Source organism: Populus alba, chromosome 1, assembly GCF_005239225.2.
Source record: "Populus alba chromosome 1, ASM523922v2, whole genome shotgun sequence".
NCBI classification, from domain to species: Eukaryota; Viridiplantae; Streptophyta; class Magnoliopsida; order Malpighiales; family Salicaceae; genus Populus; species Populus alba.
Window position 1 is genome coordinate 52,220,956 of NC_133284.1, and position 69,847 is coordinate 52,290,802.

General features: G+C 33.7%; 10 protein-coding genes, 1 long non-coding RNA gene, 1 other non-coding gene and 1 pseudogene across 21 annotated transcripts in view; 8 read left to right on the plus strand and 5 right to left on the minus strand.

Moving 5' to 3' along the window:
- Positions 1–8,339: 8,339 nt before the first annotated feature.
- On the plus strand, positions 8,340–9,031 carry LOC118049018 (uncharacterized). The gene has a single exon (XM_073407720.1). The coding sequence runs from the start codon at positions 8,340–8,342 to the stop codon at positions 9,018–9,020; it is 681 nt and encodes a 226-aa protein (XP_073263821.1). The 3' UTR covers positions 9,021–9,031.
- LOC140954204 (uncharacterized) lies at positions 9,024–11,530 on the plus strand (annotated as a pseudogene).
- Positions 11,125–11,212, minus strand: LOC118049023 (small nucleolar RNA U31b). The gene has a single exon (XR_004687594.1). It is a non-coding gene; the product is annotated as a small nucleolar RNA U31b (small nucleolar RNA).
- Positions 11,531–13,794: 2,264 nt separating the features above from the next.
- Positions 13,795–15,138, plus strand: LOC118049006 (uncharacterized). Its single transcript, XR_004687593.2, has 2 exons — positions 13,795–13,984; positions 14,806–15,138. It is a non-coding gene; the product is annotated as an uncharacterized lncRNA (long non-coding RNA).
- A 656-nt stretch (positions 15,139–15,794) lies between these two features.
- Positions 15,795–18,328, minus strand: LOC118049005 (uncharacterized). The gene has a single exon (XM_035058860.2). The coding sequence runs from the start codon at positions 17,942–17,944 to the stop codon at positions 16,241–16,243; it is 1,704 nt and encodes a 567-aa protein (XP_034914751.1). The 5' UTR covers positions 17,945–18,328; the 3' UTR covers positions 15,795–16,240.
- Positions 18,329–19,389: 1,061 nt separating this feature from the next.
- On the plus strand, positions 19,390–25,862 carry LOC118049003 (BTB/POZ domain-containing protein At1g04390). 8 transcript variants are annotated; one of them, XR_004687584.2, is made up of 8 exons: positions 19,392–19,801; positions 19,880–20,006; positions 20,607–21,332; positions 21,418–21,860; positions 22,010–23,155; positions 24,260–24,412; positions 24,980–25,533; positions 25,779–25,862. XR_004687584.2 is itself a non-coding variant. In XM_035058858.2 (8 exons), the coding sequence occupies exons 1-8, from the start codon at positions 19,680–19,682 to the stop codon at positions 25,407–25,409; spliced, it is 3,063 nt and encodes a 1,020-aa protein (XP_034914749.1). In that variant the 5' UTR covers positions 19,392–19,679; the 3' UTR covers positions 25,410–25,645. The 8 variants fall into 8 exon arrangements, 4 of the variants coding, with proteins under 4 accessions (XP_034914750.1, XP_073268526.1, XP_034914749.1 ...); XR_004687585.2 differs by lacking the exon at positions 25,779–25,862 and adding an exon at positions 25,622–25,772; XM_035058858.2 differs by lacking the exon at positions 25,779–25,862 and having other exon boundaries at positions 20,607–21,114; positions 21,199–21,332; positions 24,980–25,645.
- A 1,322-nt stretch (positions 25,863–27,184) lies between these two features.
- Positions 27,185–29,258, plus strand: LOC118049002 (pumilio homolog 18). Its single transcript, XM_073412427.1, has one exon. It carries the CDS (start codon positions 27,418–27,420, stop codon positions 28,981–28,983), a length of 1,566 nt encoding a protein of 521 aa, XP_073268528.1. The 5' UTR covers positions 27,185–27,417; the 3' UTR covers positions 28,984–29,258.
- A 1,382-nt stretch (positions 29,259–30,640) lies between these two features.
- Positions 30,641–37,402, minus strand: LOC118049001 (protein PAT1 homolog). Of its 3 annotated transcripts, none has more exons than XM_035058853.2 (5): positions 37,023–37,402; positions 36,313–36,452; positions 35,238–35,294; positions 34,250–34,313; positions 30,641–33,401 (listed from the first exon to the last, which is right to left on the minus strand). In XM_035058853.2, the coding sequence occupies exons 1-5, from the start codon at positions 37,078–37,080 to the stop codon at positions 31,327–31,329; spliced, it is 2,394 nt and encodes a 797-aa protein (XP_034914744.1). In that variant the 5' UTR covers positions 37,081–37,402; the 3' UTR covers positions 30,641–31,326. The 3 variants fall into 3 exon arrangements, with proteins under 3 accessions (XP_034914744.1, XP_034914743.1, XP_034914747.1); XM_035058852.2 differs by having other exon boundaries at positions 36,313–36,455; XM_035058856.2 differs by lacking the exons at positions 36,313–36,452; positions 37,023–37,402 and adding an exon at positions 35,491–36,301.
- A 4,584-nt stretch (positions 37,403–41,986) lies between these two features.
- Positions 41,987–46,370, plus strand: LOC118049000 (uncharacterized). Its single transcript, XM_035058851.2, has 11 exons — positions 41,987–42,311; positions 42,510–42,698; positions 42,858–42,911; positions 43,461–43,571; positions 44,197–44,259; positions 44,366–44,620; positions 44,764–44,910; positions 44,990–45,017; positions 45,249–45,319; positions 45,796–45,855; positions 46,144–46,370. Exons 1-11 carry the CDS (start codon positions 42,072–42,074, stop codon positions 46,210–46,212), a joined length of 1,287 nt encoding a protein of 428 aa, XP_034914742.1. The 5' UTR covers positions 41,987–42,071; the 3' UTR covers positions 46,213–46,370.
- Positions 46,371–48,919: 2,549 nt separating this feature from the next.
- Positions 48,920–49,303, plus strand: LOC118048999 (auxin-responsive protein SAUR78). The gene has a single exon (XM_035058850.2). It carries the CDS (start codon positions 48,920–48,922, stop codon positions 49,301–49,303), a length of 384 nt encoding a protein of 127 aa, XP_034914741.1.
- A 3,989-nt stretch (positions 49,304–53,292) lies between these two features.
- Positions 53,293–59,093, minus strand: LOC118048997 (uncharacterized). The gene is made up of 8 exons (XM_035058849.2): positions 58,569–59,093; positions 57,902–57,997; positions 56,538–56,648; positions 56,155–56,464; positions 55,721–55,811; positions 55,028–55,361; positions 54,450–54,598; positions 53,293–54,002 (listed from the first exon to the last, which is right to left on the minus strand). Exons 1-8 carry the CDS (start codon positions 58,905–58,907, stop codon positions 53,486–53,488), a joined length of 1,947 nt encoding a protein of 648 aa, XP_034914740.1. The 5' UTR covers positions 58,908–59,093; the 3' UTR covers positions 53,293–53,485.
- Positions 59,094–64,362: 5,269 nt separating this feature from the next.
- On the plus strand, positions 64,363–66,128 carry LOC118048996 (putative F-box protein At1g32420). Its single transcript, XM_035058848.2, has one exon. It carries the CDS (start codon positions 64,481–64,483, stop codon positions 65,720–65,722), a length of 1,242 nt encoding a protein of 413 aa, XP_034914739.1. The 5' UTR covers positions 64,363–64,480; the 3' UTR covers positions 65,723–66,128.
- Positions 66,129–66,447: 319 nt separating this feature from the next.
- LOC118048995 (protein Iojap, chloroplastic) overlaps positions 66,448–69,847 on the minus strand; it is a 3,877-nt gene continuing 477 nt past the window's right edge. The window contains exons 2-5 of the mRNA XM_035058847.2: positions 68,344–68,467; positions 67,521–67,659; positions 67,324–67,412; positions 66,448–66,967 (exon numbers count right to left, since the gene is read on the minus strand). Of these exons, the coding sequence (XP_034914738.1) occupies positions 66,846–66,967; positions 67,324–67,412; positions 67,521–67,659; positions 68,344–68,467 (474 nt within the window). The 3' untranslated portion in view covers positions 66,448–66,845. The remainder of the gene's footprint in view (positions 66,968–67,323; positions 67,413–67,520; positions 67,660–68,343; positions 68,468–69,847) is intronic.

A 69,847-nucleotide genomic window follows, 5' to 3' on the forward strand; every position in this document is an offset into this window, starting at 1 on the left:
CTTAATATACATCGGTTTTTTCCCGAGGGCTAAGATATTGTTCACTTCTTATTTGTAATGTCTGTTATTGTACATTACATATGAATTCACTGAGGTTAATGTACGTCGGTATCTTCCTGAAAGCTATGGTAATGTTCACTTTTCATTTACAATATTTATTATTGTACTTTGTAGATGGAATATTCGACGGACTAGAAGTATTCGATGATAGTTGGCAAGTCTATTAATAATATTATTACTTAAATTATTATTGGTAATTATGGTTGGCCGAGGTCGAACCAATATGTCGTCATCTCAATATTTTTTTAAAAAAAAACAATATGCAGTCCAATATATAATATTTCAGTATTTTTAAAGTTTTTCTTTTTATTTGGCATGCATCAAAAATTTTGCTTCCTAATATTTTTAAATTTTTTTAAAGCTGAAAAAATTAATTCGAACCTAGCATAGCGTGGGTAAAAAAACCACTAATAGACTAAAAACAGAACCCAAATTTTTTTCACACAAAATTACAACTTAATCATTGTGAGTTTTATATCCTTTTCATGCTATTGTTTTCGTGCTATCCTGCCATGAAACGCTGCTCGTACTGTGATGGGAGGCATTTTGGACCAGTTGACTGCGATCCCTTTTCTTAACATTCATTATTTCATAACCTAATCTGTTCATCTTCTTCAACCCATAGGTGCCTCGCTCCATATACAACTCCTCATTCTCAAAAAAAAAAAAAAAAAAAAAGAAAAAAAAGAGACGTGTAGTCTCTTTGGAATATACATTTATTGTGGAATAAAAATATGGAAGGGGTTTACCAAGACGTGTGGTCATTAATTACTTCGGACCACAGCAAAACTAGGCCGGCTCCACGAAGGACAATCAAATTAATTTTAATTAAAAGTCAAATTCTAAATATTATTAATAAATCTCCAAGAACTCCGTGTTTAATTTACTGTTTTGTTTTTTAATTATTTTTTTCCGATTCTTGGTGCTTTCCTTCTGAAATTCTATGTTAAATTGTGTTTTCAAACTCTAATTTTAAGGTCATGACAAATAGTTCAATCCCATCTTTAAAGTTTTTGACTTTGTGGTTCCATAATTCATTTCAAAATAATTTTTTATTCAAAAATATATTAAAATATATTTTTTTAGATTTTTTTTTAATTTTTAACACTAATCTATCAAAACCTTCAAAAAAAATATTAATTTAATATTTTTTAAGTTATAAACACTTTTAAAAACACCAAAAACAGTTTCCAGCAATGAGTTCCATGCATGCAACAATTTTCAATCTTTTTTTAAACTTTTCTTATTGCTCTTTGGTCAGAAAATTATAGATTAAGGAATGATTTTTTCTAATTAATAAGCAACTTGTGCTTCTTTTCCCCCTTTTTATGTGGACAAGCAAACTGTCTTGAGCTTTCCAAGGAAGTAATGTCATACTTAGTAAATCCAATTTGATTTTAAAAAAAAAATCAATTGAGACTCAACCAATCAATTTTTTAATCCAAATTTAGTGTTTTAAAAAAGGCAACTTGTAATTAATTTAGTCAAAATCTAGATTAATTAATAAATATTCAACCAATCAATCTTTCAATCACTTTAGTGTTTTTAAAAAGTTAACTCGTAGTTAATTTAGTTAAAACCCAAATTAATTTTTTAAAAATTTTAAGACATCAATATTCTAGCAGCATGAAAATTTAAAATAGACGGATCTAGATGGATCATGAGACGGACTGAATTTAATTACTACGGGTGGAGTTTTTATTTTCTTGGTTCTTTCTTGTTTTAGCTTAGGTCACCATGATGTTAGCCAAATTTAATTTTGCTTTTGCTTAGGTCACCATGATGTCACTATGATATTAGCCAAATTTAATTAAAATAATTTTGCTTTAGTTTTTTTTACAAATTCTTCCTTTTTTCGAATCTATCATCCAAATTTTCAAATGTTTAGCGATATATATATATATATATATATATATATATATATATATATAAAGCCTACGCTAGATAGTGTTAATGATTTCAAAAATCATTGATATATATTAATACTAATTTTTATAATTAAACACAAGTCCTAAATCACAAGCTTGTTGTTACGTGTTTAACAAAAATATAAAAAGGAGGCATACAATTTTGATGCATAATTCCTGTTAATTAGGTGTCGAAGTTTAGCAGAAAAATCTTTTTGAGATTTGATAGTAACTTAGAAATATAACAAATATAATTAATTATGCATGCAGGGGCACATGTCTAATAAAACATTATACTACATGAGTTTTTATTATAGTCATAGACAAAATCTACCATGGGTTGTTATAATAAAAATACTTATTTGTCCTTGAGTAAAAAAAAAATAGCTTTAAAGATAGGTGTGCTTTGGTCTTTTTCACATGCTTATTGGTCATTAAGAGATTGTTTAGAAATATCTAGATTTTTTTCATTTTTTTACATGGTGAAAAAACTTTTTTAGCCTTGAAGTCAACAAAACTTAAAGTTATTCATCAAGGTTTTTTTTTTTTTTTTAACTTTTCATAAACTTTTAAACAATAAGAATACTTTTTTCTTTCCAAGATAAAAAAATAAAATTGGGTTGTTGGGCAAGAATTTTTTGGTTTTTACTTTATTCATGTACAATTAAAATACACTTGTGGTCTTAGATAAGATAAAACATTAGGTTTATATGTAAACGTGTTTTTCAATTTTAATCCTCATTATTTTAATTTATTATTTTGTTTTTATTTTTTATATAGAAGTTTTGTTTTATTTTTTAATTTATTCATTTAATTACAATTTTTGATATGTTTTGTCTTTCATTTTGGTCTTTATTTTTTTTCTTAACACTTTTGTTAAAGTTTTTTACTTTCAATTTCATCCTTCAATCAAAGTTTTTTGTTGTTTTTTTTTTTAATTTCACTCTCATTCTTTTGTTTTATTTTTCCTTTCATCAATTTAATTTAACCCTTCAAATGAAAATTTGTGTTTGCCCTCTAGTTTTGTTTTATTTTCTTTTAGATCCTTTCCGTGATTGGTTTTTTTTCCTTGGTTTCATCTTTGACATTTGATGTGTTAAGGATTTGGTTTCATTCAATCTTATCATTCTGTATGAGTTTTTTGTTTTTTTAAATATTAGTATTGTGATTTTTTTCAATTTCTTTTCAATGAATTTATCCTGATTTATGACCTAAATCACATGTTTAGCGTGCCTTTTTAGAATATAATTTTTTTTTAAAAAAAATATTTTGTTTGTGTTTGATTTTTCAAGATATTATTCTAATTTATCTATTTTTTTTGTTTTATACAAATGATCTTCATTTTTCAAAATAAATAATATTTTTAATGTATTTAGCCTTACATAATATTATTTTTAGGGTATGGAGTTATGAAAGCAGTTTGATTTGTATTTATCTTTTAGGTCATGAGATTTTTAATGTAAACCCCGGTAATATATATATAATTGAGATAAAAAAAAAATGGTCTTGAGAATTGAGTAAAGTAATTGATATGATTTTTATAAGTATGAAATATGAAAATTTGAATTTTTGATGAAAAATCACAAACCGACTAATTTTACATTGTAGCATATAACTTTCAATATGGTCATCAAATTAAGTTAAAATTTTACGTGAAGTCTTATAAAATATTATTTTAACTTAGTTTAAAGTTTTAGAATTTTTGGAGTAAGATAAGATTTTTTTTTCAGATAAAAAAACAAATAGCACAAATGAGTGTCTTAGAAATTTCTTTAGTGACCAAATTGAAAATTTGCCCAAAACAACCATTTTTATAAGCTGTCAGCAACGGAAAAAAAAAAAAAAGGAGTGTGCAGCCGGTCAAGAGAAGAAAATGTGAAAAGAGGGCTTTTGTTATTTTTCATGGAAATTGCTTGAAAAAAAAAATGTAGTTAGAAAGTGTTAAGTAATTAAAGAGAAGGTTTGGTACATTAAGGAGCCTACAAGGAATTTAAAGATTTTAAGTGTGCTTTTAGAGAAGGAAAAATTGAGTTTAGAGCAAAGCGTAAAGGAAAATTTGATTTAACTAGTTTTGGCTTTTGATTCTTCATTATTTAAGGGTAAGAAAACTCTCCATGATTATCCATTGTGTTGTTTTTCATGTTTGTTCTTGGATTGAGTAGAATTGGTATTAAGTGAAGGTGAGTTCTTGATGTTAGGGTGGTTTGAATGCATGGATTTATGTTGATTATATATTTGTTGAGGGAATACATGCTTGGGATTGTCATTAATTAGGTTAATTTGTCAAAAAAAAAATTGAAGAAGAAGAAGAGAAAAGAAGATGGAGTGGGGTAAATAGTGATTTCTACCTTTGATTTGCTATTGATCTCTTATTATGTTATGAGTAAATATGATCTTATTATGTTGATTAGTGAAATTTTATACATTGATGCTTAGTTATTATTATATATGATTATGGAACTCTTAGATAAATAGAAATGGTGGATGTAATTTGTGAAGTTGTGCTAGAGTATTGTCTGTTGGCATGAAAAAATAAAATAAAATAAATAAATGGGTTAAAGTTGATTAAGTGAAAAGTTGAAGAATTATTATGTTATCATTTTTACTTGAATTTTCAGCAAGGGTAAAGAATTTTGGGGGGTGGGTTGAATTGATGTAATTTGAGATTTTTCATGACTTAAATGGATGAATTGAATTTGGATGACGGATTAAAATTTAGAGTAGAATGAAATTTATCCTCCTCTTATAAAGGTGATTTTGGCCATGAAAAATATAAGAAATAAAACTTTAATCTTAAAGAAATTAATGAATTGCATTTAAATAGTGAAAAAAATAATAATGAAATGATGTGTTGAATTAGGTGTCAAGGAATTAAACTTCCTATATTTATTGGGAATTTTTTATACTAATATAAGATTCTCTTATAATTGTGATACATTAAAAGTTTAGGTAGATGTAACATTGTAAGAATTATTTGTGGAATTATTAAAGAATAAGAAAAAAATAATGATAATAATTTTGGGTATTAAAATTGAATTGATAAAAAATTTTACTATGCAAAAAAGTTTTAAGTAAATTGTTGGATGATGAAGTATTGAAATCATGTGATTTTTTTAAATGCAACAGGAGAGATTGAAGGCTCTAAACAGCAACAGGGAGATACTAGTCAAGCATTAGCAGTAGGTACGTATCCGACATCTTGAATTTTTGTAGAGAGATTAATTGAAAAACATGTATTAATTTTTATTAGAATTTTTGTAATTTATGCTTTGATGTCAACAAATGAACTAGCGCCTGGTAATTAGATGTGTGAACTAGCGCCTAATAATTAACTGGGTGAACATATTTGGGCGGATGAACTAATGTCCAGTAAATGGACGGATGAACTCGTGCACGATATTTGAGCGAATGGATTAGTGTCCCTAATAACGGAGTAGTGAAATGATACATTGCATTTATTGATAATTATGTTAATAAAATGTTAATCTTATTTTCAAGATCCTCGCAGCTGTAGAATAGATCTTGCTTGAATATATAATATTTTTTGTGTATTTATATTGATCAACATATATTTTGAGATTAATGAATGATGTAAAAGAGGTTGAAGAACCTTTTTATTTGTAGAACAAAATTATTATATGTAATTAATGTGAATGTCATACTTAAAAATATCTTTGTGTTATATTAAGTATTTGCATTTTATCATAGTTGCTTATAGGATTAAAAATGTTAGAATGATTAAAAAAAGAAGAAGAAGAATAATCTACCCTAAATTTTTATATTTAACTAAGAAATTATCCTGGATAAAATAGTAGGAGCGTTACATTTATAATCTAAGTTTTTTTTTTTTTTCTTATAATCAATTAATTTTTGCAAGTTATCTAAACCTTAGGATTATTTATGTATTTTGTTTTTATTGATTGCATCTTTATTATCGGACAATACATGTGTATTATTTTTGTGATGTATTGATTCGGAATGAGATTTAAGATGATTAGACCATAATTATAATATGAATTGTGTCAGGAATGAAGATGTCGATAACTTGATATGATCCCGTTATAGAAGAAATTACTTATTTATAAGAGAAATTTAAAAAATTTAACTCTGCTGAATTTTTAGTAAAGAAATAAAATTTCACCGAATAAAAATTAACTCTTATAAATAAATATGTTTTTTTTTGTTGTTGTGACATTTACGATGTGGATTTATCATTTATTGATTTAAATAAGCATGTTCACTGAACACATTCAGGTCAATATCTTATTTTATGTGATTGAATATCTTGGGAAAAATACAATAGAACATTCATATTCACTTCTTTTTTTTTCAAATGCATGCCAAAATTTAAGAGAGGACCAATAATGAAAATTAACTCTTATAAATAAATATGTTTTTTTTTTGTTGTGACATTTACGATGTGAATTTATCATTTATTGATTTAAATAAGCAAGTTCACTGAACACATTCAGGTCAATATTTTATTTTATGTGATTGAATATCTTGGGAAAAATATAGTAGGATATTCATATTCACTTTTTTTTATTCAAACGCATGCCAAAATTTAAGAGAGGACCAATAATGAAAAAAAAATATGATAATTTAATTATAGCTCATATGACCATATTGATTTTAAAAAATCTGGAATTAGAAATTCAACACTATGAAAATCTTCAAAGGATTCATAATCATCAATATGGTTAGCATGTATATTAACCCTTCAGTTATTTTGGCTTAAAAAGTTTTACTCATCAACAAAATTATACATAAAAAAATTATAAACTGATAGAATAAATAACAGGTGGTATTTATAAATAAAAGGATTCTGTTGTTTATTTGTTTGTGTATGTAATTAATTTTTCCGCAAATACATCTAGGAATATAAACAAGGAATGAGCACTATCCTACCATACGAGGGTACATTTGAACGATGAACCCACTTCTAGATAGGAGTGAATAAAAACATAAAAAACCAATTAAATTGAGAAAAATAAAATAAAAATAAAAAAATCAAACTGTGAAAAAAACGATTAAAATTTTGAAAAAATTGATTGGTTCAGTTTTGGTTTTATAAGTCTAAAATCTAAAAAATTGAACCGAACCTAAACCAAAAAAATCTAAAAAAACTAAGCCAAACCAGTTTTTGTAAAAAAAAAAAACTAAACCAAAACTAATCGATTTGAACTGATTTCGGTTTTTTTTTAAAAAAAATCAGTTTTTTTTTTGTTTTTTTTTATATAAAAACTAAATCAAAATAAAAAAAATCACCTCAACTTCGAGACACTCTCACGAGACTAATATCTCTTAAGTATTTATTCTAGTAGTAGTTTACAAAATTAATATAATTTTTATAGTTTTTTTTTTTTTTGAAGTGATAGTTTTGAAGGAAGGAGATTAAAAATCAGATTTCTGATAAATTTATTTAGAGATTTGATAATAAAAGAGATGTGATTTGATGGATTCTTTAGGGATTGAGGTTTTTTAGTTGACTTCTAAAATTTTGTAGACTTAAGTTATTTCAGTTTTCTTTCCCTTTCCTTAATTCTTGATCACTCTCACAAAATCATAATAAATAACAATTGGAAAGAGACTATCCCTTCTTTATGTCTATCCTGTGCGACATTTCCTTCCTGCTAAAGATTGACTTGCTATTTTAGTTAGAAAACTAAGTTATTTAACCTCTGCTTGGCCGTAAACTATTAAATATGCAGCATTTGCAACATGTTTTTTTTTTTTTTTGTATAAATAATATTAAGTGTGGATGAAAAGTGTAACCATATATCTAATTAAATAAATCAAGGAATATTTATATCAATAAATAAATAAATAAAAATATCATTATCGATAACTAAATACGTATCTGGAAAGGTCAAGAGGTGAATATAAATCAAGATATTTAATCTTACAATATGATTCATTCATTCAAATATGTTCAATAAATATATTGATTAAATTTATTTTTTATTTAATCAAATTATAGTAGAAACAAATAAATACATAAAATTGAGATGATAGTTTATTAATTCTGAGATGATAGGTTTTAAAATCTTATAATGTTTGGGAGTAAAATAATTTAAAAATATATTAATTTAAAGTAAAATAAAAAATTTAAAATTTTTTTTTAAAAAAACTTTCTCACAGCAAGAAGAGGAAAGATGGGAAATGACTTCACGAGTTGAACACAATATTTGATCTCAAAACAGTTAGTTATAAGTTACTCGACGATTCTGTTTGTTTCTGTATTTTAAAAATATTTTTATAAAAATTTAATTTTTTTATTTTTTTATTAATTTTAAATTAATATATTTTTAGTATATTTAAATAATTTTTAATATTATTAATATTTATTTTAACATAAAAATTATTTGAAAAATGAAGAGATCTTCTTTGGAACCTTCATTCACAATATCAGAAACTGCTGATGAAAATGACAGTAATGCCGAATCTGTCGTACCTTCTATTTATGTGGGTCAGTTTGCTCAATTACTAGTCTTCAAAATGTTTGCTTTGCACTATCTACTTTTACTAACTCGTTGTGTTGTTCATCCAATCTGCAGAGAGTACACTCGTTATGCTTTTACTGAAGGGAAAAGATTTCAAGATTCCTTTGAAATTATTGCTTTTCTTAAAAAAGCTTATGAATCACTCTCTAATCTAAAAGCCCGGAGGATGGCCTGCTTCTGTGGGTCCCACATGGCAAGGGAATACTTTGTTGTGGGTGATTTAAGAAATGCAAAGCAATTACTTGATGGTGTTGCTCTTCTACACAGACAAGAGGGTCGGGTCACTTTATTGTGGGAGTTCTTGGGTTATCTGCGAGAGTGCTCGAGGAAATGTGGTACAGTGAAAGAGTTTGTTGAGTGCTCTCTTGAATCGGCAGCATTGCCAGTGCCATCTGATTCTGGGATCCAGTATTTACAGAGAGAAATTATACACAAGGAGGTTTTTGAGCTTGGTGGTGGAGAAACCAGGTTAGCATCAGTTGAAGGCAATACTGATCTCAAAGTGAATGAAGAAAATCCTCTGCGTCTTGAGATTGATCTTGCGGTATGATTAGTGAGCTCTTATGCTAATAATGTCAATATTTGGTTTAATGCAGAACAAAGTGGGAAGCTGGAGTGCATTTATGTTAGTGGGGCTGAAAGTCCTGCTTCAATGGAGGATTTACCTCTTTGGAATTTTGAGAACCGTGTCGAAACTTTTCCAACCTAGGATCCTGCTCTTGCATTTTCTGGTCAGAAGGCTTCCCAGGTGAATGCTTCGCATTTCCTGTTACTGTGGCCTCCAAGGATCATGCCATATTCTACGGACAGCCATCATGTTGAACTTCTTGGAGTTACTGGGCCAGAAGGAGAAGATGAAACTCTAGTGGGTCCTGACAAAATCAAGAAAATTCAGCAGTCTTTTGGTTTGGTTTCTGTTCCTTTTCTTAAAAGATGGCGAATCATGGTCCTGCAAATTAGAAATTAAGTGGCATCGACCCTAACCAGTTATGCTCTTTGTATCATTAGGCTATTTTCCAGATAGCAATGAATCAACTTCACAAAGAATCCATGTCCAAAAGAGCTTGCAAATTAAAGGAAAGACTGCTGTTGTGTTTAGCCATCAGTTTATGCTGCCATTCCGCCATGATCCACTTTTGCTCTCAAGAATCAAGCCTGTTCCTGGCTCTGACCAGTTGGCATCACTTCCTCTGAATGAAACTAGTATTCTAGTTATTAGTGCCAAGAACTGCAGTGAGGAGCCATTGCTGTTGCAGTCAAAGTCTATTGAAGTGGATGATGGCGTTGAAAGGCCATGTACCCTGGAACATGGTGGCATGGATATTTTACATCCTGCCCATCTTGTTCCAGGAGAAGAGTTCAAAAAGGTTTTCACTGTCATTCCTAAAGTGGAATCTTCATGTCTTCATTTGGAGTCAGTGTCTTTGAGATGGAGGAGAAATTCTGAAATGGAAGATCTATCTACTTCTGCTGCCACACAAGAGTGGGTTTTGACCAAACATCAACTTCCAGATGTAAAAGCAGAGTTGCCACCATTGGTATTGAATCTGGAGTTTCCTCCTTATGCTGTTCTTGGAGATCCCTTAATGTACTCAGTTAAAATTCGGAATCAAACACGGTTGCTTCAAGAGGTCAAGTTCTCACTAGGAGATGCACAGGGTTTTGTGTTATCTGGGTCTCACAGAGACACAGTTTTTGTTCTTCCAAAATCTGAGCACGAACTTAGCTACAAGCTTGTGCCATTCGCTTCAGGTCCACACCAATTGCCTTAATCTACAGTGATCTCGGCAAGATATCCAGCTGCATTTCAACCTTCCAATGCTGCATTTACTGTTTTTGTCTTCTCCTCTAAACCTCAGTTCAAGACAACTGATATCAGAGACAATAAATCGGAACCCGTTGCTGCCGAGTAAAAATACTGTTCCCTTTGGTAGTAAATATTTTGCAGAAACCGTGTTCCGCCATTGAAGGATGCAGTTGCTAACAAGTGTATCATTGCTCTTTCTATGTGAGGATGGTTAGTTGTTGATTGGACCTCATCTGTCTGTAGGCTTGAAGAAGGCAAATCCAGTAAAATTCTACTATTTGGATGAAATCTCTTCAGAGAGCGCCTGAGTTTGGGATCCTCAAGCTTTTCTAACAATGCCCTCTCATCCATCTCGTTATGTCATATTTTTATTGTCAATTTGTTAACGTTAATACGGATTTTGATTTGCATGTTATATATAATTTTCTTTCTGCCATCTTAACGAAACACCTAGACACTTAATTGAAACCTAGGGCAGTAGAGACCTCGGGCATATACAAATCAAAACACAGAATTTATCATATCATTAAATAATATCAGACGAAAGATGGTGATTGTAAAATATGTTAATCACTGAAAAATCATTGTTAAGATACCATTTAAATCAAAATAATTGGAAATTTGTTTTTGTTATTTTCAAGAGATGTAGGGTGCAAAAGAAATAATATGGCAGTGCATGTTCATTAAATCATCATCATGGTAATTTGATCACAGGAATTATTACGATAAAACATCATCATGTTTTTTCTTGCATACTTAACCAGTACCTAAAGAATAAATCAAAAGCAAAAGACACAGTAGATCGAAAGCTGAAAGGCCAAAAACAAAAAAAAAAGAGTGAAGAAGAGAATCAGATATATGAACTGTCAAACACCATCAAGCATCAAAGAGAAGATGCTTGTAAGACTGGGGCGACAACGAATATCATCATTTTCTTCCTTTTCAAAAACCCATTACAGAATTGTAATAAAATAGATTGTTGATCTAGCACAAAAGGAGAGAGATGAGCTGCCGTTCAATATTTTGTGGGAGAAGAGGAATACGAGGGCTTGTTTAAATAGGGATTTTTAAGGTTTTAGGTTTTGAAGGTTTCATGGGTTTGTCGGGCCCAAGGTTTTAGGTGAATGGGCTATCGTTCATTGGGTTAGCAGCAGGATCGCCATGGGCTTTGGCAATATGAGTGACCTTTAAAGCATTGTTGTATGATCGGTCCTAGAAACTAACTCGGAAAAGGATAGGGATTATCATATCAATTTATGGGTTATTAAATTAATTCAAATTATTTTAAAAAAATTAAAATGGTTTTAATTCTAGATTTTTCTTCAAAAAAAGAAAAACAAACTTCGAATGTGATCAGGCTAGATTTGGCTTGGTTAACCAAGTCATTAAAATATCACTATGCTACCTAGATTTTGCTTAGAATTTGTTTGAGAATGTAGTTGTTTTTTAAAATATTTTTTATTTTAAAGTATATCAAAATATTTTTTTAAAATTATTTTTTAGATCAGTGTATCAAAATGATTCCAAAACATAAAAAAATAATTTTTTTAAAAACCCGGGTCGCATTTCCAAACGCTCTTTTAAGTCAATGTCTTTTCTACCATGTTCAATAAAACATGCTATTTTTCAATAAATAAATGAATAAAAAGCCATATTTATAATCATTTTTTTTTAAAAAAATAACAAAGAAAATTCTGTTTATTTAAAAAGATAAAAGTAAATCATGGATGATAGTAACATCACTAATAAATAATCTCAATTATTCTTGTTATTCTTATTCTTATTATTTTAAATAATCTGGTTACACAAAACCTAGTATATTGAGTATTATTGGTATTTCAAAACATAAAAGGCATGTAAATAAAAACATATTCGATGATGAAGATAAAGATATAAAATAAATTTATTTTAGAATAGTTTTGAAGTAAATTTTTATTATTTAAAAATAAAACACACCAAAAGAACATGCCCCTCTATCTTATTTTTTGAATCAGAATTTGAAAACTTAGAAATTAGATGCCTCACGAGGGCTCAATTGAATAAATTTCATATCCTCCTTGTTGCAGGCTTACGAGAGAGCACAAGTTGGCTAACCATCATTATATATGCAATTTTCTTACAAAAAACTTCTTGTTTCATCTCCAACATCAGGGAGACAATGAAATGAAGCAATAACATGTTGGTAAACTTTTTTTTTTTCTTTCTTCTATCTAGGGTAAGGCAAAGACAAGATTCGTTTGGTTTTTTAATTTCAAAAATTGAGATAATGACCAAATATCTAATTAAAATACATGAAAACTGGCTTTTCAATTGTCATGATGAGCACCTTCAGCTGGTCTTTTCTGGACACAAGCAGGCATGGCACTTTACTGCATTGCAGCCACCTCCCGGTAGCTTCTCGACGAGCACAACAGGGCTAGAACCGGCTCCTTCAGCATTCACTTCCTTACCTGAATATTGGCTTCAACAACACACACCAATATGATCATACCATGCAAAATATTTCCAGCAAAGTGTGTTAGTCATATGTAGCTCTGCGTTTAACAAAATCACCATGATTTTGTATTGATTTTAGAACAGATTTCGATGGTGAAACTCTCTGTCGAACACCTGAAATCTTCGCTGCATAATTATATCAGCAAGCAGGATTCAAGGTTACAATACAAAACGAAACCACAAAATGTCACCTTACTAAATTACAACTGGGTGTAATGCGCTCATATGACTTAAGATTACCAATCCCATTTCAGAGACAGACTACACTGGCCATTTATGATGATGGGTTCATTTCTAAATTCATCATATGCGTGTTTCTCCGACTAAGGAGAGAAGAAATCACTTTGGAAACAAAAACCCATCAAGAGGGTCTCTGGATAACAACCTAAAAGGCCAGAAGAACAGAGATTTTATAGCAAAAACAAGTCTTGGATGGACTCCAAGTACACAAAACCCTCCGATCTGAAGCTGCTTTTCTAAACCATAGCATTACAAGAGCATAAAAAAGAAAAGGAAAGAAAAAGTTGCCTGTAGTAAGACGATCAGTAGCAGAATTAAGTTGGCCTTGGCTGTTGAGAGTGTCTTGAGCTTTAGAGTCGAAATCCTTAATCACAGTCGCTATCAATGTTGATAAATGACTTTAAACCACAATATCAAAAGGATATTTAATGTATATTTAGTATTGCGATAGTTTTTAATAATTGTGGTTTCAAAAAAATAGAATTAATAAAAATTATATACAATAATTTTTTTTAATTAAGGTTTCAATACAGAATTTCAAGTGGGTCTCATAAAAATAATGATGTGTATTAAAAATATATTTGAGTGTATTTTAAAAGTATATTTGATTTGAAATATATTAAAATAATATTTTTTATTGATATGTAATTTTGATAGTTAATTTTAAAATAAAAAATATTTTAATATATTTTTTTAAAAAAATACCCCAAAAAATTAACATAATTACATGGCTAAAGTTCAGATTGTTAATTCTTATATTATATCACAAAAAATAGGAATGGACAACAATACACCTCAAGCGTGACTTAAGGTCGGCACGGATTAGGGTTTCTGAAGCCCTCAAAACCCTGTGCCTATAAAGTCTAAAGACACCCCGTTTCTCTCTGTCGAAAACTCTCTCTACAATATTCGGCTATCAGAAAAAAGAGACCAACAAATAAACAGAACCCTGATCCAAGATGAGAGCTAAGGTATTTTTCTCTGTATAATCCTGTGTTTTGTTTAAATAATCTAGTCTGGTAGATGCATTGAGTATCTATCATGTTTGCTTAAATCTCTGCTCCAAGTTCCATTTACTTTGTCTCTTTTTTATTGCTGGAGAAGTTCTTTTTAATCCTGTAATCTAGGGTTTTAGTGTTTGGCTATATCATACAAATCTACTTGTTCTTTTCTATTCTAAAACTTGTGGTTTGTTGGGTTATAACAATAATGGTTTTGCTTTCCTTTCTCGATGCTCAAGAAATTGTCAATAATGTTAAAGACACTATTTTTATGCTATGTCGAGTTCGCTTTACAATTGTTTTTTATATATATAATTTTGGTGGTTTTAGCTTTTTTTCTTGTGTAATTTGGTTTGTTTGATTTAAAATCTTCCGAAGCTGTCAAAATCTGGTATCTAGTCAAACATGTAATGGGTTTTTGTGTTTGTGACAGTAGCTGTGTAAATAGGTTATAATGTATCTCACCACTCAGTAACTTAACTAATTATCATGTAATTATGCTAGTTACTGATGTTATTGTGGAATTACAACTCAGAATGTACATTGTTACTTTACAAAAATTTACTAACAAATTAGAATAATTTTAATAAAAAAGTTCCCGGAAATAAAAAAAATACTATTTAAGCTGTAGAGGAACTATTTTTGAGTGATTACAAGCTAGTAAGTATTTATATTATTTCATTGTAAATATTTTATTATGTTGTTAATTTGAAGACGCAAAATGTATAATGCCTTTAAGTAACCATAGCGAGCCTTGATATTAACTGTTTTGTTGTTATTGTTCTTTTCAGTGGAAGAAGAAGCGTATGAGGAGGTTGAAGAGGAAGCGCAGAAAGATGAGACAGAGATCCAAGTAAGCGGTGGACTTGGACAAGATGGAGCTTTCTGCTAGTATATGTCTTTGATTGCTGGTGGCTTTGTGCTGCATGGAGCTGCGAGAATGAATGATGTGTATTAGGGAAATACTTCATTTGTTTCATCAGCTAGGGTTTTAAGACCTGCTTCTGCAACTAGTTTTCTGTTGGCTTAAATTTTGTGTTGTATTTGACTTGCTTTTGTCCTTAATATTTACTTATGAATGGAAATCACCGAACTTAATCAATCTAATATAGTTATCTTTCATAGATGTGTTTAATCATGGTTTAGTTTAGATCTTTCTGGTGTGGACCTCGGAATGCACTAGGCATCCACTTGCTACTACCTATTTGAGATTAGTAGAAATGCAGGGGAACTGGGGTGTGGCATTGGCAAGCTTTTTAGCCATTATGCCTTGGAATAACACCATTTTGATTCATCTCTACCGAATTGAGATTTCTGTTATTTGGTATCTAGCAATTTCAAGGATTGTTCACTGTCTCGTGGATTCATCATGAGTTCAGATGTTTGAGGTTATGGCTTGTGTATGCCACAATAAATGTTCAAGCAATGCTTGCAAACGTTCATTGGCAGGTGAAGGAATTGATTTGCTAACAACCAAACAAGGGATTCGACTCTTATATTATGTAACTACTGCCTGTGGAGATCAAATGGAGGATCTATTTCGTAGACTGCTTTTCCAGTTTTTTTACCTCGGTAAATGGAATTGCGAAAACTGAACAAGAGCAATGGAATTGCCAGCTGTGGTAAAATGGCAAGTAAATGAACGAAGCACACATACACAAATTAGGGTGGAGGGGCCAGGGTGGCTGCACGGCGGAGCAATTTACATCAACAGAAATGACACAAAATAAGGTACAGAACCTTGCAAGAATTTACAGGTCAACCAGGATCACACACTGCATCCAATAAATAAGCTGAGATGCATCATTTTCGATTAAGAGCGAAAAACCCAAGTCAGAATGAGTAATTTATACAATCATATGCCACAGCAACCATGAGAATCAACTTGTACAGCATAAAACAATGATGCAAGTTTTCTGGGCAATGTTCAGCTCACAGAACATAGGGTGAAGCAAATATAGGAATAGTACTACATAGTCAAGAATCCTTGTGCTTGAACCTGTGCTCCTTCCTTGTGCTCAAAACATTCAACACAAACCATTGCTGCGGCTGTCTCTTTCGTTTTCAATACGCAGGATCCTTGGTTCCCGGTCTTGATCGGAAGGTCACAGTATGAAATTCTGATGAAGCATGGGCATTAGTATTGGTGAGCACCCCGTTGCCTTCTCAGAGTATATTCATTCCATGTTCCCTTGCTTGTTTCTAATCAGGATGATGCACGTAGTTTTACACTGGTAAACCCTTGAGGTCGTATTGCATAACAAGTCTTTCTACTGTATTTCGTCTCATGACTTGTCTAATGTACAACTCTTTTAAAACTTCTGCTGCCAACTCTTTTTCTTCTTCATGGGCAATCCCTTCTACTAAAATAGTATAAGTTGTTTCATTAGGTGTGTATCCTTTCAAAACCATCATCTCAAAAATCTCCAAGGACAAATCTGTTCTACCAGATTTACAAAACCCAAGAATAAGAGCATTGAAATTGCCAAGAATAGGCCTATAGTCATTTTCTTCCAATAGCCTGAAAATCTCCAAGGCCTCGTCTAGCATTCCCTCAACACACAATCCTCTAATCAAAGATGAATAGGTATAAGGATCAGGAACAAATCCAGACTGTATCATCTCGTATAAAAGCTGAAATGCTGGATATGTGTTCCCTTTTCTACACAAGCTCGAAATCACACCTCTGTAGAAGTCATGGGTGGATGAATTTTGCTTATTACCCAAGCTTTGAATTATGGAGAATGCCCGTTGCACCCTCCCCCCCTCACAGAGCACAGCAATGGCATTAAACGTTCCATCATTGGGACTGCAGCAGTGATGAATCATTTGATCTAGACACTTAACCACGAGGTCTGCCTTCCCCTCTTTGCAAAGATGAGAAATTATAGGGTTGAAGGTTGCAGCAGAGGGCTTAAATGATGCCCTCATCATTTCATCCAAAACCTGAAATGCATGTTGAATCCTGCCATGGGAGGCAAGCGAACCAATTAGTATATTGTATGTGACCAGAGATGGTGAACGCTCCTCCGAGTCCATTTCAGCTACAAGCTCGTTTGCCTCTTCCCATCTTCCTTCACAGCACAAGCTCCTCAGTATAATATTACAGCTCACAACGTTCGGATTAAATCCCTTTGATGGCAAATCCCTGAAGAACTGAATTGCCTCTTCCGTCCTACCTTCCTTGCACAATCCAGTTAATAAAACATTGTAACTAACCAAGTTAGGCTTCCCGCCCTTTGCAATTATCCCATCCAAAAGCTTCATCGCTTCATCCACACCTCTCTCCTTGTAAGCTGCTTCGAGCAAGAAAGAATGAGTGAATTCATTGGGGACCAACCCCTTTCGCATCAGCTTATCTAGTAACTGCAAGCTTTGATTCAAGTTCCCATGCTTGCAAAGCCCTCTAACAAGCGAATTATAGGTGACCGTGTTGGTTGGACAGCCATTTTCCTCCATTTTGTCAACTAACTGCATTGCATACCCAATATTCCCTCTCTTACACAAATTGTTCACCAAAAAAGTATAAGAAGCTGCATCAGGAATAATACCAGACTCAATCGTCATTTCCATCACCCTCGTCGCTTTCTTCATCTTATTCGACTTGCACAAATCATACAACAGCTGTGTTGCTTGAGCAACATCAGGTTTATGACCCTTTCTAACAATAAACTCCAAATGAAAAAATGCATCATTGAGCCTAATATCCCTATTTCTTGTGTCCTTCCTACCAACCTTCCAATTGGACAGTGTCCTAACAGAGTCTTTAGGGGAAATTGTAATCTGGGTTGATGCCAAAACTCTAGTGAAACCTCTGTTTTGTGAAAAGGAATGGAAATTTGGGACATTAGAGAATAACCCACAAGCTGTTCTTAGAGTCTCCGGAGAAGGGTTTGTTAAAGGAGACACTGAATTCACCAGAGTTGCCATTGCAAACAGATAGTAACAAGCAAAATTCAAGATTTCAGCTTGAAACCAAAAATATCAAAACTTGGTGGTTTTCTCAAGTGGTTAGATATTAAGACTTCAGACAAGGAGCAATAATGAGTCAAAAGGACGCGTCAAACATCGAAAAAAAGCAAAATCTGAGAGAAAGATAGGGTTAACATACACTGAGGATCATCACCACCTGTTCCATGCAAAAAGTTTGAGACTTTTTAAAGAAATGTTGAAGCACAAAGGCAGGTTTTTATGTTTTTTTCTTACGTGTGTTGCTGTTCTTCTGGTCCAGTCCAGTCTCATTCAATCCGTATATTTGCAGTCCTTGTGTTATCCTCCTCCAAGTGTTTTGCTTGCTGTAGATGATCCCATCAAAAACAGAGAAATAAATAAATAAATAAAGTCTTATTTTTTAAACTACGTTCGTGTAGACCAAGCGTTGTCGTTTACATGATGATTACTAGTCGTTTAGTCCCCCCCAGCTTTTGGACTGGGCCTGGGCTTAGTAACTCCCGTATAATTTTTGCTCTCCTTATCAGAGGAATCGTTTCCAAGCACACAATCATTATATATAATATATCAAAATAATTATTTTTATTGTTGATATAAATATGTCAAAATCTAAAAACAAATATTTAAAAAATTAAATTATTATTTTCTAAAAAATGTATATTTTTATAAAAATACCTAAGAATAAAAATTATTGTACTCTCATATAAATTATTAATTAAAATAATATTTTTTTAGAATTAACTTGAGTTAACTTTAATTTTTAATTAAATTAAATTAAATATTAAATGGATAAAATCCATTTAATTCTATTAAGTTTTCTACTCTAATTTATTTAAAATAAATCCAATCTTAAATTTAGCTAAATCAATAATAATAAAAAATATAACATTAATAATAATGATAAATATATTAAATTAATATATATTTTTTATATTTTTAAATAATTATTTTTAATATAAATATATTTAAATTAATACATGTTTCTTACCGTTTATGTTGATGATTCTATCTTAATCGTTAAATTTTTTTTTATTAGGGATGAGTAAAAAAACTAAGAAATCAAAAAAAACAAAAAAAATATAATTAAAAAAACTGAAAAAAAACAACTGGTTTGGTTTGGTATCGGTTTTATAAGTTTAAAACCGAACCGAACCGAAAAAACCAAGCCAAATAAAAAATATCGAGCTAAAACCTGAAAAAACCGAACCAAAACCGAAAAAAACTGAGCCAAACAAATTGGAACTAGTTTTTTTCTAAAGAACTAAATTCGAACCAAAATTGACTGATTTGAACCGGTTTCACTTTTCTTTTTAATTTTAATTTAATTATTATTATTATTATTATTATTTTTGATAAAAATCGAAACAATCGAATTTGATGACCCTGCTTCTTATAGATGAATCTGTTTGTCGATTTTTTAGAGACTAATCAAAAGTAAAATAAAATAGGAAAAAAAAAAAAAAAGGCTACTTTTGAGGAGATTTGTAGGAGAACAAAAAAGATAAAAAGGACAAAGAGTAGTGACGACTTACGTGATGCAACTTGCGGCGGTGGTCGGTGTTTTATTCCGGCTATCTATGAGTATGACATTGCATTGCAGCAAGCAGCTAAAGCATCATTAAAAAGAAAAAGAAAACCCATAAATTCACTGTAATTTATTTATCTATTTATTTTCTCTAAATTTAACGTCTCTGTTTTCAAAAACAAAAACAAGATGAGATCTTCAAAACAAGCAGCAGCAGCAGCAGCGACAGCGACAGAGAACAACAGAGGCATAAGCGGTCACATGTTCACTCTCCATCAACGTCTCTATCATGCTCTCAACCTCGGTACCAGGTCTGTTCTTTTTAATTTTAATTTTAGGTTATTTTTAGGTTTTGATTATGAATCAATTTTGTGTTTAAAAATTGACAGATATTCTGAAGGAAAAGAGTGGAAATGGAAGTGTACAGATATTGAAATCCAACGGCATGTCGTCCGCTCCATTTCTTCCTTCATTGAGTCTGCCTCGCCAGACACTTTACATCATCCTCTTGTTAAGGTAACAAACATAATTACTATGATTCTTGTTCTAATTGAGGTTAGTTTTTTACGGTGAAGTTGGTGTTGTTATCAGTGTTGTTTTTGCTGTTGTTATCAGTGTTGTTGTTGTTGTTATCAGTCACTTAAAAATCCAAAAACATATGCGCTGGCGAATGCAGATTTGTTTCAATCTAATTCCGAGCATAGCTATTTATTGATGTGCTGGTTTTATTTAATTATAATCCAATTGATTAAGATTTATCAGCTTTCATGTATTAAGATTAAGAAACAGTAATACTAAATATACTAATTCTTTTCACCAAAACCTGAATCTTAACTTGCATGGTAATGCGGTTCTTATCACTTTGAATATGTATTATGATTATTTGGAATTAAAATTTTTGATGAAGTAACATTTGTAAGCTGTTAGTTAGTGAGAGTGTTGGTATCTCTAGTGTTATTCATTAGGGAACAAGGAGTTTTTGGATGATATTTGATGGGACTTGCAAAGGTATTTTATATTGCTTGTCTGTGGTATTATCTCTCACTTAGGTAAAGGTAATGATCAATAATGATAGTTTATACGTGAGTGCATCTATCTTTGGCCTTCAATTTTCAGGATTCTGTGACCGACATAGTTTGGGCATTGGTATGGATTCTTCAGCATAAAAGTGAGGCTGTATTGAGTATAGCAGCAAATGTGGTTGTAAAGTTAATCCGCATTATACCCAATTCAATACTGCAACCGTATTCATTATATCTGGTTCATCCTTTAGCACCCTTGCTATCTTCCCGTCGAATGGAAGTCTCAATTGCTTGTGCCACTGCTTTGAATATGATTCTCTCGAATCTGAGTGCAACCAGGGAGAAAAGTGTTTGGGAGATTCTGAGTGAAACGAAAACTGTTTTCCTTATTGTTAGTGGTATACGGGAATTTTCTGGTGGTTCTATGGCTACTGAATATTTCCAAGAGATGGCTTCTCTTTTGAGTACAATACTGCAAAAGTGGTCTGCTTCTCGGTTCTCTGTCTGGAATGATACTAAATTGATGGAAGTTCTAGAGGCTATGCATGAAAATCCTGATGTTTCCATTAAGGTTGCACTTTTGAAGTTATATTCAGGGATAGGTATAATCATATGCACTGAGTTCTTCTTTATGAATTCTATAAGGCTCAAAATTGTTAAACAACGACTCTTGATTTGTATGCCAGCTCTATGTGGTAATGGGGCCATGAAGCTTCTTCAAAATGGGGAAGCCCTTCTACAAATGATGGTTCTCTGCATGGGTAGATCCCGCCCTCTTTCTGTTCAGATGGAAGGATTTAGACTTGCCCAACGCTTAGCGGTAATAATTGTAAACTGTTCTTTCACAAGATGTCTAATTGAGACGTTAACTGTGTGTAAGTTATTGTGCATCGTCTATTGCCCAGACAAATAAGCAGGGATGTTTAAAAATGCTGAGCTTATGCTGCGAGCCTATTGTTAAAGCTATAATTGATGGAATGACTGGATGGACCTTGAGCTCGGGGAAGATTGCAAATGACCAGATGTCTTTGTTAGTGGAAGCTTGTCGCTTGGCTCTTATAATTCGCTGGGATGGGGAACATCATGATTATTTTTGGAAGAAAGGAATTGACAAGGTCCTACTTGATCTTCTTCTTGAAAAGTTTCGTAATGGACAGTCTGTACACCTTTTGACACTTGAAGAACAGATGTCTGAAGCACAGGAGGCTCTCAAAGCTGATGTTCTTCTTGTTTTGAGGCCATACATGTGGGATATTCTTGGATGGCTGGCAATATACTGTAGGGAAGATTTCAACCCCAACATTCATAGTCATGAACTTCTCATTGATATGCTTATTAGATGTGCATGGTAATATACTGCTCACATCTTCTAAACTTGCCTTGTTTTCCTTGGAGTCAAGTAGATTTTTAATATCTTAGTGATCAACCTTTGTGTTGTGGACCCCTTTCTCCTAGTTACTGATTAATGTTTTTTTTTATTGCATATTCCTTTGATAGCTTAACTTTTACAGATTCAGTTCGTAAAGGATGGCAAATATGCCAAAGTGATCTGTCTGAGACATTCAGAAGTGAATCAGCATCAAGGGCAGTTCTTATGATGATTTATTCTCCCTGCAAATACATTGCATCAAAAGCCAGGTCTATGCTGTCTGAAATTCTAAAGCCAACTGGCAAGGAATATTTGAAACACTCATTGCGCGTTCTCAATTTTACGTTGACAAGGGATAATTTTGGAATACCAGATATGCTTCAAACTGGCATAAACTTGGTGGCTTTGACATGCTGTGCTTGTTTGCCATGGTACCGAAGTTACATTGTTAAAAGTGGAGGAGTAAAGACACTACTGGCTTTTATAAAGTGGTGCCTAAGCAATGATGTCCATATAGGAAGGCTGAGCTTTGCTCCTCATTTGCATAATATATTCAGTCAGAGGCTTTGTTGCTGGGTGTGCAAGGAAGACTGGGAAGGCAATGACATACTTTTATTGTATGGGTTGTGGGGGCTAGCTGAGTTACTACACTATGGATCTATAAGCAAAAATGTTGACATTTTTTCCGGCCAGGTGGAATATACTGAAGCTCAGTTTGTTAGAATGCTTCAGGAGATTTGCAGTGACAACTCTGCTCTTGGGCTGAAATGGAATGCTGCATACATTCTAAGTTACTTTGGATTTTATGGTTTTCCTTGTAAACTTGGGAGGCGTATAGGGAAGGCACTTGATGAGAATGAATTTGCAGATACACGAATCATCCTTGCAAAAGGGGAGTCTATGAGTGTTCATGGTGTCGTTCTTGCCATTCGATGCCCATCATTGCTGCCTCCTGAAGAATTATCTCATGATGAGAAAGCATCTGATGGTTCTTCTGGAAGATGTGCTGTAGATAAGCAGTATGGAAAGTTTAAGAAAGATATTCGCTTATCTTCACACGTTGATAACCAGGCACTGTCCAAGTTGTTGAAATTTGTTTACTTAGGATATCTGCATGCTGGTGATGAACATGTGAAGAAATTGAATATTCTTGCTAAACATTGTAGTTTGCAACCTCTATCAACAATGCTTGGCAGAAGACGTCCAAAGTGGGGCACACTTTTCCCCATCTATGATCTTACCCCTGCTCTTGCTCTGACTGGACATCACTTTTCGTATGGTTTGCTTCTTGATTTGTGCCTAAGGACATTTTTCATTGTGTTGGATCAGCGTGTCTTATCCTTTTACATTTTTGTTCACTAAGGTCTCTTGAAATGATACGTGATCCTATAGAAGGGTAATTGAACAGGCACCCTTTGGGCCTTTTCCTTTCTGAGGCGCCCTCTAGTTTGCATTTGTTCAGCGTACACAACAGTTGTGATAGTTTGGCTTTCAGTGTCAGGTTTTTATATTGCCATTCTCTGATTTTAAATTGCTTTTTGTACAATTAGTTGGAATTCACTCTTCAACTAGGCACACACAAGATAACAATCATAGATGTTTTCCAAAATGGCTTTTATTTTTTCTTCTTTATTTCATTCCCTTTTTTCTCATGTCCTTGTGTTATTTTTTTCTTCTTATTTTTATTTTGACTCGTTTCATTTTTTTTTTTTTGTCAAATCTGTGTTCAGGTTTGCAGTTTAGCTTGTACTTGCTCCTGCCATTTATATCTAGCTAAGCAATGATGGGTGTACATGAATATTCTAGGATTACACTGTATGTTCTAGACTTGTGAGATAATAATTTTTTATATCATGAGATGGTAAATTGTAAGCTCCACAAATTGTTTTTCCCAGTGGTTAGTTGGATCTCTTTTATAGTCTACAATTAGAATAATAGATGGAGCTCAACATAAAATCATTGCCTTTTCTTATGTTTAATTCTTTTCTAACAGCACCAAATTGCTTTCTAGCAAAACTAGATAGCGTGCTATACCCTTGATGGATAGTTAATATGAGATCTACGCTTATGGACCTCGTGTGTGACTCTTTCCCCATAAGTTTGCTAGCATGTTCATCAAAGTCAAAGGAAGAAACCCCCCACCCAGAAAGGGCTTTTCTGCTCATTCCTTCTGTTACTCGTGAATCTTCTATTGCATGGGATTTATGGTTTTAAATTCTAGAATTTATTTGGTATATGCATCTTAGTTGATAGGTTGTTTGACTAAATTTGTAATTTTGGAACAGAAGTTTTTAGGTGAATCTGTATTGTGTTTGCTACCTTCATGTGGCTAATCTTTTGGAGCTGTTGGTGGTAATTCAGTTTGTCTCTGATTTTAGGGACATCATCTTGAAGCCAAAAGAAACTGAATCAATCTGCTGGAAATGTAGAACGTGCTCCCTGTCATTGCCGCACATGCATGCTCACAAAGTTGTATTGTCATCTAGTTGTGATTATTTGCGGGCTTTGTTTCAATCAGGCATGCAAGAGAGGTACGTACATTAGTGTTTTGAGTATAGAACTTCGTTTTCACATTTGTTTGTTGGTTCATTTAATTGATTGAAAGTGTTGAAACTTATAATACAACATCAAGGGTTTGTCTGCATCTTATTGTATGCAGCTGTGATAAATAATTTGCTAGGCAGCTTACTATTTTATTTTCTTACTGTCCAACTCATCTTGTATTTGTGGAAAGTGGGTGCTATGTGGTGAGATTGGAAGAGTCTAGGTAATCCAAAGGCATATGTGTGTATGCAGGACATAGCTGTCCGCTGCATGCTAAAATAGTGGGATATTTATCATACAAGTATTCACCTATGGTGGACAAGTACTTGGTAATGGAGATTTCAAGTAGTGACCTAGCTTGTTTAGCTTTCTTGCAAGTCTTTTTGTAACTGGTATTCATATTATAATAAACAATCTCTGAAATAGTAGTTTTAGAAGTCTTTCTTTTTCTATGTTTCCTTGACAACCGACATTCCTGCTCTTCAATTTTATTGCTTTGGAATTTTTTTATTTTTCTGTTTTTGTGACATTTCTCATGTTATTTATGCATACAGTCGCTCCCAAACCATAGAGGTTCCTGTCAGTTGGGAGGCAATGATTAAGCTAGTGAACTGGTTCTACACTGATGAGTTGCCTAAACCTTCCTCTGGTTGTTTATGGGATAATATGGATGATGAAGAAAAGCTACATCAGCTGCAACAATATCTGGAGCTTTGCTGGCTAGCTGAATTCTGGTTTTTGGAAGACGTTCAGGATATCAGCTACAAAGTGATTGTATCTTGTCTGGATTCAGCCAGGCAGCTGTCTATTAAAATAATCAAGATTGCTTCAGAGTTATCTCTTTGGAAATTGGCCGAAGTTGCTGCAAATTACCTTGCCCCTTTCTATCGTCAACTGTGCCACACAGGTGATCTTGAAGCACTGAATGAAGAGCTTGTTGATATGATTCGTGATGCCTCTGTTCGGCTTTCTCAAGAAGGGTAGTGAGACTTTCCAAGTTGATTTACTTTTCCCTGGATGGTTTGAATTTTCGAGTACAAGACAGAAGTTGAAACTTAAGATCTCCAAATGCAACGGAACTGAGGAATGCAGATGTGTTTGCCTGCCGGTGAGTTCTTTTGTATAGTTAGACATAGTTTTAATGAAATTAGGTTTTGATACTTGGTCTTCTGCTAATCATTTTACATTAATTCCAGAAACCAGGGTCATAGTTTCTAGCATTTCTGGGAAGAGCAAAAGACGATAGTGTCTTCTGAATTTAGGGGCTGCTAATTTATGACTTACCCACACTACATTGGTGAAGGGCACTTATTTGCCAATCTCAAATAAAAAATTTTCATGGGTAATTTTCAGGGTTCAGGATTGCAACCTGGGGAAACATCGATTGATTTTGATTTCTTTCGTGACCAACAATCTCTGTGCGGATGCGTAACAGTCTTAGGATAGATTCGTATGTTGTCTTGATATATCGGATGATCAATCTCCACATCATCAGAAATCATTTGAGTCTTCAAAACACCAGTATATCACCATGAAAAGGAGGCAATATTTCTGCTAATCGCTTGCTGTCAATAGCACTAGCAAGTAAATTAAACCTGAGCCGGTGAAAAGATCCACGAACAAGTGCATGTAAAGTTGTAGCTTTTGTTGAGAGTTCATGCCTCAGCTTTAAGAATATTAGCAAGATTTCCAGTTCCCAAATCATGGTAAAATCTAATAGCCTCAAATTGATTTCTTTTGGAGATAGATCCAAGTGAACATTATTCGCAACCCATTTCCTATTCAATGCACTCTCACCTGTGACAGGATTCAATATGCACAGACTAGGTTTATACCAAGCTGTTGAATCAGTCTCACGTAGACAAATCAAGCTGTCGTGTGCTTCGATCTCATACAAATACCTAAAAACTAATGCAGGAGATTTTGGAGAATATGAGCTCTAAGATGCGGATTTGTTAAAATTAGGTCACTTAGAATATCTAATAGCTATGTTTTGGATCATATAAAAGTCTAAACTCAAGAAGCAGCCGCGTCAAATGATTTTTTTTTTTTTTTTTTGAAGGATCATGCTGAAATTTTATCAAGTTTATAAGACTCTCAAATTAGATCTAAAAGATATTGTTTTTGAGTTTTTAGTATTTTTCTATATAATTTTGGTCTTTTTTTCTCTGTATTTCCTAGCTTTTTAGTTTTTCTTTCTTTCTTTTCAAATTATTTTTATCTCTCGATTATAAGTTATTTGTAGAATAATTTTGTACTGATAGAATATTATCCAGACTTTTTACCTTTTAGTGTAAGAATAACAATACATCTAGGGTTCATTCCTTATTTAATTAGTTCAAGCTACGTTAAGAAATGGTTGCCAAATCATAATCCAGGTGCTCAAAAAAACAATCATCATCGCGTCTCTCTCCATGAAGATTTCGCATATGGCACAGCAGAAGAATCATATTTGAAACAATGAAAGAAAAAAATACAGCATTATTATATATATCATATGAGCTCGATAAATTAATAACCTTAATTAAATAATAATTTTTATTATTAAAATGAATGTCCGGGTTAATTTACATGTACCTTAATTAATTTTACGGGTTCTGAAGTTAACGATCATGTAAGTCTTCAATGGTCCTGAGATTTGTGAGACTCAAACTGGTGATCTATAAAGAGCAAACTTAGAACCTGACTAATTAAACTACATTTCTAGTTAATATTTTTAGTCGGTTCAAATTTAAATAATATAATGATGAAGCCTAAAAAATATTAATTTATAGAGTTTAAACTGCTTGTTTATGATTTGATTTCTCTTAGAGCTTTACCAGCTAGTTTAGCAGAACCCAAATCCTAAAGATTAGCAGCTTATCCTTTCCGAATTCGGAATCATAGTTCCACAAGAAATAAAACCCTTCCCTTGACACACACGCGAAGAAGTACTCTTCTTTACAAACAAGGAATCCTAAACCAGCAAGGAATCCGAAACCAACAAGGAATAATGCACTCTCCTCTACCATGCCGCTCTATAAAACCAGGCGAGGCTTGTTTATTCGTATTTGTGTTTCTTTGTGTTCTAATTCTTGTATTCTTTTCGGTATCCTTTTTTTCGATGGAGACATCTTCAGGTCCTTCTTTCGAAAACCTTATGCTTTCTGTCGCCAATCTTTCCTTGACAGAAGGGAGAACTGGCACAAAAAACCGTCAGGGTTTTTCTCCAAGGAACTGCCTTTTGGCTGCTAATGGTGGTTCTTTACAAGGAATTCAAGAACCCAGGGTTAATGGGTTACCACGGTATCAGGCCGGGTTTGCGAATTCGACTCTAGTTCCACCGCCACTGTTTCCCGGAACTATCTGGGGATCAAACAGTTCGGGCAATGATGGATGGGATTTCCTAGGTTCAAGATTGCATTCCGGGGCAAAGAGATATGTTCCTATTTTAAACTCTCCGAGTGGTTCTGTCGTCGATGAGGGAGCAAGTAGTGTTGGTTCTAACACAGGACTAAGTGATTCCAGTGTGGTGAAGAATCAAGAAAAGCTTGACAACTTAAGGAACTTCATTTGTCTCCTTCAAGGAGATAGATTTGTCAACTATTGTTTAGACAAAGATGGTTCAAGAACACTTCATGTTTTATTGAGTTTGAGGGACCCGGAGATTACATGTCAGATATGCAAGAACGTTTTGGACATGTCATCAAGAGGAATCCCCATTTTTTTCGAGCTGATGCTTAATCAACACGGATGGCATGTCTTTTCTGAGGTAATTGATTCGTTGAATCATCAACAATTGAAATTGATTACATATGAGATAACCAAGGACTTGTCCGTTTTTACTGCATTGACATTACACACACACGGTTCGAACTTGATAAAGAAGGTCATTAGAACACTCACGAGATCACATTTGATTTCGTTCGTGACCAACAATCTGTGTGCTGCGTTTCTTCTGATCATGACCAATCGGATAGGTTCGTATGTTATATCGGAGTGCTTAAACCACCTGAGAGCTGAAGACAACGAGGCATTATATGAAGCAGCCATTAAATGGTGTCTTGATTTAGCAATAGACCATGAAGGATCCATAGCCGTAATCAGGGTCATTAACACCATCCAAGGTCTGCAAAGATATCGGCTCCTGAATATCCTATCTGAAAATGCAGTGTTCCTGTCGCAGGATCCGGAAGGGAACTATGTGATTCAGAAGGTCATGTCACTCAATATTCCTTTATTCACCCAAAAAGTATGTCGTCTCCTTATAGGCCATTATGAAACCATATCCTTGCAGAAAGGAGGCAGTCATATTGTCGAAAAATGCTTGGATACAGAGTGGAAGAGTTGGATAATTGAGAGTTTTCTAAGCAACACCAACACACTATTGCATGTTGCTAAAGATGAATTTGGTAATTATGTGATCCAGAAAGCACTGAAAGTCACCAAGAAATCAGGCAGTCCACTCTACCACAAACTTTTGTCGCGCCTGAAGCCGCATCTTAGCATTCTGCAGTCTGGATACGGAAGGAATGTCTTCAATTTGATCACCGGTGGACAGTCACTTAAGAAGGTGTAGTTTCATGCAGATCCTGTTTTGTTCTCATTATGTCTTCACTGTGCTACTTCATCCGTAAGAGTTAGCTGTCTCTTAGTGTTTGAAGAAGGGTCTTCGGGGAATTTGAGATGAGATTCCCCCCATCTTCTTCCTCTGTCCATTTTTTTAGGCAATCCTTTTTGTTGTTGTATTTACTTATCGTAATGTAATGTTGTTCTGCAGTCCAGAAGGGAAATATTAACATAAGCAAGTTAAATGGTTATTGTCTTTTTTTGTTTCTAAAAGCAACACCAAACCTTAATCCAATTACATTCGCCTCTCTTTCCTTATCATAATTCAGATTTGAACTCTTTATCACTTGATCATTCAAATTTTGATATCATCTATAAAAATAACATCATAATTCAAAAACTTAAATTATTAAGTGAGATTCTAAAAACACTTTATATTACTCTCGAACTTGGTATAGTGGCACAAGATAAAGTAGTGTTTTAAAGATGGAATAAGTTTAAAGGTAAATTATTCACAAAAGAAAAAATAGCTTCACTGATAGAAAGATTTGACGAGAAAAAAAACATAACAGAGGGATTTTGCATGAAGCAATTATTGCATGTTTTAGGCCTTACCTTATTTGCAAGCAATGTGTTCGAGTGGAATTTGAATAGAGAACGACTATTATCCAGCCTTGCATAGACTTCTCCTTCAGCACTATACCAACACAATTTTTCATTGCAAAATAATCGAATGTCCCCGTTTTCTTGGAATTCCACTTCTTTGACAAGACGAATTGAGCATAGAAAACATTAAATAAATCTATTTCTTGTACAGTTTTGGAGTGAATTTGAAGGACATGAGACATATCTTTTCAATCCTCATTGTCTCGTCTCTCCTTTTCTATTTTGAAATAGTAATCTTTTCTATTTTAAAATAATAATCAAACGTTACATGAATGTTGAAGACACATTGAGTTTTTTACGACAAGCATTTTAGTCCATAATTTTACCCTACAAGATTTAGATGATTATCTGTCTGTAACAGCAGAAATAATTTGGTGCTAATTAATCCAAGTGTGTGCAAGTCCAATTCAAAACCTTTTTCATTTTCAAGTGGTGGAAAGATAGTGCCCTCACCCTTAGGAGGATTTGACATGCCCATGGTAGGTTCATAGGTATAGTTGAACCAGTAACACGCAGACGCCATTGCATGAATTACCTAACTCGAACTTGTTCCTGGAAACATGGCTGCATATATAGATCAAGGGAGCATTGCTCATCGCAAATTTATAGGGTTTTCTTCAAGTTCAATAACAAAATCTAAGGTCCAAGCGAATAGACTGCCATAAGTTACAAAGACACCTGCACTTTTCACTCTCTTCTCTATTCAAAGCCATTGCAAAGTAATCCACAGTTACCAGCACAAGATGTTATATAGAATCCAAACCATCCAAAGGTTTCTACATCTATTCTTTTCCAAAACCAGAGCAGTGAAAAATAACCGCACTGTACAAGTCCTGAGACCAAAAGATTCATCATCACCCAATACAATAATGTTCGAACACAAACGTTGGTCAGCAACGATTGACAAAAAACATAGATCAGCAATGGCTAAAAAAAAAAGACCAAAAAAAATTTCTCTCCACAAATATCAAACATAGCACAGTAGAATAATTATAAGGGAATAGAAGAAACACATGCTGTATAGCATTAATGCAATATAAACGATAGTTATGAGAGAAACAACTGACGGTCAACCATCCATTGTTACAGGCAAACTTGGTAATTACTTGAAAAATTCAAACTCCATCGCCGCCTTATTCGACAACCATCAGCATCTGCTTGGCTTTATTGCCATTTACTACACAAGGATGTCACATAGCCCCTACCAGAACATGAAAATCACATCCACCCCACCTCCTTGATAATAAATAGTACAGGAAAGTGGGAAACCTCTTTGCAAACCCTGTACAAACTACCCCGCTACATCTCCATATCCAGAAACAGAGCATCAAAATAGGCTCTTGAGACAAAAAGGAACTAAAAGGACTGGAAAAATGACAAAAACCCAACACAATTCTACCACAACACAGGAGAGGCCTTGTACAAGCTTTGTCAGGGCAGTAGCATGGAATGGAATAGAAATGACAAAAAAATAAAACTAAATCCAAAAAGCTAAGCTGACTCTCATGAAAGATTGATCCCAAAGCCTCTGCTTCATTTAGTTCGTGTATTCTGAATTAGTTGTGGTGGGAGAACAAATTAAATGCATCCTTAAGATATTGCTGGTCCAACAATATCTGAGCTATATTCACTTGTACAGAACTGTGTTTCTTGGTGACCTGGTATCAGACTTCCTTGTAGTTTCATATTAACTCAGTACCACTTCAGATTTGATGTCACCACCATTACCACCAACCTGACCAACTAAGGAACGCTGGGAAAGATCATATAACAGCTTTTTCTGGTAGTCATTAGTGAGGGGAACACTTGCACGCAAGAGCTCCATAGGTAGTTCCCTCTTAATAGATTCAGCTGGATCTGAATCTGATAGAGAAGACTGCATAATTCCATCGTATTTATTTATGCAATATTTAATAAGCAGGCTAAAAAACTCATCAAATGAGGCCTTCCAAAGTGCCCCATTTGTCACATTGTAGTCGCTAGCATCATGAAGATCATTTAATAGTTCAGTTGCTCTCTCCAACACAGACAATAATATGAGGGATGCCCCATTTCCGGCTGAGCTTCCAAGGGGGCGAAGGGGCGGCTGCTCTGAGGAGCAAACCACAGCAGCAAGACAGGCACTGAGGGAACAAAGATCCATGCGACGAACACATAATGATACAGCCCTTGCAAGGTTATTTGTGGTTTCTGCAACTCCAATATCAAACAGGAGACCTCCAAACAAAAACCTTAAATGACGAAAAATGGCCATGCAGACAATCCGCATGAGATCACCACCCGGAAAAATAAGTTGAAGGTACCTTGCAAGGAGCTTCCGTCCCTTGGGAAGAGATACTAAACGCAAGAACACAAAATCATCCTTGGGAGCAAGTCCAACTGTGTGGCCATTCTTGCCGAGAGGGTCAACCAATTGCATGGATGCTGCCAGCCCTTCCAACAAGGCCTGCCTCCTGCGTCTCAACTGGGTTCCACCCTCATGGAACTGATTGAATTCTAGAAAACGATCAATATCATCTACATCAAGAAGAAGGCAAAGACCATCTTCAATTGTGACTCTAGCTGCAAGCATTGGCTCCTGTTCTAGGGGCTTCTCAGCAGAATTCTGCTCGGTATTACCACCACCAGTAGAATTTGGAGGTTCAACTTCAAGAAGAGGTCGAGGCCTACGAATCGAAGAGAAAGGAATTCTCCCAAGAGCATCGACCTGGAGAAAAGCATGCGGCTCAGCATTAGCTCGTGCTCGGGGAGGAAGATCCCTCAAGTGTGTTGGGCAGAAATGATGTCTGAGCTTTGCCCTGGCTGTTTTTTTTGAAAGGCAAGCCTGGTGATAATAGTCATCCACGTATGGGTCATTACTCTGTGTTGCAGCTAGCTGCATTCTGAGAATAGTTTCAATTTCATCAGTAGCCATATACTTGGATCTGAACTGCGGCCAGCCAATATCAAACTTCTGACCATTGACATCAAAGCCTTGTTGAGGATAACGCACCATTGGTCTAACTTTCTGAACTGATTTTGGTCTTTGATCTCTATCAGTCAGACCAAGCATTGTGTCAAAGTTGTTCGTCATTGGTGGGGATAAAGAGAGATGGGGATTGAACACTTGAGATTGCATGCCCAATAAATGGCCCGATGACGACTGAACTGGGGGGTGCAACCTATGCTGTTGTGACTGAAGTTGTGGGATCAACTGTGGAGGCATGATCCCATTCTGATGAGATAGTGGTGGTTGCAACATATTGGTCAAGCGGTTGGGATGATCTCCAGGATATAAGCCTGTATGGTTGACCCATTGGCTTGGTGGCCGGCTATTAGCAGAAAGACCAGAACTGAATTGAGGCAAATTCCCACCGTAATGTGGTGATCCATGATGTAAGCTGCTCAATGGAAGCTGAGAATTAGAGAAGGGGGATAATGCTATTTGGTGGCCACCAGCAAGATATTGAATATTTAGATGACTGCGGTTCGGTGAGGACTGTGGAGATTGGCCACCCAGGGGAGGATTTGAAGCGTAAGAAGATTTTGGCACAAGAATAGGTTCACTAGAGTAGTGTTGGTGGTGTGGTTGCTGCTGCTGCTGCTGCTGCTGCTGCTCAGGGTATGAAGTGGTTCGGTATAGATGCTTTGATTCTGCAAGGAGAGCAGTAGAAGAATATGGCTGCGACGACCATCTTGTGCCATCCTCAACGCCGTCAGGTAGCTGCTGGTCAAACCAATTAGGAAAATCCTCTCCCTTTGCCCATTCAGCAGCAGATGAACCTGGAAGGTTTTATCACAGATATTTCATTTATATTCATTTTTCACAGATCCAGAGTTGGAAAAATTGCCTATTTTTTTGTTTTGTTTTATAATTCACTACACAATTGAACACGGATTAAAAAAAAAAGGTGCAAGTACATCATCATAATAAAGAATTTCGAACTATCAATGCAGAACAAATGTCAAGCATATTGATTCTGTTCCGCCAAGTCCAGAATTCCAACTTGCCCAACAAGTAAACCTACGCCCTTTTTGGGCTAACTTTGAACTGCATTTAACTAGTCTATCATTAAATTTAAATGCAATTGATAAGACTGAAGGAACTCAAGTTAAAAAAATCACAAAGTATAACAATATTTGCCAATTAAAAATATCTGCCTGAAACATTCATGTAGAACTAGAATGAATACCAGTTACATTTCTTTTTAGTAATAAGTGGCATTGGTACATGTCTATTTCTTATTGCAACAAATTTCCATCTGGAACAAGATATTACCATCACCATCTCTATTCTGATGTTCAAACTGTCATACATTTGACAATAATATCTTGGTTGTAATTGAAGACACTAGTGTGGCAGAATAGAGTCACAATAAGGTATCCCAATTTCCCTACAACTTTATGATAGCCCACTTGTATGATTCTCAACTATGTGCAGCATTAACCCAAAAAATGTAAATCGCTTGACTTTAGCAACAATCATATCATTATAAAGTGATAAAGCATTGGAACAAACAGCACACCCAAAAAAAAAAATGGTGCTGCTGGGTAAAAAATACTACTATAAGTTCATGGATTGATTAATAAATTTCACATTAATAAAGTAAATTATACAATGGAATACTTACTTTCTCTGGAGCCCATATCACCAATTATCCCAGTGCTTCTCGGTTCATTGACACCCTTGTTCAACTGCAAAAAAAGAGCAATCAAGCATACCCAATTAAGCAAACTCATCATAATTTAATATTTTGAGATACTTCTTACACTGATAGAAAGATAAGAAACAGCCTGAATATGTGCTACAAGCCAATTAGACCCAAAGTAAACAAACTTGGTTACTTTTTCTTTCCCATCTTTTTCCACATTGATTACAATATGCACCAATTACACCTACTCCTACTCCTACTCCTACTCCTACTCCTTTACCAAATGGAGCTAAGGTCCGACAACTGAAAACTAACATCACTGTCATTTGCTTTATTTAAACTCAAACCATCTTCTAGAAAACAAAAGATTCTCCACATTGTTGAAGTATCAAAGCATAAAAAATTCAAGTAAACGCAAAGCATTTCAACTTTCCTTCACAGAAGACATTACTAATACACAAATTTGTTCAGAAGTAAAACAAGTTTTCCAATTGCTCTCCCTTTTTCCTCTCTGGATGGAGGCAGGTTGCTTTGGAGATACCATATATAAACTGATGTTGTGTGGTACTAAAATAAAAACTGATCCGTCATAGGAAATTCTCCTAAAGATAGATTCTCAAACATGTGGACTAATTTGAAAGGAGATAGAATGAAAAAAGAATCGCATGCATAAAGCAAGTTCTCACTTGTCAAAATCAGAAGCGGTTTAAGGACATATTAACTACATAGTTGCAACCTCAAATCCTACATAAAATGTGCCTAAATATCCAGCCTATTTGTTTGCTTCAACAGTGAGAAGGCCCTCAATACATGAATATAGATGGCTTTCTTCCTGCTTGTTAGCACATGCTGACATGAAAAGAATGATATATTAAAGATATTCTCCAATGCAACCTTATCAAATAAAGATCATATTATATACAACCTTCATAACATACGCAATAGTATGACTAAGTAGTGGGCTGACCTTTGAAAATGTAATTGCAAGATCATCAATGTCAGATAGAGATCGTAAAACCTCACCCTGCAAATAAGAAAGGAGCAGTTAGTGGCACCAACAGAATAGCTACTGCTTTTGAGACAGATATAACAGCCAATTTATACAAATCAATACAAATTCACACATTATTCTGAAGCTTAGGACCCAATACTGAAGAACACATCCCCCCTGCCTCCAAATTCTAAAAGAAGAACCACCAAGAAAATAGGATTGTTCGTACCTGCAGCCCCTCAATCATTATCCAATTTGAATCACATCCCTCAACTACCAAATCTTCTGATATAGTATTTGATCATGTTCCCAATAGTAATGTGGTAGGGAGTCCATTCCACAATTTCAACAACTGCTGCCGGTATGAAGTGCAGCAATAGCACAAGATGCCTCACTTTTGAACAGTGGCATAACAAAAGGTCAATGGAAGTGTTAAATGTCAGAACTCTAGGAGACTGAAGGATTTAAAGATTGATAATTGAGGGACCTGTCTCAAAATGAGTGATACTAGACAAAGCACTAAACAGAACTTAGAATCCTAATATTGACCCCCTTTGTTGATACTGCATTGGTAATTTCAAATGCTGCCAAAGTACAAAGAGCGACACTTGATACACCACAGAAGATCCTCATTCTTATCTTATGAACCACCTTTCATAGTTCACTCTGGTTCTTTCACAAGGGAAAAGAAAAAAAGACAGCAGAGCACCCATACTAAAATTGACGAACCACTTAGTTCCAGCATCCTCTCTGAAGCAATCTCCTCAATGAGTTAGAAGATCTGCTACACCAAAATAACCCTAAAGATGTGCTACGTTCATTTCTCTCTTTAACAAAATTCTTCTTTTATTCACAGAAAAAAAAAACAACAAAAACAAAAATTTACACCAATTTGGCAGACCTACATATCCACAACAAAATAGTGCGCTCCCCTAATTCTTCTAAAAAAAACATGTAAACGTTCCTAAGAACCAAAAAGATTGCATTTCCATGTAAATCAAATAATCAAATAAAAAGGATAGAAGATCTCAAGATGAAGGGAGGATGGAACCTCTTGTCTATCAAAGAGAAACTCTTCCTCTTCAAAATCAGCGGCAGGCAACTCCCCATCATCCTCCAACCCACCTAACTCAACTTCCTCAACATGATCTTTACCAAAGAATGCATATTGAGATGCATCAAATACAGCACCTTCTGCCCACAAAAAAAAAAAAAAAAAAAAAATCCGAGAGAGAAAACCAGGTCAATTCCAAGTAAAATGGCACCCGCTCCATGTCTAGAGAAGCTAAACTCATGTTACAAAACCCAAAATGCATCACACAAATAGATGGCAAGTGCTTAAACGAGAACGCAGTTACGATTTACACTAAGCTCGGCTTTGAAGCTAATTTTAACTAAAAAATGACAAGAAACGTTACCATATCAGCCATTAACATCAAAAGCAACAATAGAATTTGAAGAATCAAGGACCAACTCAACTATTTAAAGCTAAAACAACTGTTCCATTTAACTTCAAATATACCCATTAAATTCTACTAAGCTCAAAACAAAGCAGATCCTATTACACACCCAAAAAACAATTCTTACACAAATACAAAGCTAACCTACAATTTTTTAACGTTGACCCACAAAACCAAACAGCTTAAACAGACCATTTAGACAAAATCCCATGATGTTTTATTCTATTTTCTCGAGAAACAAACACAAAAAGAAACAAAACAGATCTTTACAAAATAAATAAATAAAACAACGAAAACAAACCTGTAGAGTTATCTCCAATCTTGGGAGCTTGTTCAATACTACCCCCATCCATCATCATCTACACTTTCTTCTGGGTTTTTTTTTTTTTTTTTTGAATCTTTAAACCCACAAAAACTGAAAACTTCAAAACCCTTAATCCAAACAAAATCCAAATCTCACAAAAGAAAGGCACTAAATTCTAAAAACCCTTTTGAGGGTTTTTTTTATTGAGAGAAGGATTTGTTTCTATACAGTGAAGAATTGGGTACTGCTTAGCCTACGATAATGATTCAAGCTGATTAAGCTATAAAGTTCTTTTTGGATTAGAAAGCAAGGAAGAGAGAAACCCTGGAGCGAAGGAGATGACGATCGATTAACATTAGAATATATTTTTTTTTATTATTATTTTTATTGCATATGAAAAGACCATACAAAGAGAGGTCGGTGAGTTTTTGTAAAACAAAAAAAAAAAATGGATTTCATATTTTTTTAAATTTAGTATTCGCATTGTATTTTAAAAAATGGTATTTTATCCGTATATAGAAATAGTTATGAATAATTCAAGTCAAGTGTATTTTATTTGAAAAAAATATTAAATTAATATTTATTTTAATAATTTTAATATATTGATGTTAAAAATAAAAAAAAAATTATTTAATTTATTTTAAAATTAAAATATTTTAAAAAAAATTTAATACACCATAATATCAAACCCGAACACCAACACTAAAATTATTTTAGTATAAAGAGAAAAAACTTATTTTGAAGTGTGATTACTTTTTAAAATGTTTTTTATTCAAGAAATGTATCAAAATAATATTTTTTTTATTTTTAAAAAAATTATTTTTGATATCAGTGTATCAAAATGATCTAAAAACACTAAAAAAATTAATTTGAAATAAAAAAATAAAAAAATTTTAATTTTTTTTAAAATATTTTTAAAATACAAAAATAAATAGAACTAAAAGCAAAGAACTTGAAATAAAGAGGCCTGAGGCATCTATTTACTTATTTTATTTAGGAAATGGGAGCCTAGAAGATGTGATTGGAGACTATTTATGTGTTAGGGCTATGAGTTTAGTGATAGAGATTGATTTATTGTCTGTATTATTCTTTTTTTAATGGGATATTTGGGAAGGTATATGCTATACGGAAATGAAATGAATGTAAATTTTTCTTCATCTTTTTTCATGAATGACATCCACTTGTGCAAAGGAATAAGCTTAGAGATTTTGATGTCATGGTTTAATAGTGTTTGAGCAATACATTCAGGCTATAATAGTAATTGATTATTTAGCCAGGTCTTGTTTATTATTGCAGTTAGCTAAAGCGGATAGTTGCAACAACAAACATGTATTTTTATTAATATGAGTATCTAGTCCAACTTGCGTATACATTAACTAATTCCATAAACCTTGAAGTTAACAACTATGTAAGCTTTTAGTGATCTTGAAATTTATGAGACTTAAACTGGTAATCTTTAAGGAGCAAATATAGAGTCTAACCAGGTAAACTACACTCCTCAATATTAACAACAAACATGTTCTAATATATATAATCAACTCCTATTGTTTTAGGAAATTTAGAATTGATAAATTCAGTTAAATTTATGTTGTTGAAAATTAAAAATGTATTTGAGTTATTGATGGTAAATAAAAAAATCCACTATTTTTTTTTTTTAATGGTAATCGTTTAAAGTTGCTATGGTTAACTAGCTTCTTTTCGTCGTGCTTCTATTAAGGGATATGAGCAATTATATGAAAATGGCTGGACTTAATCAACTAATGATACACCTAGCAAAGCAACACCATGTTGAAGAAAGGATGGCTTGATTGTTCAGCAACGGCTAAGAATTCCTTAAATATATTAATTTAATTCTTGATTTTAACTGTTAAGTTATATTTATATATTCGAGCTAAAATCTTGCTTCAGATAAAAGTTAAAAATATTAAATACTTGATTTTGGTTTAAAATTTACTAAATGAAGAAAACATGAAAAACAAGTGCCTTGAATAACTTTTTCTGGCCGATAGAAAATATGTTTTTACTGTTTAATTTTTACTCTAAAAAAACTTTTATTATTGATCTAGAGGAAGAAATTTGATAAAAATGCATGCCATAGTTATGTTTTCATGATAAATTCTTTGTCAAATAACATGTGTATTATTATTAAACCCAACTCTTCTTACTAGGTTAATTCAAGAAATTTATGATTAATTAATATAAATTAAGTTTCAATTTAAATTAAAAAAATAATTGATTTGACTAAACTCGGTTGATTTAATGGGTTGATATATGATATGATCAAACCTTATTTAAACTTGATCAAATCAATAATAAATATCTTTTAAAAAAAATTAAAATGACACTTATAAAAAAATATTAATTTAAATCAATCTAATTATATATAAGTTGATTTAGCGATGCAATAATTCAATAATCCACCCTTTTCAATTTACACAACAAACACCCTTCTAGTAGTTTTACGGTATTATTAGTTATTTTGAATCTCTTTTAAAAAAACAAAATGAGTAAGAGAAGGCTTCAAGCCTTTCGGCTAGACATGAAGAAGATGAAGGGGGCACCTTTTAATGTTGAATTGTGTAAGAATGTAAAAATAACAACAAGTGTGGGATCATAGAGGCTATGTGAACATGAAAAAAAATTTATGTGGTGCATGCTTTTGTGAAGTTTAATTTTGAATGTGTAAAATCTCAAGAATGAGTATGTAAATTTAAATGCACTGACAGAAAATATTTGTATGGTTCAAGAGGGACACCAAAAACAAGATTTTTTATTGGTGGAACTCACTCGACCGGAAAAAGAGATACGTAAAATCTCGTCTATAACTCATGAAGTTAAATCTGAGTTTCGGATTAATGATGAATGCTAAGAATGAAAGTAATGTGGATGAATCAGAAATATGATGTGAAGTTAATGTAATTGAGTTGCTTTCACAATGAGCGAAAGCCATTGTTAGGATTTTTATGAAATTTTGGGAAACTAATAAATTTGAGTTGCCTATGACTTAAAAAGTTGAATATGAATTTCAAATTAATTATGAATGCTAAACATGGAAGTAATGTGGATGAATCGTAAATATGATGTGAAGTTAATATAATTAAGTTGCTTTCACAATGAGCGAAAGCCAATGTTATGATTGTTTCTAAAGTTTTTCAGAAACCAGTGAATTTGAGTTGTTTTCATAATGAGCGAAAACTAGTGTTGGGATTGTTTTCAAAATTTTGAAAATCAATGAATTTGAGTTGTTTTCGCAATGAGTGAAAGCTAATATTGAGATTGATTCCAAAGCTTCAAAAACCAATAAATTTGAGTTGCTTCTAAAATGAGTGAAAATCAATGTTGAGATTATTTCTAAAGTTTTTGAAAATAAATAAATTTGAGTTGCTTTTGCAATGAGCGAAAATCAAGGTTAGGACCGTTACCACAAATATTGAAAAACTATGAAATTGTGGTGGTTATAAAAAAATAGAAAAACTAAATGTCTGGAATGTCTTCCCTATATTGAAAGTAAATAGGGGGAGAGATGGGTTGTTAATTGTTCATGTTCTAATTAATTTGCAAATGCATGTTTAAATGTCATGTGTATTTATTGTGAAGTTTAACCATCATTCATAAAAGCTTTTATAAGATTTGATAGGAATGATGAAAACTCTCATTATTGCTTGCACTTAAGCATTTTTATTATCGCTTGCACTTAAAAGTTCAACTATGTTTATAGCACGAAATTATGCTTAATTAATCTTTGTTGCAGGACCTTCACATATTGGTGGACCAAATAATTTCCGTGTATGCTTATAATATACTTCTGTCCCTCTCTCTCAAGATCAATATATATAAGTGATTTACACTTGAGGGTCTAGCTGCTGTGGTCAACTGCAAGTTGCCTTGCGAACTGTCCCGAGTTCGATTCTCAAAGAGTACCAGCCTGTCACCCCCGTGGTGTCTTACCTGCCCACTGGCTTGCAGGATGTTCAGTGGGCCCGGAGATTAGTCGTGGTGCGCGTAAGCTGGCCCGGACACCCCCCAATATATATATATATATATATATATAAGTGATTTAACAGCTTCCTTTCCTAGCATTTGTTTATAGTTATATTATTTTTTAAAAAAATATGATGTTGTTATCGAAAGCTTAAATGTATATATGAGTTTGAGATTGATTTGCGATCAAGATGATATAGAATGAGTTCTAAAGCAAGTGGCTCATGAGGTTATAAAAATTGTAAAATGAAAACAATTATCGATAACTTGGTATGTTTATTTATAGAAAAAACTTTGGTAAAATTTTATTAGAATTGGCTATTATCAAAGGAACATGATAATATATATAAATACAAAAACAAAAAAAATTAGCCATGAAAAGAAGTCACAAAGAAAATGCATTTTCAGCTTAATAATGTAAATTTATCATAGTATTTTCATATTTAATTTTTGTTTTTAGATTAATGGGAGTGTTCAGGCCAGTTTATATATATTTTGATTAATTTTACAAGCTCTAAAATTAATGACCATGTAAGTTTTCAGTAGCTCCGAGATTTATGGGATTTGAACTGATGATCTTTAAAAATCAAATTTAAAATCTGACCAATTAAACTACAACAGTACAACCACATGATTATATTTAATCTTTTTCTTACGGATGGTGGTGTTACAAATTAAGTCCCTAAGAGACATAGTGTGATAACAAAGGGTTTAAAATCTGCACAACAGGTCTCGAGTTCAAGTCAGGGTGTACATCTCTTGTAAGTGCTTAGGGTAACCGGAGTTTTATTCACTCACCTGGGCTCATAAAATATTTTTTTGATAGGTGAGGTTTCCTCAAATAATAAAAAAAAGTGTTACAAATTAAATTTTTTTGTTTTTTTTAAGGTACGTGTAATGAGTAAAACCTTTCTTCTTTTTTCCCCGAAGCTTTATCCAGGGTTTTTTTTTTTTTTTTTTTTTCAGAAAAAGAAAAGAAAAGAGGAAACGGTGAAAGGTTTTACATTCAGTGGCCACTTTTCCCTCTGTTTTCCTCACAGATAAACCCTTGTCTGTCTCTCTAAAATGGCAAGAGTAGCATGCAGCAACCTTGTACCTGCCTTGTCTCTTCTTCCAAAGAAATCAACATCATCATTTCCTCTGTGTAGAAACCATTCTTTCTTCACTAACAACGCCCAATTTACAGGGTTTTTTGGGATTGCCAATAGGCGGTTTTCCGCTTCTTCTGCAAAAATAAGCATGAGCTTGAAAGCTGGAATTGTTGGCCTTCCTAACGTTGGCAAATCCACTCTCTTCAATGCTGTTGTAAGCATCTCTACCACCCATTTTGCTAAATTTCTTTGATGGATAAAGAATTGTTCTTGCGGGCCTCTCTGCTAAGTATGTGAAGTAAAGTTTGAATATTTGAAGGGGTGGACTATGGTTTTTTGTGTTTATTATGTTTGCTGTTATTCTGGTGGTGTATGAAAACGTTTGATGTGGGATTGAATGGCATGTTTTCAGGTGGAGAATGGAAAAGCTCAAGCTGCTAATTTTCCGTTTTGTACAATAGAGCCGAATGTAGGGATTGTTGCTGTTCCAGATTCAAGACTCAATGTACTTTCTGAACTAAGCAAGTCTCAACGAGCCGTCCCGGCATCTATTGAATTTGTAGATATTGCTGGCCTTGTCAAGGGTGCCAGTCAAGGGGAGGTTGTTTGCTATTTCTTTTACTAGCATTGACTTATTTTGGAATTAATTGATTCGTTAGTCAAACCTTTTTGAGGAAAATAAATGGCTTTGTATTTGGACTTGAAGTTTGATTGTACAGTGTTGACCTGTATTCTTGCTATTTTGATTTATTTCTTGCAGGGGTTGGGTAACAAGTTCTTATCTCATATTCGAGAAGTTGATTCCATTCTTCAGGTTCATCCTTGTTCACATCTTTTTTCGTTTTTATGAGTTGCTCACATTGTTGCTCTTTTCTAGTTACTTATCATCACAGCATACTTGACAAAACTGCCTTTTCTTTGGGCTCTTTGGTGGTTTTGGTCTGGTGGTAAATCCCTTTCTCCCACCCCAAACAATCTTAGGCTGGAAGCTGGGCTTGCCTCCTTAAGAGGGTGGTGGCCCTTGAACTGAACCCTAATGTTTGCAGAACTGGCATTCTTAGGTATTCACATTTTGTTGTTTCCTTGAAGTTGGTGATGGTCTAATTCAACAAATGAATCGATAAACTAGATAAGGAAGCAGCAGGGGGGTTTTGGGGGTTGGGGGGCTGGCACTTTTCTATTTTATTTATCAGGATGTTTGTAGTCATCACTTGGCAGGATAATGACTTATTTATTTTAACTCACAAGTTTGAATGTCTACTGGAAAGCCTGCTTTTTTGCACAATCCTGAATACTGTTGCTGGGCAATAAGTAGCTACTATTGATGTGAAAGTGTATTAAAGGCCTATTCATTTTGGTTCAGGTTGTTCGCTGTTTTGATGATAATGACATTGTTCATGTAAATGGCAAGGTCGATCCTAAATCTGATATTGATGTAATCAACTTAGAGCTTGTTTTCTCAGACTTGGATCAGGTATGCTAAATAGAGCTAGAAAATTTGCTCCCTCAGCATTTTCATACCATTGTTTGCTTTAACTCTTTATTTGTGATGGTACTTTATAGACAGCAAAGTGCAAACTGATTTGAGATGTTAGAAGCTTGCGAAAGAGCAAGCTTATATACTAAGTATTTGAAATTTATGCGCTAAATTTGATATCACACCACATAGGATCCTGCGGTTAGGTAGAAGTTTAAAATCTCAATTTCCTTTGGTCAATGTTATACCCGTTGCTTCCTCATAAATACATAACCAGGTAGTTCTCTATCAATTAGCTGTTCATTTGCTGTGTTCAGATTTTTGGAAGTTTATACAAGGGCATACATTTAGTTTGGGGAGTATCTAAATCTCATGTATCTTGTCTTGTTTTACTTCATCGATGGTATTTGAAGTCTAAGGCATTATTTGGTGCAAAAATAAATCAGATAGGGTGCTCAGATGGGGTCTTATACTCTTGTTCTTCTGCGGTGCCTTTTTTCTTTTAATTGCATTTACTTGAAAGTTCCTTGTGAAGGTAACCTTTGTATGTTACTGTTAACATATGTTAATCATCATCAAATAAGCTGACAGAACTAATTTATGCATTTTACAAGAAATGCAGATTGAGAAAAGATTAGAGAAGCTCAAGAAAGGGAAGGCAAGGGATTCACAATCAAAACTCAAGGTAAAATAAGGTTTCTTTGCTTTCAATGCCTGTGCAAGCAGTCTGTCTTCTATATTTGCAATTTCAGATAGATACTATATAAACCAATCCAAGTTTCTTACTTCAGGAAGAGGCTGAAAAGTCTGCCTTGGAAAGGATTCAAGAGGCACTCATGGATGGAAAACCAGCACGATCTGTAGCATTAACAGATTTTGAGAAGGATGCAGTAAAGCATCTTTGCTTGCTTACTATGAAACCAGTCATATATGTGGCAAATGTTGCAGAATCTGAACTAGCTGATGCTGGAAATAATCCTTATGTCAAAGAAGTGATGAATCTTGCATCCGAGTTACAATCTGGACTAGTTACAATTTCTGCACAGGTACAGTGATGTCTTCTAGAAACCTTAGCCTCTATACATGTGTTCTGCTGTTTATTGCAGACCAGTATAACTTGTACAAGCTTTGAATTGTCATTTTCAATTGTTGCATGAAGCAGGTAACTTAAGGATGCTTATTATTGCAGGTTGAATCAGAGCTTACAGAACTGCCATTTGAAGAACGAAATGAATTTCTGAAATCACTTGGTGTTAGTGAAAGCGGCCTTGGAAACCTCATCACAGCAACATATAGCCTTTTGGGGTTGCGTACATACTTTACCTCTGGAGAGAAGGTGAATAGTTTGATAAAAAATTTTCATAATATATTATTTATGTTCATTATTTGAAGGAGTATTTTCTTATTTTCCACAGGAATCAAAAGCATGGACTATACATGCTGGTTAGTTTTGCTGTCTGCTGAACTTTCTTTAATTGAAACTGACTTGCTCAAGAAAATGTTTATATTTTGTTCTGCTTGAGTTACTTATTTGAGTCTTTTATATGTGGGATGTCTTGTATGCATTTTGTCATGAAGTAAAGCTGAATGGTCTGAAACCACCCAACCGATACCTCTTTACATCATCTCAGACTGTTATGACTGTTGCCTGAGTTTTTTTCCCTCTTGATTCAGGAATGACAGCACCTCAAGCTGCTGGAGTTATACATTCTGACTTTGAGAAGGGTTTTATTCGAGCTGAGACAGTAAGCATCTTAATTAGATTTTTTGGCTTTCTCTATTAATGTTCAGATTGTTGACTTTGTAGCCAAATATGGTTGTGAGAATTGTGTTTATGCAATTGTAAAATTAACTTGTTCACATCAATCCTTTATGTCTAAGAATATTGTTGGGATGTCTATCCCTCATTTGGGTGCCTTGGTAGTTCTTTTTCCCGGGCTTAAGCCTGCTCTCTCAACACCCCCTCCCTCTTCTGTTCAAAAAAAGAGAAAAAAAAAAAAAAGAATTGCTGAAGTGGTAGCAACGCAATGATCTTGAAGAGTAAACATGTGGTTTTTTCCTTCTTCATTGAAGTGTTCAGAATATATACCTTTTGCAATATTGGATTTTGTCATGGTATGCTCAAGCGACAAGCACAACTGTTGTTCTGTTATTGATGCTGCCATTGCTTGTCTGACCACTAGTTTTTACCTGACTAAGGTGAGTTTTTGTTTTATTATAGGTGTCTTATGATGATTTCGTGGCTGCTGGTTCGCTTGCTGCCGCGAGGGAAAAAGGACTTGTGAGTTTGTTGCTCTTCTGTGCACTTTAATATTCATTGAATAGTAACGAAGGATAGACACATCCTGGGAAGGACTGCCCTCATGTTTCTCCAGGCTTAAAGACAGATTGGGAGAATGAACACTCTCTATCTCTCTCCAACCCACCCCACACACTCACATCTACACACAAACTGGGGGGGCGGGGGGGTGTGGGAGATTACTTGTGAATCCTTTAGGTGCATGTAGTCTTATTTCAGGTTCCTTTCCTCTTGAAGATTCACTTACCTGCGCTTCTTTGACTTCTGCAGTTGAGATCTGAGGGCAAGGACTACATAGTTCAAGAAGGAGATGTAATGCTGTTTCGTTTCAACGTTTAACAGCCATTATACTAAAGATAAACACATCTTCTTGCTTTTCCAACAAAATTGGTGAACAATTCTGAATAGAGCTCAAGTGAAAGATAATGTTCATTTCTTGAAATCATCTTGAACTGGGGACGTATCTTGCATACAAAATGAAACACTTTCATTTTTTATCTGCTCATCCAAGCAAACCACAGAATTTTGGTTGAGTAAGCTGAGAGTACTCAGGACGAGTAGAATAGCTCATAATATATATAGAGTTGGTTCTGTCAAAGACAAAACTGATATGAGTTATTTTTTTATCATGTTCATCGAGACTTCACAGGTTTATGGATAAGTTGAGAGCAGAGCCTGTCTCATGTAAGGTGATTTGGACTTCTTTCATCCCAAGTATTGTTTGGATGGAATTTTCACATGCACTCTGCTTTGAACATTACACAAGAATAAGGTCTGGAAAATAGTCTTGACAGCAACTTGAGTACCCTCCTCAAGTGCCCGACAGAAGCCAGAAGATGCATTTTCTTGTTGATTTTGGGTTCCGAATCAAGACCCCGTTTGCTTCTTAGAGGAACAAATGAATTTGCATTTTATTTCTAGAGGTATCTACATGCTCTAGTTGGCTTGTACACAAGCTCTGCATCATAAGGTGCTGAAACTGGTGTCTGGCTTGTCATTATAAGAATACAATATATGCCGTGAGCCGGATTAAATATTTTAAAATGTAAAAAAGAATGCTAAGAATGTGGGGATTTTTTTTGGTAATATTATTAAACCTGAGTAAGCAGTAAAATCTTCAAATTTCTTCACCTGGCTTCGTGCCTCATAAGTTTTTAATCAAATTAATTATATAGACCGTAAAAGTTTTTTTTGTCATGGTATGCTTGTGAAATTAAATATTAATTATAAAATAAATGTTTGTTGTGAATTAATTTAATACTAAATGATAAAATTATATTAAAAAAATCTCAAATTAAAAAAACTAGCCAAGGAAAAAAAATAAGAGCAAAGAAAGAGAAAGAAAAGAAAAAAAAAAGCATGAAATATAAAAAGAAAAAATAAAATAAAAATAAAATAAAGGGGTTGTATTTGATTGATTATGGTCTATTGTGTTTAGTCTCCAACTAATTAGCATCATTTGGATTTGATTAAGCTTTATCTTAAGACGGATGGTCCTTGACTCATCATGGATCCTCCACCCGATGTGATGGATTATGCTCTTGCTTCTGCTTCTAAGCAAGCACTAATCTCTTCTTCTGTCGCTTCGAAGCTAAGCTCGAAAGAAGTTCATTACATACGTGATACTTCTAGTTAGTTTTTAAATTGTTTTTTTTTTTAAAATATTTAAAATATATATTTTTTATTTTAAAATAATTTTTTGATATTAACATATCAAAATAATTTAAAAATATAAAAAATATATTAATTTAAAATAAAATAAAAAATAAAATATTTTAAATTTTTTCAAAAACACTTTTAAAATGCAATGCATTTCTTTTCATCATACCCAATCTAACCATGAATTCACTAAATTCTCGGGTCCATTTATAAATCACCTGGTCATTTATAGTTCTAACTAACCAAGTTCTGTTTTTTGTCTTTTTTTTATTTATAAAAAAGTTATGTTGATGCAGTTAGGTTTGATTAGGTTAATCGAATCATAAATAAATTAATAAGTCTAATTTAGATCTTGGATAGTGAATTTTTTATGATAATCTATCAAACCGGATAAAATCCTCAAAATCCAACACACTTGTTTAGCTTTGTTAGCTGATCCATTTGTGATCAATGTTAATTGTCATCAAATTATCTTCACGCTTCAATGCTACTGAGCTATCCCAGAAATTAGCCTTAGAATTACTAAAAACGTTTGGAAATATTTTATTGGGATGCTTTCCCAAAACAGCAATGATAGAGGAATTAGGGTTATATATATATATATATATATATATATTTTTTTTTCAAAATAATTTTTTATATCAGCCCATCAAAATTATTAAAAAATATAAAAATTAATTTTAAGTAAAATAAAAATTTCAAATTTTGACCATCCCCCGTTTGGAATGCAATACAGGGGTTTGGTTTTTTGAAAAAAACTATACTCAGTTATTCACAAATTTGAGAAAAAAAATCGCTTGGTTTGTTAAATAACTTTTGTATTTTACAATAGATCCTTGTCTATATATAATTTTATTTTAATTTTTAATTTTGTATTTATTGATGAAAAATTAATTTTCACTTATTTTACATACAAAAATCCCATATATTATTTTAAAACTTAATTTTTCTTAAATCACATTTAAAAACATTTTTTTAAACCTATTTTTTTAAAAAGCATAACGGATACCAAACACAGAATTACACAAATTCCAGGTCTGGTATGAAAACTGTGGGCTTGGACATTAATGCCCAACTGACCAGTAACTAGAGCATTTGTGCGTACTGCGTACTTTTGTGCCTGTAAAAGCCCCACCAGACAGCATCGATCCATAAAAGGATGGCTAGTTTAAGTCATTGATGCTCGAAATGTTCGGTTGCAGGGCTCAACATGCCCCACATTTCCAGCACAGTAAACAATGACATAGCAACCACCATGGCTGATCTAGCCAGCCACCGCAGCTGCTGCTGTCGCACCCTCTGTGAGTATATGGCAAGTCTCCTATATATGCATGGCCCGTTCATATTGTCTTTCTGTTCTTAATTTCCTTGTTTCCCTCAAAAAACAATGAAGAAGATCAGTTTGATACTACGTAAATGCAAGAGCCTGTCGAGGCAACTAGGGAGATCTTCGTCTTACAGTAGCCTGAGGTCCAAATCTAACAGAGAAGATTTATGGGGTGGTCATGATCATAAGCAAGAAGATGAAAACCAAGCGACTATATTTGTTGGAAGCACGAGGAAGAGGTATGTCATCAGCTCCAAGTATCTGAGTCATCCTTTAGTGAATGCTCTCATCGAGAAGTCAAAGCAAAAGCCGGGAGAGGATAGCATTGTGGCGGTGAGATGCGAGGTTGTCTTTTTCGACCACCTTTTATGGATGCTTGAAAATGCAGATCCAAGTGTTAATTTTGGTTCTTTGGAAGAACTAGCTGATCTCTACATGTTCTAGAATCGATGGAGTTCGATCTAGATCTCCATGCATGCATCAATGTCGAGGACTTGGTAAATCGATCTTCATGTAAGCAGGTGGTGCCAGCATGATCTTATTAGTTCGAAGTGGGAAGTAATATTGCTCGTAATTGATGCACTAATTACCATTCTTAATTGTTGGATTAGTGTATGGTAAACACCATGATCTAATGTTTAGTCATGGTGATTCTTTGTTGTTTTCATTTCATTATTCTTGATCCTTCGTATAAATAAAAACCCTCAACGTTGTTTTTTTTCCTGTTCAGTAAAAAATTATATTTCAGCCTTGTGAATCAATAATTCAATAATAACACTGTTCAATTTCATGGTAGAAGTAAGAAGAAGATTGAATATTTCTCGTTAATTTTTTAAAATCGTTTACAAAAGAATTTAATCCTCATTAACGTGTAAATTAATGAAAATTAAAACCTTATCAACGAGTAAAAAAATATAATGATAATATCAGAATAAACATTTATATATATGAAAAAAAGGCAAGGAAGAAGATCAATGAGCAAATACTAGCACCATCATTGCTTAATTCCTAGCTTCGTGATGATTATGATTGCAACATTATAACCAACGATCATCACTCCATTGTGGAAACTATTGAGATCTTACCATATCTTGATATTGCACCAACAAGATATTGAAACGCCACCAACCAGCCTTGAAGACAGCCATAAGAAAAACACTTGGAAGGAGATGAAGGTGGCTTTCCACCGGTAGAATCAGAGTCTTTGTATAGTATAATTTTTTGCTTAGAGAGGAAAATTATCACATCAACACACTAACTAATTATGGTGTTTACAAGGAGCTTCCTGGGCTCTTAAAAAAGGCATAAACTACAAAAAGCTGCCATGAAAAGGCTTGGAAGTAGATAGGGAGGATACCAGATTTTGAATCATAGGAAGTAACTTCAGGTGACATAGTTATAAAACCCGGCCCGTGATTTGATTTTGCAAAATAGCTCATGTATTTGGATCATTGAGGAAACTGAGATGTCACTAGATTAAATCTAGGTTTTATCATATCCAAAATAATATATATTTTTTTAAAAAATATTGATTTTGATTTGGTCGGATTTAGATCAGGACTATATTGGTGGCCCGCGCGACGCTGCGGGCCGGATATTTTTTTTTTAAATCCAAAAAAAATAAAAGATGATGGTGCTCTTAAAGAAGTGAGAGAAATTTGATGATCAAGTTAAATTTCTATTAATTTAATAATATGATGAAAAATAAGGCAACAACAACAAAAAATAAATGAAAAAAAATTGCTATAGGAAAAGCCTGGTTAACACGTAAAATTCATGATTTAGACATGAGATATGTCATGATTATGTTTTTATCGTGTGTTCTAGATCATGAGATCATGATAATTTGATAGAAAAAAATTTGATTACAAATAAAAATGAAATTGCAACAATTAAGATACAAATATAAATTAAGACATTTAATATCTCAAATATATGTCATTTACACGTTATGTTTAACAAATTTCGTTATTAAAAATAATTTGTAATAAAAATTGACAAACACATAAAATTTATTTTATAAAAAAAGAAAAAAAAAAACTATGTAAGGTTGCATATATTAAAAATATCATAAGAAATAAACATTTTAATTTATAAAAATAAATTTAATTTATATGAAATATATAAAAAAAATTATAGATGAATTATACTAACCTCATGAAAAATTAAAAACATCAAATATAGTTAAAAAAATAATTGCTATTTAAAAAAAAAGGCTTAATAAGTCAAAGGTATTAATTAAAAAATACTTAAAAAATATTAAAAAAGACATAAAAAGTATTAATTTAAAAAAAAAGTACTAGAAAAAAAGTCCATGCGTGTGGGCCTTGAAGCCCAGGCCTTGCACGCCAAGGCCTATTTTTTTTATTTACCTTTATGTTTTTGAAAATAAAGAACATGCAATAGGACACGTCACCTACTGTGGCAGACAACGTGTTGTCTGCCAACTCAAATTCCTGCAACCATTGTAATAGTTAGGAAATTATGGCCTACAAAATTGCTATGGGAAAAGCTTGGTCAACATGCATATTAAAAATTCATGAAGCCTAGGTGTAAGTGGGTAAAAAAGACTTGAAGCCTAGGAAACCTACGCGCCAAGGCCTTTTTTTTTTTGGTTGCGTGCCCCTATTTTTTTGAAAATAAAGAATATGCAGAGGATATTTCACTTGTTGTTGCAGATGACGTGTTGTTTGCCAACTTAAATTCCTGCCACCATTATAATAGTTAGAAAATCAAGCCTATAAGTTTTTTTTACCTAAAAAGCCCCTTTCAACTGCAAAACACTTTACAAACATCCTTAGAACATCAAGAAACAAACCTGTTAACCTATTAAACAAAAAAAGGGTCTAAACCACTAAATCTAACCGGAAAAAATATTGCATTCTTGACATGGATCAGGTTTTCTAGACTACATTGAGGTTTAAAATAAATATCATAAGAACTTGTTAACATCAATTTTAACTTGTTTGGTGATCGGAATCGTCACCAACAAAGAAGTTTTTTTTATTTTTTTCTCAGAATACAGCGAATTCTATTTTATCCTATGAAAAAAACTAAAAAATGGTATTAAAATATATTTTTTAAAAATTAAAGAGATCGGGTCATCTTATATATATAAAAAAAGCTTGTTAATTTGTTTGGTTTAGATTCTTTACTTGAAAAATTAGTTTTTTTTTTCCTTTTCTTTTCTGGCTATCATTCAAATTTTAAAGAATTGGTATCCAATTAGAAAAAAATTCCTTTACTTTCTTTGATTTCTTTAATTATATTTTAACAATAACAACATAATTTAGCGTGATATTTTACTTTTTTTTATGGAATATCTTTTTTTTTTTATCTGAATTATAATATTTTTAATGCAAAAATTACTTAAAAAAACAAAGGATAAAAATATAATTCGCTTAATTCTAATTTTATGTTTTCCATATATATAAATCTTTAACACATATTTTACAATGTTTTAAACAATTTTTTTTTTAAAGTTGATAGGTTAAGAGCTAAGTTTTAACTGAATCAAGCCTGTAACTAAGAGATTAGTAGGTTAATTTAAATTTTTAATTCGATCAATTATTCTTTTTTTTCCTTAAACCAAGACTGGTTTAGATTTTGATGAGCCAAATTCTAGATCAACCTATCATACTAAAGTTATACACCTCAACTCTATATTTGCAATAACTTGACTTTGATGATTACTGAAATTGATTATAAAACAAACAACACAATATATATGAAGACGATCAACCTTCAAATGGAAATGAAATACTTCAAAAATGAGCACAGTAGGCCTAATTGTTGCTTGGTTTTGGAGATCTATAACGTTAGGAGATGTAGGAACACATCTTGCTTGAAGACTTGTTGAAGAAATTGCACGGCGTTCCTTGTGCAAAATCCACTGGTGAGCCTCATGGAATCATCAATACCGGTGCAGCAATCTTGAATGGCATGTTTCATGAAGAAATGCCAAGGTAGAATTCTTCCAAAGTTGCAATGGACCATAGAAAGTTGATGGGCAGTGGCTAGAAGCCTAGAAAAGTTCCATTATCCTGGTTTCAAAAACTGTCTTCCTTACCTGATCTAAGAGAGAGTCCCTCTCTTCCTCGTATGCAAGGAAGATGGGAAAGACGGTGGCTGGCCAGCCTTGGAGACCGACGATATCTTGAAGATGAAGGGCGATCTATATCTTGAAGATTAAAGCAATGAAGGTTCCATAAGGCGCTGTAGTTTTCTGTTTTCTTTTTTGGGTTCCATTGTATAATTCTCTTTGAAGATTCATAGGGAAGATTTTTGTGTTTGCATGCTTTTTATTAATTCATATTCTTTACGAATTTACCTGCACATATCATCTCCACCACTCGTTTTTGGGTAAATTTACAGCAGAAGTTGAAGGGAGAGGCATGATAAAGATGTCAGCAACAAGCCAAATGAAACAAATATACCAAAGAATCATCACAATCTAACACATTTCAAAATTCCCCCATGAAAGGGGGGGTAATAATGGTAACAACATGATGCCCGGAACCAGAAAATGTGGGCTTTTTTGGTTAGCTAAGTCACTCATGTACCTTATCCTTATCCGAATAAAAGAACTGCCCAATAAAAAAAAAAGCATTTCAACAGACAGACACCTTAAGCACTTTTTTCATCTGATTTTGATGCCAGTTTACTCCTTTGTTGATGTTCTGCAACTTTATAATCTACCACTTCTCTGAAGAGGGCTGAGTCAAGCACACAATTCTGACTTCCATAAACTGCTGCTTGGACACTTGCCATCAATTTTGCTATTTCTCTACCAGAAAATCCCTCTGTTCTTTCTGCTGCTTCCTTCAAGATATCATCGGTCAATCCCTTTATTTCTATCTTCTGTGGTTGTCTTTTGAACAAGTTCTGAAGCCAGCCAGATTTTCTTGATCCAGCCTGAGCTATATACTTGTCCAGATAAAGCTTGAGCAGCTTGAAGCGTTCCTCTGTCTGAGGTAAAGGAAATTCCAGGACTTCATCTATACGGTCTGCAACAGCTGAATCAAGATCACCAGGGCGGTTTGTGGCAAGAGCAAGGACTATGTCCTTGGACTGGTCACCAGTGCGGAAAAGAAGGGCATTAAGTGCACTTCGTTGAGCTTCGCTCATGTAGGTCTTATTCCGCCTGCAATGTTCAGGAAACAAATTCATTTCTCTCAAGCGGGAACCTGGTTCAACTTGTAAAACTGAAAATAAATTTACTAGAACTAAATAACTAGCAGGGTACAGTAATATTTATGAGCAAATTATGCCCTGCTTTTCCCCATTTAACATTATTTTATACAGTGCAACATTTTATCAGCCCACTCAGAATAACACAGGCTGCATTAAAGTAGACTAAAATTCTAAAACTAATAAAATTATCTGCTATTTATGTTCTCTCCATAAAGAGATACTTTATAAGTACACACCGAACTAAAGGGGATTTTAGTCTATTTTATTTGTTTAATTTTATTTTAGTTCATTTTTCAGATTGAAGAATGACACCTCAAGCATCTTATATGGCCATTAACAAAGTATTTTAAACTCCTTGAAATGAAATTATTTTATCCAAAAGAAAATTGTCACTTACTCGCACAGAAACGCATCTGCTTCATCAATGAATAGCAACAAACCCCTCCGAGACTTCTTGGCCCAGTCAAATAACTGGTGAATCTTTGTGACAGCCTGTGATCCCAGAGGAGCAACATCTCCACCAGTCATCAAGGCATAATCTAAACCCTGCATGTAAATTTGAAGTCAGAAGAAAGAAGAAAAGAAGCAGCAACACATTTTTCAGAAGCTATCTTAATATGATGTGATAACATATGAAATGCTAACTCTACAAGAGCAATTTGAAGTGTCAAAAAATTTACATTTATCAAACTTGTAAGTCAAAAGTGCCCAATATCTAATCCCAAATAAAAAATACTAGCTAGCCAGCAGAAATGGTTATGGCAATTAACATGTGAATTTATGACAAACATTTTGACTTCCATCCCAATGAATCCATGACATGACAAGGTCAGAAAAGTGAACGCACTACAATCTCTTAATTCATGCTTGCAACTTCAATACCGAACAAAGAAGATTGACATCACATGGCATAATTAATGAATTGAAGACTTCAAAGTAATGATAAAAAAAATAAATTAAGCTTAGATATCATACAGATTTTTGAGCTAACTCTCTAGCAGCCATTGTTTTCCCTGTTCCTGGAGGACCATAGAAAAGCATGTTTCGAAATGGAGCCTGATGGGATTTTGTGTTGGCAGTTGCATTAGCCAGCTGTTCAATTCGTTTCTGAAGAGAAGGATGTAAAATCACATCACCAAATCCATTTCCATTTTTAGAAGCTGACCCTTTATTAGCACCACTTGATAAAGTTCTAAAGGAACGGGTAAAAACTCCTGACCAAGGGTATTTGCCCTTGGAGGACTCTCGTATTAGTGATGGTTGTCCTAATATTCTATCCACATAGCTCCAGATCACTCGAGCACCTTCTCTGCAATTCAAAAATTGGAAGCAAAAGCTGTAGTGTTAATTCACACACTCAGGAGACTTGGTGGACACAGTAGAAAATTGACTGCTCACACTTCCACACTAACTGTGCAATAGCAGACCCAGACATAGCCAACTAGACATCTAAAGATGTAAACTGATATTCAGCACACTGATCAACCATTTAAGACCTTGAAACTCAAGGCTAAATACATTTTCTAATCTTCTCAAAATAACAACAAACATAGCAAACTCAGAATCTCCAAAGTTTGACTACATATTAATTACAGGAAAAAACCTGCAAAGGTCACTAACAGCATACAAGCCCACCAATCAGCATCTTCAAGCAAGAGTAATTTTTACCTTGTTGTGTAAATCCCCGCTGCAAGAGCTGTGACCCCTCCCACAACAACAACAAGCTTGTTTTGATCAGTTAAAACAGCTCGTAAACCACCTAAAAAAGTTAGATAGACTCATATAAGATGGTATCTTCTTGAGCAACAATCAATGAACGAATAAAACCAAAACAATGCAATTAAAGCTTTATGAAGAGTACTGTTAAAATTAATTAGTAGAACACCAGATTTGATGTAGAGAAATTAGGGACCATCAAGCATTCAGTTGATTTGCTGATGGACAGGGTCCCTGAGCTAGGGTAGAGAGGTAGGGCCATCAGTTAACCAAGAGAAGTCCAGCCCTTCCTAATAATCATAATCTTTTATAAATGCCACAGCCAAGGCTCACTTCAAACAAGGCTTTCTCCAAGTTTAAGCTAGTGCATGTGATTGAGTTTATACCTCCAATGTGCTCAAAGGTAGTGTTTATTGCAGAAACCCATTTCTCCATTTCAGCATTTGCACGATCCTTCAGTATTCGCCTATTAACTTCTTCAGCTAGCTTTGCTTCATGGGCTCTCCCTTCTGCTTCTGCCATAGCTCTCACTCTAATTGTTTCACGTTCTACCTCAGCCTTTTCCCTCTCTGTTTGTCGTCGCTGTGCTTGAATCTGTTCTTCTGTTGCTCTTCGAGCCTGCTCCAGTCTTATTGATGATTCTTCTTGCAGTTTCACGAGCTCTTGGTTCCTTGCTCTTTGATATTCATTTTCAGCCTGTAATATGAACAAATTAAACTCCTCTCCATGAAATAACTCCTTTCAATCCTAAAATGTTAACAGTACATGCCTGCATCCTCTTCCTAGCCAGCTCATCTTCATAGCGAGCCATCTGGGATTTAGTTTGCGCCTGGTGCTGAGCCAGCTTCTTCTGCTCATCATAAACCACCCTTTGTCTCTCCTGCCAAGCAAATGGAAGAAAATTTAAGAAAAATGATGATATGTCAGCAACAAAAAACGTGCCAATCCTCAAAACACATCAAGTCTGCAAAAGCAAAATTCATTCTGCAGGAATATAGTAACACAGATTCTATTGTCAACTTCTCATAACAAAAAAATCAAAGCCCAATCTCCCACAAGCCATTTGCCACAACTAACAAGTACATTGCTTTAGGTGAATTAATGAGCAGAGAAAAACAAATTATCTGCCTCTATTTTGAAACTTATTTTCCCCCTTAGGAGAGTGGGTGCCTTTCATTCAACAAGAAAGCAAAGGGGGCTTAATGGTTGGAAATTTTCTAAGTGCACGAATACCGATTTCAGCTAAAACTTCAAAATTAAACTACAGGAAATTTAAGAAAAACTATGACTCAAATACTAACAGATTTCTAATAAGAAGCTGATCTACAGAAAAATTGTCTTAACCCTAACATAACTGCACTGATAACAATAACAACTAAAAAACAGGGAAAACCAATAAAGAACCACAACTATTCCCCAACAGAACTCCGATTCACATCAGTAAAAAACAGAGAAAAATGAAGAAACGAATCTAGCACAAGTTCTCAACCTCCATCTAATACCTAGTAGAGGATAAAATGTTGGCAGTGGAAAGTAGCAATCTAGAAATAGTAGCATAAGATAGATGTTTCACCTCAACAACTAATCCACTAGGTGCTAGTAAAAGGGCATTTAAGATCACATAGCAATTTCTGCAAGCCATCGATTAAAGAACATTTTATGTGATCCACACTAAAGGAAGACCTGATATGCCTCAATCAGAAAACTTGGTCACAAAAAAAGAAGAATTGCAACCAAGCAGATTAACTTTAATTTTGTCAGGAAAGCCCCCTCATTTGTATTCCAGGAGCAACAAATGACGTATAGAATTCAATGCCTATCCTAGCAATATGCATTCCTGAGTTCATAACTCCGAGATAAGTTGGTAGTTTCCAAAAAAGAAATTGAGGTCAGTCATGTTATTATTTCGAAGACCTACAAAAATAACAGGTGACTCTTAGCCACCACTTGATCAAGTAAAAGGAACCCAACAAGACAACATCAGAGACTCCAAGATGCATTTTCGCTTCATGTATCTTTAAGACTTCTTAGCCACCAACTATTTAATGGCTAACAAAGAGGTTTCACAAGTCACAAGCTTGATGGAAATTAAAAAAAAAAAAAAAAAGAGGAACTCATCATAGTGTAACTTACAGTTTCTGCCTGAGCTTGCATTGCCTTATATTCTGCAGCCTTTGCAGCCAATTCTGCCTGTCTCGTTGCTTCTTGTGTCTTTATAGATTCAAAGACCTACACAGACAACAAGCACCACGATTAGCACATCCATTAACTGAAGAAACCATTCAAATGCACATTCTACATCAATGAATAACCAAAAAATCCTCTCAAAAGTCATTTCGAGCACGCAAATTTCACAACAGCAAAATGAATCCAAAGGCCTGGATATGGAAAATTAAGAACAATTCAATTCACTCAAGCAATTCCGGAAAACTAACTTAAACTCTAATTTTTTTATACCAATGCAAAAAAAAAAAAGACTTTAAATTATTGAAATTCTCTATCCACTCATCTCCATAACTAGAAATAACAACATAAACTTCAAAGCTAAAATCAAAACTCCAGAAAATTAATCTCAAAACCCAACAAAAATATCTAAAAAGAATCTTCCCACTTAAGAACCCACCAAAGAAACACCCAATACACAATAAACAAAATCTAATTTAAAAAACCCAGCAAAAACACCACAAACCCATTTTCACAAATTTGCCATAAAACCCACTACAAAAAAAAAAAAAAAGCCATACTTAAAACAACCTCAGAACCCCACAAAAAACTACTTTCTTTGAAATAAAGTTTCCACCTTTTTAGCATGGGAAGAAGAGGCAATCTCCTTCAGAGCCTTAGCACCTCTCTCTAAAGCCTCAGGATCAAAACCAGACGACGTCGTTCGTGGGTTATCATTCCTAGGAGCTCTAGGACCAGACTCACCACTACCCGCTACCGTTGATGGAGGCAAAGCGGACGGCTGAGATTGGCCAGAAAGAGAAGAAGTTTGAGGAGGGGAAGGAGAAGGATTTGAGGAGGAAAAAGGAGAGAAATTAAAAGGGCCATCAGCAAAAGACACAAGATTTGATTGAGAAAAAGAAAAGGAGGCTGCTACTGCTGAGATTAGCCCTCCAATTTCACTTGTTCTTCCCATTTCCTTTTTTGTAAAAAGAAAAGACAGTGTGGAGAGAACCCCTGGGTTTAGGGTTCTTCTGGTGTTGTTATGTCTTGAAGAGCAGGACAGTCGCCATGGAAATTGGAAAGAGAGATGGAGAAGGTTTTAGTAGGGTTTTGGTTTCGGGTCGGGTCGGGTCTTTAGTTAAGAGCCGCCAGAAAGTTTTTGGAAAGATGCTTAAGTAAGTGTATTTACAAGAAAAAAAATTATTTCTTGTTATTTTCTTAAATCAAATGTAATATATAAAAAACTAGAATCAATTTTATTTTCCAAGTAAATCATTTGTATCAAATCACATTTACAAAGTCTTAAGATTTAAACTATAGATAATAAATAAATTAGACTCATGAATGATTAATCTCTATATTTTGATCAAGTTTTTGGGAAGATGCTTAGGTAAGTGTATTTACAAGAAAAAACATTGTTTGTTGTTATTTTCTTAAATCAAATATAATATATATAAAAAATAGAATTAGTTTTATTTTCCAAGCAAATCATTTATATCAAATCACATTTACAAAGTCTTAAGATCTTAAACTATAAATAATAAATTAATTATATTTAATTAATAAAAAAATATTCAAATTTTAATTAAAAAAACAGATTTAAGCTGCAATCAGGTCTCAGTAATGGCGAAGCCAACGCGAGGCAGTCCTTCATCGCGGTCAGGCTCCGGTTCCAGGTCCTCCACCATTTTTTTATGGTGGGGAATGACTGTGATTAGTTATAAAGTGTTTTTCATTTCTTTTCTTTTGATTAATTATGAACTTGTAATTCTGTAGTTTTCTCTGATTAATTTATGAGTTGGAAATTTAACTACTTAAGCTGATTTTGATCGCTAAAGAAAGCATTTGAAGGATGTTAAAGCACAATTGATCATCGACAAAGCACTCTGTGGAGGAACTGTTTGTCCGTGGCTGGTTGATTCCAGTTTTATACTTCATGTGAGCTCGACTCTGTTCTCTTTGATTGTGACTCCGGTAAGAAATTGTTTTCTAGTATTTATTCTGATATGTAGTCTGCAAGATTCTCCTTGTATCCTGTTGCTTTTCAAGCCCCTTTTGTATCTTAATTTCTGAAGTTTGTTCAATGAAATCTGCACTTCATGAGCTAATGTGTATAGTTTTACATGCATTCAAGCCTCTGTTTTTTTTTTCCTTTTTTTCCCCCATGCTGTGGAGTTCTAACTATGGAGGAACTTGAGCTGATGTTAGAGGACTCGGATTATTACAGTAATACTCTGCTCATTGCTTTTCTATTTATCAAGGGTTGTAAATTAATGCTTACTTTCTGCATTTTCTGCCTCTTGATGGGTAAAATCGCTTAGGGAATTCTTACTGTTATCATGAATTAATCATTAATGCATGTGTTCATGAGTAATCGCTGTTGATGTCAGCTTCTCATCATCGGAAAAGTCTGGCTTCGCCTCAAAGATCTCCTGTTGGTTGAAGGGGGTGGATCTCCTAGACGTCAGCTGGATCCTCCATGTAGACGTGAAGATTCTCCTGGTTCTCGCCGAGCAGACTCCGTTTCGTCGTGGTGAGACACCTCCAAGGCAGGGACCTGCATCACCAGCCAGAGGTCGATCTCCGTCCTCTCCTCCATGGCGATATAGGTCCCCATTAAGGTCTGCACTCGACTAACTATTACATATTTTCTCCTTCAATATCGTCAGCAATTTTGAAGTTAATAACACATTATCATCTCTCCCTAGGGCCTCCCCTCGAAGGATGCGTGGTAGTAATGTTCGTAATAATTATACCTCTTAAACTATATATTATAGTCTAAAACCTGAAATCCCTCAAAGCCACTGCTCCACCTCCACTTGTTTTCTTTGCTGTAATAAATACAGTTTCTGATACTCTTTGGATTCTAACTTATTGGGAATTCTTTTCCTTTTACCTCAGCTCACCACCCAGACGAGCTCCTAGTCCTCCAAGAAGGTCTCCACTTTGTAGATGCAGCCGCTCTCCAATTCATTGGACAAAATATGATTGAACCTTCTGTTGTAAAGAAAATATCTGAACTCAGAATACTTTTGTTACATTCTTTGGTGGTGGTGATTGACTTCGTTTTTCATAATCTTTGGTGGTGATTCTTCTTAGCTATAAATTATTTAGTTTTGATGTCAATCCTTATATACAATGCATGGTTCTTATGATTAATAAACTCAATTACAAGGGCATTTTACGATGCATGGATCATTCTTAAAAAATGCACTGATTTTCAGCTCTCTCTCTCTCTCTCTCTCTCTCTCTCTAAGATCTCTCTCTTGTAGTCCCCTGAGAGGAAGAAGAAGCAGCAGCGGTTCTCCTCCGCATAAGCCATAGGTAATGCTTACTTCCCCGATCTCTACCTCCCCCGCTTTCCCTCCCACCTCCTCCCCTGCCCTCCCTGATTCGTCAGTTGTGAATGATAAACTAGTGAAGATTTTATCCAGTTCTTGATACTTTTGCTCAGGGCTTGTCTCTCCTGTGTTTTATGGAGGCTGTGTATTCAATATTCAAGTATAGCCTCTTCCTCCATGGAAATGTTTTCCCCCATGCTCCTTTTTTTCGCTAAGATGATTGATCCAAGAATGCAAAAACTACATTTTTATTAAGAGTGTGTTTGGTATTGTGGTAGCGGTTGTGGTTTTAAAAAAATTATTTTATAAAAAGTACTTTTAGTTAAGGTTGGTTTGAAAAAATAGGTGTTTAGTTAAAATTGTGGTTGAAATTAAGGTTTTAAAAAAGTAGTTTTAATGTGTTTGGTTAAGAATGCTTTTGAAATTAAGGTTATAAAATAATTTTAAAAAATATATATTAATATTGATGGTTTTTAATTTAAATATTATGGATTTAACTATTGCTATTACATCATGAAAATAAATGACACTTTATATATAAAAAAATTATTTTAACAAAAAACTATCTACAATTTCATTACGTATAAAATTCATCCGACAAGAACTACAAAATTAGATAAAATATTATCAAGAATAAAATTAAGATTACATTACGAGTAAATTTAATTCACCTTAAACTAATTAAAAAAAAATTGTTGTTCACGTAAACAATACGAGTGAAATTAATTACCTACATAGGTAAAAAAAAAAAGTGTTCTGCGAACAGTGGAGGCATGCTCCACTGTTCACTAAACAGTGGATGCATGCCTTCACTGTAATAAAAAAAAAAAAAAAAACTGTTTAGTGAACAGTGGAGCATGATTCACTGTTCACAACAGTAGCATTAGTTTGGACGCGCAAAAAGCAGGTAGGAGCTTCTTCTTCTTTTCTCTTCTTCTTTTCTCGTGTTTTATACGCAGCTGCATGTGGGATCTAGAAAACAATAACACGCATTTATTAATTACCAAACAGCTTGTTGCTTGAAATCGCAGGAAACATAGAAGCCACCACGTTACCAAACTGTTTCTAAAGGTTTTAAATGAAGCCAAGTCATTTTATCACTATGAATTATCGTGCAAAGACGTAATAAAGGTATCCAGCCATTTGAAGTTTGCACCAAGCTTTCTCTTGCAAATAATATGGAAAAAAGAAGTCCTGCAAACTCTCTTTCACAAAGTCCTTTTTATTTTATTTTTTTCCCCTGTTGGCTTGACCATGCAACCAAGTTTGTGAATTCCATTCTGTTTCATCCAGAATAGCCGAAATATTCTATATCAATTCAAAAAACGGAACAAATTTTATCTCATTTTAAATCTTGATCCATTCCGGATTTTTCGTCTAAATTCCGTTCGGAACATTCCAGTTTTATTCAACATGTTCCGTTTCACTCTTAAAAAGTCATTGAATCAAATTGAATCTTATTCAATTTAATTAATTAAACCACCTAATTATAAAAAGCTCATTTTCATTACTATTTTCAATAACAATAATATTAATAATAATATTGAAAATTATTATTACTATTTTCATTAACAATGATATTAATTTTTTAAAATTAGATTTATCACTAATATCTATGATTTATATTCATGTTGTTTTTTTCATGTTTATACTTTATAGGAATTTGAGCAAAACAAGGGATGCTTTAGATTCCATTAGCCTTGATAACATTGATCTAACTTTTATATTTAAAATATTTTTGTTAAAACATTTTACTTTCATAATATTTTGATATTTTATCGAAGTTGAATTATTTTAAGTTAAAGATCTATTTAATCTTGACTATTTAAAAATATTTTAAATTTTGAAATTATATTTGTTTGGCATTGTGTTTGTATTGCATAATTTATAATTAATTTGTCTTGAATTTGAATTATATTTGTTGAATATATATAATATATATATATATATATATATTATATATATATATATATATATATGAACAGTGCAACCCCGAGACGGCACGCTGAAACATTTCAAAACTGAAATATTCCATTTCAATTGAAAAACGAAACACTTACCAAAACATAATTAATAACCTTGCATGGAATAGCATCCGAATTCTCCGTTGGCAAGAAATCTTCTAGTGAAATCATTAGTTCAAAATTTCAATTTTTATAGCATGTCGAAAACCCAAATATATTAAAAAAGGATTTAATTTTATAATGTAAGATAATTTGCATCATCAATTATGGTGACAAGGGGCAAAGTATACGAGTTTGAATGGCGTTTCCAGCAAACAGCACGTCTTTTGGCTTATTCTTAAAAATAAATAAATTGAAAGTTCCACTATTTCAGTTTTTTTTATTAGGTTATTATTTCAGATTTTAATGGTTTTCATCCTGGATTTCAAACTTAAAATTTAAATTTTTTTTGTTTAAATTTAAATTTTAAATTTTCAGATATTTTAATGTGATGATGTTAAAAATACTTTTTTTAAAATGAAAAAAATATTACTAAGTCAAATTTTTTTAAAAAACCAAAATAATGTCTTGGATAATTTTTTTTTTTTTTTTTTTTAAATCTTTAGAGATGACTGACTAAGTTTTACATAGATTTGGTCAGGTTAGAATAGTTAGGTTATATTCGGGTATATTTTTAAAATGGGTTAGAAGTAAACCTGGTTGGTTCCTTTTTTAAATGGGTTAGAAGTAAACCTAGTTTAGATAAAAAAACCTAGTTTAGATCAAACTTAATATTAGTAGATTTCTTAGGAGGTGTTTGGCTGTGTGTTTCAATTGAAACTTTTAAATTTTTTTATTCAAATTAAATATTTTGGTGTTTTTAATTTTTTTAATGTTTAAATAAAAAATAAATTTTAAAAAATAAAAAGTATTATTTTAATATATATTTTTTTAAAAATAACTACATCCCTCCTAGTGATAACTAAGTGATAACTACGGTTTTGGTCTTAGGGGTCTTCAAGCTCTTCATTCAGGCTCCAAGCACGGGAACACAAATCAAAGCCCAATCCTTGAAAGAATCGGAGGTTTTTAACCCTAAAACTAAAAAGTATAAATCCTTGAAAATCCCCAAAAAAAGAAAAAAAACTCAAGGAACGTTTCCATGCCTGACTCTTGTACACACATATATACACGCATTGACCCTCTCTTGAGAATCGATTGGTGACTCGCCCTTTTGGAGTCGATTGAGAACGAAGGAAACAATGGACAAAGGCGAAGCCACCATTGAGACAGGAGCAACAAAATCCAGTGAAGGCCATGAAAGCAAGATTGGAAGAGTTCAAGCTGTAGGATATCACATCCCACAAGATATGGTTGCTGAAGTTCTTGCCAAACTCCCAGCGAAGTCTCTCATGCGATTCAGGTGCGTTTGCAAGACATGGTCTTCCTTGATTAGAGATCCTTTCTTTGTTAAGTTGCACCAGAACCAATCCTTGAATAAACCTTGCAAAACCGGACTCCTCATGTCCTCAAAGCATCAACTATTCAACAGCCACTTTGTCTTCGCTGACCATGAAGGAAAACAAGCCCTCGAAGAAGACACAATCTCCATACCAAAATCTTCTAACGTTTTGGGGATTGCAAACGGTTTAGCATGCATCGTTAACGATAAACACCGTATCTCAGTCTATAATCTTAGCACCCGTGAAAGTACAACCATTCCTCCGCCTCCGCAGGAGATAAGATTTCAAGACCGTCTTTCCTTCGGGTTTGATCCTTTGGCTAATGAGTACAAGATAGTGAAGTTTTGTGCTCATGACAAAGAGCAATTTGAGATCTTCACGTTGGGGGCAGAAAGGTGGAGAAGAATAAATAGGAAGCATTATAATTTTTATGGGGGCACGAAGTGGTATGATTTTAAGGAAGCCATATGTGTCAATGGAGTTATATATTGGATGGTAAAATCTATGGCGGAATCATTGAAGATTAATCTACATTCGTTTGACGTTCATGGCGAGAAGTTTCAAAAAGTTGCTGTCCCAGGCAATGGCTTATGCTTGTTTAGTGATCTAATACAAATCGAAGGTTGTCTAGCAGTAATTCAAGATTCAGAGTGTGGAAATAAATTTAAACTAAAGATGCTACAAGACTATCATAACAACGTTTGGACCCATAAGATTATAGACATTCCACTAGGTCCGAAAGATGTTCGATATCCTACTTTGGCTGGAACTCTAGGAACTGGTGAGATCTTGATTTTGGATGATCACTTCTCAGGGTGTTTTAGACTGTTTTATAGTGATATGAGGAGTAAGAGATTACGAAGCGCAAAGATTGCCCTGCCATCTTTCTTTGGCGAGAATAAATGGAAAAGATATTATGCGAATCATTACTCGCAAACAGGAGAAAATGACGGGAGTTGGCTCTACAGTGCAAGTGTTTTTAGCTTTCATCATGTGGAGAACATCTTGCCCTTGGAAGAAGACGGCCAGGGCTTTATTTGAAAATACGGCTGTAGCTGCGGTGCAAACCACGTTCTATAAGCATTGTTTTGATGCTTTTGGGTGGAATGAAGGTTGCCAAACGGGTTTTAAGAGGGATGATACCAGTACAATCTCTACTTTATTAGGGCAAATTTTCGTTTTTTTTTTTTTTTTCCATTGATTAGTGGTTAGGTCTACATGTCTTTTTTTTAACATTTGATTCATGAAAATAATTTGATTAGTAATTAATGGATATATTTTAGATGAATATACAATCTATTACTGTTTTTTCTTTTTAGTCCAAATATAAGAGTTTCAGGTTAGATTATGATATTTTTTAGATGATTTCAAAAATAAATCATCTTATATTAAATGTTTGAATTCATGAAGCAAGAGCAAACTTCATCATAAAACTTACTTTCTAGGATTATAATCTATTACTAATAATTCAATGATACCCTCCAAAATAATAATTGAAGTCTCATATTCAACTGGGATTCCAATTAAAATAAAAAATCAAACATAATTGCAATCTTCATATATAGCATATCAAAAGTAATTAGAAAAATTATATGAATATATCCCTTTTCATTGTTGCACTCAATATGATTACTATCCCTTTTCACCAGCTGAAAGCTGAGCTTTCAGTTTCTGCATTTGTTCAGGAATCCTGTAAGTGTTTGAATTCCAAGAACACCTTTGTTTGGTATCTTCATTTTATTGTCATCCACGAGCATTAGAATTCATTAGCATAATAATTTTCCATTAAAATTAAAGTTAGAAAGACAAGAATGAGGAGGAAAGGAGGTTCTTTGAAGGATAACAACTGCAACTATGGATGATAATACATTCATTCTTTATGTTAACAGGAGCATGTGGCTTTCACATATGTATGATCCATATAAGCCAAAACAGATGCTTGAAGGATGTTGACACCAGCCCCCTCTTGCTCCATTACAAATTAGTGAAAGAATGGCTTCAGCTAGGACTGCTCACAGAAGTTTCATTTCAACCCATCTGCCTCTGCATGTCTATCAAGCAAAGCACGAACAGGCAGAGGTGAAATTTGCCTCGTTTGCCAACCAAACACCATAGGCATGTTGGAGATGGTTAAAAACTTTCAGGTCCTTGAGCAAACTTATTTTCAACTGCTAAATGGACGTTGGTTCTCGAAAGGGAGTTCAATAGGTGTTGCATTTCCATAGAATTCTTCCAAGTTGTATAAATCTCTCTGCGGAGGAAGAAATATGTGGATTACCACATCACCTGGACAACATACATATCAAATTGCTTTGATCAATAACACCAATAAATTTCTCACAGTGAAAATAACGCAAGCCCAACTACAAACCAACAATCTATCAAGAGAAGAAAAGGACTCTGGATTACCAATACCAGAGATCCTAAATACTATTACTTCAGAACATTATCAGGAACAAGGACTACATGAATTTATCAGTTGACCAGTACATGGCATCCTCTTCAATTTTATACACAATTGAGGATATGGATAAGTTCACAACTGTGAAACTCATTTTCTTTTCTCTTCTTTTTGGTTATATTTCCTTGTTGAGTTAATTTCATATAAACAGATGGCACTGGGTTTCCATTCAAGAACTTACCAAAGTCCAACAGGGTCCATGAGTTGGGTTTTCTGTCGCCGGATGGAACTTTTCCATACTTCTTTTCAGCAAGATCTCTTATTTTGGAACTACAAGGGGAGATAACATCATCTGAGTCATTGCTCCAAATATTACATCTTTAATCTTATATCAACCAAATGTAAAAAGAAAATGAAATGAAAGTGCAGAGTTAATACTTGATAGCGTCTATCTGAGGACGTGAAAATGCTGTTGCAATGATAAAAAATCTAGTCCAGTACACAAGAGGCTTTACAAAGAGGACCTTTATATCTGAAGCCTTAACATCACTAGCAACCTTGGCCATTTCCACAGCAACTACCACAAAAAGAGAGGCAGGACATGGTCAATCAGATGTGTAGTACATTAAAATTGAAGGATTATATGTGGATTGCTAAAGCCTGTGTGTATGCATAACTGCCCTGTGCATGCCTTGATCATAAAGGAACCCAGAGAGAACTGAAAGGCACCACAACTAGCTGAACTGCACCAACTTAGCCAAGACTTGGCAGAAGTTGAAAGACATACAAGTCCCTTTGTAATGAAATCGTTTGCTCAGCAAAAAACACAAAAAGATTATACATTTTCAAAAGTCTTAGAAACATGATTGTCCATATCAAAGTACTTGTTAGCAGCACTTGTGAACAAAGCAGCACAGCATTGGTCTGGAGCAATGGCATGTCACAGGTGGAAAGAAAATTTTGAACGGCACAATGAAGTAATTAAATGAATATGATAGCAATGACAATATAAGCCATAGTAACCACATGGTCAAGTAAAAGCAACAGCAAGTGTTCATTAGCAACACCGATCAAACTAACATCATTATATTAATTGTAATCATTGATGGAGCACAAAAGTACAAAATTAGATATCTAAGATTTAAGATACATGATACAAGCCAGCATCCACATGCATAGCGGAGTGCAGACAGATAATTACTATATGTAAGTAAAACATTGGCAATAATCATGCTTTTAAATATGGGCGGTATAAACTTACATGACAAGCTTTCAGCATCATCATCAACCTCTGCAGTAGGAGGTTTTTTGTCATTGCTCCTAAAGACCACTTTTCCATATTTATTGAACAAGTCATCAAACATCTCATCTGTATCTTCTACATTCTGCAAGGATATCAATCATGTCAGGAACACTGCCTCAAACGTACTGGAAGCACTCACCCTAACATTCAATAAGCAGATAGATAGTTATGCATTAATCACAATAATCTTCCAATTCCAGCCATCACCACACTGGAATGTATTCAATACAAAATGAGAAAAGAAAGAATGTAATACATTCAAGTAAACTGGTGTTAAAAGCCCAAAAAAAGCTGAGTGCATTTCTTTCAGTATCCATGAAATGCAAACAATTACATTTCTAGTGATAGTCAGATATACCCTAACCTAATAAAATCAATTGACTTGGCCTAAAATAAGAAGCTGAAAACTCACTTTGTCGGGCATTTTATGCTTGTAAGATAGAATGCCTTAGATATTAACTCAAGGAAAAAAAAAAAAAAGGCATGGTGAAGGCTAGGTCTCATTCTGACTAATCAAAACTTTAAAAACTTGAAGGAGGGCTCTGGCATTCAGCAGGGAAAAAACAAAAGAAAGAACAGAAATCTCATGCACTATATTAAATAAAGAAAATACCGTTTGATTTTTTTTTCACCTTACTAGCTTTATTTATGACTCCTGGAATGTGCTTTGCATAGAACAGTCACAAATAAAAGACAAGCATAAAAACTGAACAAGATATAGTAATGTGATGATTCAATAAATGCATAAAACCAACTCCACAGGTTTATGACACCATAAAGAATAAATAACTAAGATTTCACATATTTGTAAAGGAAGAACAAAATCAAATCTGAATATGTTGCAAGGGCTTGATTACAAATTAAAGATCATGTGCTCAAGCAGCAAAACCTAAGATAAGATGGCAGATCATGCCTGTACTAAAGTCTAGATTAAGCACATACCAACCATTTACACCACAAAATTGCAAATTAATTTTCCAATCAAGCTTCTCCCAAAATTTCAGAAAAGCCACTTGAAGGAAAGTCATGAGAGTCTTAGGCTTACAACCAGAGGTTGAGCATGAGACACAAAGAGCAAACATTTCTTTCAAAATGTAGGAGACAACTACCCAGCATGGTCTCTTCTCAAAATCAACACAAAAACAAACCCCACCTCATAAAAAAGGTAAAAGAAAACTTTTTTCTTTTACCCATTAAATCTCATTACCTAGCTTCTTCATATATTCTCACATCAGGAAGTCAACAGAACTGGCAAGAAAGGAGGAGAATTTCAACGTTTCCCAACATGAACAGTTTGTTTGATGCTATCTAATTTCCCCTCACGACAAGAATTCGGAACTTTTTAGGAATGATACAAAACACAAGTCAAGCAGTACATATAACAACAGAACTAAAATAGAACATGTGATTCAAATGCAAAGTCTCAATCTTTCAAACACTTTCTTCAGTTTTTCAATTACCC

Bases quoted from the DNA above. Each gene is read 5' to 3' on its own strand.
- LOC118049018 (XM_073407720.1), top strand. From the start codon at position 8,340: ATGAAGAGATCTTCTTTGGAACCTTCATTCACAATATCAGAAACTGCT.
- LOC118049005 (XM_035058860.2), bottom strand. From the start codon at position 17,944: ATGGCAACTCTGGTGAATTCAGTGTCTCCTTTAACAAACCCTTCTCCG.
- LOC118049003 (XM_073412420.1), top strand. From the start codon at position 19,680: ATGAGATCTTCAAAACAAGCAGCAGCAGCAGCAGCGACAGCGACAGAG. The intron at 19,802-19,879 runs GTCTGTTCTTTT...AAAAATTGACAG, and splicing joins GCTCTCAACCTCGGTACCAG to ATATTCTGAAGGAAAAGAGT. The intron at 23,156-24,259 runs GTATGGTTTGCT...CTCTGATTTTAG, and splicing joins CTGACTGGACATCACTTTTC to GGACATCATCTTGAAGCCAA.
- LOC118049002 (XM_073412427.1), top strand. From the start codon at position 27,418: ATGCACTCTCCTCTACCATGCCGCTCTATAAAACCAGGCGAGGCTTGT.
- LOC118049001 (XM_035058852.2), bottom strand. From the start codon at position 37,080: ATGATGATGGATGGGGGTAGTATTGAACAAGCTCCCAAGATTGGAGAT. The intron at 35,295-36,312 runs GTTCCATCCTCC...TCTTATTTGCAG, and splicing joins TTCTCTTTGATAGACAAGAG to GGTGAGGTTTTACGATCTCT. The intron at 33,402-34,249 runs GTAAGTATTCCA...AAAACCTTCCAG, and splicing joins TGATATGGGCTCCAGAGAAA to GTTCATCTGCTGCTGAATGG.
- LOC118049000 (XM_035058851.2), top strand. From the start codon at position 42,072: ATGGCAAGAGTAGCATGCAGCAACCTTGTACCTGCCTTGTCTCTTCTT. The intron at 43,572-44,196 runs GTATGCTAAATA...CAAGAAATGCAG, and splicing joins TTTTCTCAGACTTGGATCAG to ATTGAGAAAAGATTAGAGAA. The intron at 44,911-44,989 runs GTGAATAGTTTG...TATTTTCCACAG, and splicing joins ACTTTACCTCTGGAGAGAAG to GAATCAAAAGCATGGACTAT.
- LOC118048999 (XM_035058850.2), top strand. From the start codon at position 48,920: ATGAAGAAGATCAGTTTGATACTACGTAAATGCAAGAGCCTGTCGAGG.
- LOC118048997 (XM_035058849.2), bottom strand. From the start codon at position 58,907: ATGGGAAGAACAAGTGAAATTGGAGGGCTAATCTCAGCAGTAGCAGCC. The intron at 55,362-55,720 runs GTAAAAATTACT...TTTGAATTGCAG, and splicing joins GCGGGGATTTACACAACAAG to AGAAGGTGCTCGAGTGATCT. The intron at 54,003-54,449 runs GTAAGTGACAAT...TGAACATTGCAG, and splicing joins GCAGATGCGTTTCTGTGCGA to GCGGAATAAGACCTACATGA.
- LOC118048996 (XM_035058848.2), top strand. From the start codon at position 64,481: ATGGACAAAGGCGAAGCCACCATTGAGACAGGAGCAACAAAATCCAGT.